This window comes from Pholis gunnellus (assembly GCF_910591455.1).
Source record: "Pholis gunnellus genome assembly, chromosome: 1".
In the NCBI taxonomy this organism is placed as follows: domain Eukaryota; kingdom Metazoa; phylum Chordata; class Actinopteri; order Perciformes; family Pholidae; genus Pholis; species Pholis gunnellus.
In genome coordinates this window covers 1,048,757-1,120,167 of record NC_136528.1, presented here as the reverse complement: position 1 = coordinate 1,120,167, position 71,411 = coordinate 1,048,757, and the positions used below count along the sequence as shown (strand labels likewise).

General features: G+C 43.4%; 4 protein-coding genes across 7 annotated transcripts in view; 1 reads left to right on the top strand and 3 right to left on the bottom strand.

Annotated features, from left to right (window-relative positions):
- LOC306700272 (serine/threonine-protein kinase BRSK2-like) overlaps window positions 1–14,290 on the top strand; it is a gene marked incomplete at both ends in the record, with an annotated part of 89,270 nt that extends 74,980 nt beyond the window's left edge. The window contains 8 exons of the mRNA XM_079165239.1: window positions 1,871–1,931; window positions 6,162–6,369; window positions 6,746–6,794; window positions 6,884–7,007; window positions 8,216–8,396; window positions 8,922–9,011; window positions 11,340–11,387; window positions 14,070–14,290. Of these exons, the coding sequence (XP_079021365.1) occupies window positions 1,871–1,931; window positions 6,162–6,369; window positions 6,746–6,794; window positions 6,884–7,007; window positions 8,216–8,396; window positions 8,922–9,011; window positions 11,340–11,387; window positions 14,070–14,290 (982 nt within the window). The remainder of the gene's footprint in view (window positions 1–1,870; window positions 1,932–6,161; window positions 6,370–6,745; window positions 6,795–6,883; window positions 7,008–8,215; window positions 8,397–8,921; window positions 9,012–11,339; window positions 11,388–14,069) is intronic.
- A 3,770-nt stretch (window positions 14,291–18,060) lies between these two features.
- LOC306694337 (ankyrin repeat and BTB/POZ domain-containing protein 2-like) lies at window positions 18,061–31,142 on the bottom strand (the record flags this gene model as incomplete). The annotated part of the gene is made up of 17 exons (XM_079157132.1): window positions 18,061–18,297; window positions 18,859–18,972; window positions 19,207–19,275; window positions 19,378–19,450; window positions 19,648–19,750; window positions 19,835–19,940; window positions 21,293–21,471; window positions 21,778–22,022; window positions 22,189–22,324; window positions 22,837–22,933; window positions 23,034–23,135; window positions 23,231–23,320; window positions 23,689–23,854; window positions 23,968–24,120; window positions 24,205–24,400; window positions 25,905–26,054; window positions 30,257–31,142. 17 exons carry the CDS (start codon window positions 31,140–31,142, stop codon window positions 18,061–18,063), a joined length of 3,102 nt encoding a protein of 1,033 aa, XP_079013258.1.
- Window positions 31,143–32,583: 1,441 nt separating this feature from the next.
- LOC306716039 (USP6 N-terminal-like protein) lies at window positions 32,584–49,652 on the bottom strand. Of its 4 annotated transcripts, none has more exons than XM_079186580.1 (14): window positions 49,461–49,652; window positions 44,401–44,474; window positions 40,433–40,518; window positions 40,297–40,336; window positions 40,133–40,213; window positions 39,337–39,444; window positions 38,680–38,789; window positions 37,953–38,001; window positions 37,002–37,122; window positions 36,805–36,899; window positions 36,630–36,695; window positions 35,617–35,716; window positions 34,905–35,057; window positions 32,584–34,823 (listed from the first exon to the last, which is right to left on the bottom strand). In XM_079186580.1, exons 2-14 carry the CDS (start codon window positions 44,464–44,466, stop codon window positions 34,276–34,278), a joined length of 1,623 nt encoding a protein of 540 aa, XP_079042706.1. In that variant the 5' UTR covers window positions 44,467–44,474; window positions 49,461–49,652; the 3' UTR covers window positions 32,584–34,275. The 4 variants fall into 4 exon arrangements, with proteins under 4 accessions (XP_079042706.1, XP_079042705.1, XP_079042707.1 ...); XM_079186579.1 differs by lacking the exon at window positions 49,461–49,652 and adding an exon at window positions 45,276–45,439; XM_079186581.1 differs by lacking the exon at window positions 49,461–49,652 and adding an exon at window positions 44,138–44,183 and having other exon boundaries at window positions 44,401–44,475.
- Window positions 49,653–51,536: 1,884 nt separating this feature from the next.
- LOC306694372 (para-nitrobenzyl esterase) lies at window positions 51,537–63,311 on the bottom strand. Its single transcript, XM_079157207.1, has 10 exons — window positions 63,240–63,311; window positions 60,816–61,086; window positions 59,864–60,284; window positions 58,817–58,924; window positions 58,328–58,524; window positions 57,092–57,291; window positions 56,946–57,004; window positions 55,467–55,634; window positions 53,771–53,998; window positions 51,537–53,068 (listed from the first exon to the last, which is right to left on the bottom strand). The coding sequence occupies exons 2-10, from the start codon at window positions 61,077–61,079 to the stop codon at window positions 52,926–52,928; spliced, it is 1,788 nt and encodes a 595-aa protein (XP_079013333.1). The 5' UTR covers window positions 61,080–61,086; window positions 63,240–63,311; the 3' UTR covers window positions 51,537–52,925.
- Window positions 63,312–71,411: the final 8,100 nt, after the last annotated feature.

The following is a 71,411-nucleotide window of genomic DNA, read 5'->3' as shown; positions in this document are numbered from 1 at the left end:
ATTGCAGAGAAACGCAGCTGGAGCACAAACAGGAGATGTAAAAGCGAGGCTGAGTACCTCCCGTTATCCCGCTCATCATCTAATTGGGGGAGATCTATGAGATGAAGGTTGCTGCTGACGCTGCGTCTCTAACGAAACATCGGCGGCGATGAACCGAGAACTCGTTTGTCAGATTTCAAAAGTGTTCGCCGGGCACCGGCGGTCCTGGACGGGTGTCACGGTTAATGAGCGGCTGGTTAATAGGAGCTCCTCTCTGGAGGGTCTCCTCGTTGGTCATCGATGGAGCGCCTCGGTGCGCTTCCTCAGTGTTACTCAGTAGATGCAGGAGGGTCGACTACGATCAACACGCAGATAAACACACAGTGATGACGGTTCCATCAGCTCGTTATTGGAGAAGAAAAGAGGATTTAAATGGAAGCGTCTAAACCAACAAGGAGCTCCGTCTGTCTCCAGCAGACGGAAACAAACGCATCCAGAAACATGCGCTGCATCATTAAACTGTGGTTTCGACACAAACGACACTTTAACAACATGATGATGGGTTATTGTGAGAAACAACAGAGAAATATTAAAGAAGCAATAATAATTAAAAAGGAACAAAATGGCCACCGCCACCACGGAACACTTTCATGAGCTCCAACTAAAAACACGACGGCGCTGTGAGAGCTAATTTAATGCCAGTGATGTGTGTGTGTGTGTGTGTGTGTGTGTGTGTGTGTGTGTGTGTGTGTGTGTGTGTGTGTGTGAGTCTGTGTGTGACTTCAAGCATATTTAATTATGATTTACTGTTTTCATTTTTCACTTCCAACAAAGCCAAATTGTCTACGGGCAATTAAGTCCCAAAGTCTTCAATGACATCAGCAGCTGTATGGGTATTGGTTAAAGAGTGTGTGTGTGTGTGTGTGTGAGTGAGGGTGTGTGCGTGTGAGTGAGGGTGTGTGTGTGTTGGGGGGTGATCCAGAAAGACATGAGGGAGAGGACGAAGATATGAAAAGTTAATGATACGTAAATGAAAAATGGAAAAATCTCATAAAGAAAAAAGAAACAATGCTAATTAATTTGTCTGTGCGTGTGTGTGTGTGTGTGTGTGCGTGTGTGTGTGTGTGTGTGCGTGTGTGTGCGTGTGTGTGTGTGTTGTAATGCTGACGTGTCTGAACTATTTATTGACTCAAACCCTGGATGTTGTTTGTGTTTGAGTGTTAGCTTAATGCTAACAGGAATCACACGTGATGCTGTTCTTCTTAATCAGCTCTGATTCTCTTCACAAAACACTGAAATATCTAAAAACACGATTGTTTGGATGTTTCTATCTGGAGCATTTCAAAAAGATCATTATTCAAATATTCTGCTTCAGTTGAACACATTGAATCCATCTTACAGCCCCCTCATACGTACATATAAATGTTTTATTATTATTATATACAATCAAATCAAATCAGCGTTTATGAGTCTTTCTTCCGTTCGACTTTAAGACTTTTCACTTTGATCCAAATAGAAAAAAACTTTGGTTCTGTTGTAGTTAGAATAACATCAATAAACTTGGTTCATCACAAAGTGTTTGGGTCCCAAATCAGAAACGAAATGATCCGTCAGCGCTTCAGTAGAAACACAACAGGCTGAAGAGAGCTGAACGCAAAATATGAAACCGTGAAGAAGAGAAGACGGAGAGAGAGCGACGTCCTGCCGGTGAACAGAGAAAATAAGAACGAGTTCCGTCTCAGAGATCGAATCGACAACAGCCGCTCGACGAGGTTCAGAGATCTCGTGTGTAGTTGTGTAGAGCAGTGTGTCCTTCACTGGGTTTATTGTGTGTCTGTGTGTGTGTGTGTGTGTGTGTGTGTATTGATTATCTTTGTGTGTGTTTGTGCAGATCGCGGTCGATCAGCGGGGCGTCCTCCGGTCTGTCCACCAGTCCTCTCAGCAGTCCCAGGGTAAGTGTCCCGGTCCGTCCTGCGCACCCATTTCGGGGTTTCTTCCCACAATGCACCTCACTGGCTGTTGTTCCTTGCTCGCTCACGCACACGTCTGTGGACTTCATCGTGAGCCGGTTGGACAGAACGGTGACCGTCAGAGAGCCCGACTCTCTGAGCGACGTAGCGACTCATGCTAGCTGGAAGACATGTGGTTATGTTGAGTATTTCTTTAAGGATGAGTGTTTTTATGTGTTTTTACCATGAAAGACACGTGAACAACATAATTCTTGATCCACAAATGTAACGGTTCCTTCCGATGCTACACCTGTAATCCCAGCCGAGGTTTACGCACAGACCCCGTTAATAAGTAGGGATGGTAGTACTTCTTTTTGATTATTATGTGAGGAAAAAAGACAATTAATTCAGAAGATAATCCACATTTCTTTATTATTCTTGTATGTAAAGAAATAGTTGTTATTGATCAGCAACACAAGAAGTTCTAAAATCTTGAAAATACATTGACAACATCGACCGGAATAAAATGTTTCCTTCTCTCTGATCATGAAGAGAGTCTCACGCTGAGCTGGAGACAGAGAGACAGAGAGACAAAGACACAGAGAGACAGAGAGACAGAGAGACAAAGAGACAGAGAGACAAAGACACAGAGAGACAGAGAGACAAAGAGACAGAGAGACAAAGAGACAAAGAGACAGAGAGACAAAGAGACAAAGAGACAGACAGAGAGAGAAAGAGACAAAGAGATAGACAGAGACAAAGAGACAACGAGACAAAGATACAAAGAGACAGACAGAGACAAAGAGACAACGAGACAAAGAGATAGAAAGACAGAGAGGATGTTTGAGACAAGGACATCTCACTGCAGAACTAAGAAAGTACCGATAGCAGAACCAGGGTTTTGGGAGCATCCCTAACAATAAGAATATGCTAATAAATGAAAGCTAATCACTTTTATCTGCTAGATTTTGGAACTTCTTGTCTGCTCAAGAAAGACCATTTGTTTACGTACAATCGATTCTTTTAATAATTGTCTTTGTTTCTCACAAAATAATCAATATGAACCAATGAGAGTATCGATAAGGGAACTAGTATCGATAAAATCCTAACGATTCCCGTCCCTGCGTAGAATAAAGAGCGACGAATGGGTCAAAGAACACAGGACCTTCACCCAGGAGACCTCTGGTCGGGTCCCCCTGAAACCACAAGTCAACAGAGACTCATCTGAAGTGACGTGGCCGGCGTTAAAAATACTTTTAACTTAAGCTGCGACCCGTTACTCGACCTAAAAAGGTAGTTTTGTTGCCTGAACAATAACTAAAGTAATAACTTTTCCCTCGTTGATAAACCTCTGAAACGTATTCGCTGTAATAAATCAATAAGTCCTCCATGAAGGTTATGATCTTTAGTTTGTGTTTTCCAGGAGTTCATTTACTTCATTTATGCTCCTCTTTAATCGTGTTGTATATTTTGCACTGACGAGAGCGGAGAGAACAACTGAATCGAACAGCTTTTAAAATAAAGTTTTAATTACGTTGTCGCAGACGGACAGGTCTAATAAAACACGATGAGAGTAGAATACAGGTCCAGAGTTTACACAGCGTCCCTCCCACCAGCGTCATTAATCATTAAGTGTGTCACGTCTGTGAAAGGATGAACTCTCTAGTGACTGAACAACAACGTCTAATTATCTTTTAGTTTTCTGTATGACAAATCTTTTGACCTCGATGTGAGCGGAGCTTTAGATCCAAACTCCAGATTTATGGTCCTCACAGAGCGGCTCCATCGCTCAGAGAGAAGTCTGCAGCAGAAAAGGTCGACTGTGCAAATCAAACCTGCAGCGACTCTGTTTCTGTGAGTAATGAGTGGAAGTCATCGGGCCTCACGCACGTTCTCCTAAACTTCTCTCCAAACCTCGTGTCAGCCGCGTTCCGCCTCGTGTTCGTGGCGACGTTCATGAGATCTTTAGCACGATCGATGCCCTCAAATTACAAGGTTATGGATTTTATTTACAAAAAAACTTCTAACTTTATGCATGACTGAGTGAATGCAAAAGTACTTTCCAGCATCAAGGAAACAAGGAAATAAAAGGAAAGCAGGAAATATGACATAAAGAAAATAGACACCGACAGAGCTCAACCTCAACGGGACAGAAACTAGTTCAGGTTTATGAACACATTATAAATAAAGCTTCAAACTTAAACTGATCGAGATTCTGTTAGGAGTCTAGAATACGTCCTCGGCTGAGCATTGATTTGTGTGTTTCTATGAACTCTACTGTAGTAGAACCCTGACTCTGGAGAAGAACCTCACACACACACACACACACACACTACAGAACATCACTCCTGCCTCTTTAACTACTGGAGCGGATTGCAGCTGTTTGTATGAGTGGTTGTTGCATGAGGCCAGTCTCTGAAACACACACACACACACAGACACACACACAGACACACACATCTTCCCTGAACCGACATGAGAGTTTTGACCCCCCCCCCCCCAGACTGAGTGCTGCACTTTGTGTCACATTGTTCTGACCTGTGTTCTATCAGCGATCATTCATTCCACAGCATCGTGCATCAGCACTGTGCATGACGCTCCGGCCCGCTCTCTCCCAGGCGGAGGGTTGAAGCTAAGCTCCGTTAGCTTTTTTGGAGCTGGTTCACTTGCTGGTAATCAGGGATGCACCGACGTATCGGACGGTGCCGTAGATACGGTCTGTCAGCCAGCGTAGAGACAAACATCTGTGTACAATACAGTACACTCAATACAGTACACTCAATACAGTACACTCAATACAGTACAGTACACTCAATACAGTACACTCAATACAGTACACTCAATACAGTACAGTACACTCAATACAGTACACTCAATACAGTACAGTACACTCAATACAGTACAGTACACTCAATACTCAATACAGTACACTCAATACAGTACACTCAATACAGTACAGTACACTCAATACAGTACACTCAATACAGTACAGTACACTCAATACAGTACAGTACACTCAATACTCAATACAGTACACTCAATATGAAGGCTACAGGCTGGACTTAAACTAATAGAGACAGTTTACTTTATTACTCAGAGAAACATTAAATATATAAGTAAATAAATATATGTTTATTATATATAAACATATTTATATTGTAATATATATATATCATATATCTAATATATATATATGTTTATAAAATATATATGTAGAGAATATATTTGGAAATGTTTAATCTTTATCATTAGTCATCACTAGTTCATGAAAGAGCTGCAAAATCTTTTTTTAAATTTTAAAATTTTACAAAATTTTGTATTGAAGCAGCTCACTTGTGTGGCCCATTAAGACTCTATCAGACACAAGATGTCCTTCATATCAGATGTAATATAGTACAAGAAGTAAAAGAGCTTGTTTCCTTTCCTCACATACATAAAGCAGAAGCAGTCCGTATCGATGTTTCTCTCAGAGACGGGAGGCGTTTGATCTCGGTGCATCCCTCCTGTTGATGCCTCATGAATGCTCCACTGCTGCCTCCTGATTGGCTGATCACTATGCTAATCGCATGTTCTGTTTTTTTCTTTCTTTCTTGCACTCTCACCACTTCCTGCCTGCTCCACCTCTCAACCCATCCAACACGCTGCTTTTTTTTTTTTTTTGTACAATTTCCCTGCTGTGTTTTTTTATTTTGAATTTTTAAAATGGGAATATGTGGTGTTCCTCTTGGCTTCTCTCATTGGCTGACTCTGCCGTCATGTGTCACGGTGCATGGCCAATCTCAGCCCACCCGGCGGTTTTTCATCCCCCCCCAGTCCCCCGACCTGTGTCAGTCCCCCAACTGCAGCCCCACCCACTCCCCCGAGGTCCGCCTCAACGGGGTGGGGCCGCGCACGCCCAACTCCTACCAGCCAAAGATGGGGTCCCCCCTCATGCACCCCCGCACGCAGACCCTCCCCGCCAAGCCCAAAGTGTCCGAGAAGCCCCTGCAGACCACCCGGTCCAACCCGCTCCCCAACACGGCCCAGAGCCCCACCGCCCCCAAATCTGAGCCCTCCACGCCCTGCACCCCCAACAGTCCCCGGGTGAGACGCCACCCTCCCCTCACCGTCCCCCCCAAGCTGTCCATCCCCCTCTCCCCCGCGCCCCCTATGTCGCCCCGCCGCCGCCACCACCACCACCACCACCACCACCTCCACCCTGACCACAACGGCAAATCTGTCCCCATCACGCAGGTGACCCCCCACCCCTCCCCCAGAGGAAGCCCTCTCCCCACCCCCAAAGGCACCCCGGTGCACACGCCCAAGGACAGCCCGGCGGGCACGCCCAGCCCGACGCCGCCGCCCAGCCCGTCCATCGGCGGCATGCCCTGGAGGACGCGCCTCAACTCCATCAAGAACAGCTTCCTGGGCTCGCCGCGCTTCCACCGCAGGAAAATGCAAGGTGGAGTAGATTTTCAGATTAAAAGCCTTTAAGATATGATCTCTTTCTTATCTGTGTGTTTACGCATCACGCTGCATGCTCGTAGGTCGGGGGAATCGTCCGTTTGCTCCTCACGGAGTTTAACGGCTCACCTGCTGCCTCGGGCCGAGTCGAGCGCCAGATAACCGTCTCATCACAGGAAGTGGAACATTTATTCAGCTTTAATTGAAGCGCTTTAAAATCCCTCAAGACAAACTGAACGGAGCCGTGACGGGACCGGATCGTCTAGATTCCGTTACTGTATTTATGTGAATTAGAAACAGGAGCGTTACATGTGAGGAGGAAGTCAGCGGTGACCTCTGACTCTGTGACCTTTGACCTCTCATTACTTCCACAGTTCCCACCCAGGAGGACATGTCCAGTCTAACTCCAGACTCTTCTCCAGAGTGAGTAACTGGTCTGCCTCTAAAACTGTGTTTGAGTCTAAATGTTGTGGCCCAACCAGCTGATGTGTTGTGCCCCCCCCCCCCCACAGACTGGCTAAGAAGTCGTGGTTCGGTAACTTCATCAACCTGGAGAAAGAGGAGCAGATCTTCATCGTGATCAGAGACAAACCTCTCAACTCCATAAAGGCCGACATCGTCCACGCCTTCCTCTCCGTGAGTCCAGACCTCCGTCACCGGTTCTCTTCTCCTCCAGACTCATATCGAGATAAATATTAATTAATCTATGAATCCGGTTCAGAGAGCCGAGGACAGACTGCTGCCCCTCAAACAGAGAACACGATCGTCATATTTCTACATCGATATTATACGAGATGACTGCGTCTAAAACAACGTGTTTAATGTTGAACAATCGTCGTTATGTGAATGTGCTTTCACTGTTTTATATGTCAAAACTTTATTATACTTTATTTTTAAGCATTTAAACATTGTGTTCTGGATAATAAAGATAATAAAGATAATAAATACAATTATTCTGCAGGTTAAAATATTCATATTTAAAGCTCAGTGATTCATAAACGTCAAATTCAGCTTTAATTAAACTTTAGTTAATAGTTATTTTACTGTTAACAAACAATTACATGTTTAATAATAAGCTATGTTATGTTTATCTCATTTTATCATTATGTTTTGTAATGTGAAATAATTGTATATATAATATATAAATTATATCTTATTTAATAGCTGAAGAGGCGAAAACAATTCCATTCGTTCAGTTTATTATTATTATTATTAACAGTTTATTGCTGCACACATTTTACTATATTAAGTATTATTTAATAATTTTTGTTAATGAATTGTAAACCTTCAAGAAATCGTTTTTAAAACATCTAAATATACATGTTATATACACTTTATTAATAGTTATTGATCGGTTTGTAAACATTATGTGGATGTTTTTTGTAATGATGATTATAATAACAAATATTACATATAATTTATCAATTATAGCTAATAATAGGAAACATTCATTATTATTCATGTGTAACAGTAAAATAACTCTTATTTATTCATGATTATTTAAATGATATTATTCTAACAAGTTATCTTCAAACCCTGTTTGTTGACGTTATGTCACAGAAATGTTCCTTTAAAGACGACTTTATTCTTTCTTTCAGTGATATAATCACACAAACAAACACAGAATAACCTGTAAACATGTCTGACTTCACGTCTCCGTGCAGCGTTTCCTCGACGGCCGTCTGTTCTCGTCTCCGACGCCGACTCTGCAGAAACGCCGCGACTTGTTTGAACGCGACATTCTGCTGCCGTCTCTTCCCTCAACGTCTCATGCACGAGATGTTTGTCTGTTGTAGATGCTGACTCAGAGTCTCCCTCCCTCCCCCCTCTCTCCTCCCTCTCAGATCCCCAGTCTGAGCCACAGCGTCATCTCTCAGACCAGCTTCCGGGCGGAGTACAAGTCCACGGCCGGTCCCACGGTGTTCCAGAAGCCGGTTAAGTTCCAGGTGGACATCACCTACACGGAGAGCACCAGCGCCACCAAGGACAACGGCATCTACTCCGTCACCTTCACCCTGCTGTCAGGTAAACACCACAGTCAGGTAAACACCACAGACTTCAGTTTTCCAGCTGCTAGCTGCACGAGCGTGTCGGGGTCCAGGTTCAGAAGTCTCTTAAAGCTGCATTCTCTCTAGTGTCCACCAGGGGGCGACTCCTCTGGTTGTATAGAAGTCTATGAGAAAATGACTCTACTTCTCTCTTGATTTATTACCTCAGTAAACATTGTAAACATGAGTTTATGGTCTCAATCTCTAGTTTCAAGTCTTCTTCAATACAGCATGATGTTCATTTAGTAAATGATGGTCCATTTAGAGTCACACAGACCATAAAGCAGGGGATGAACTCAACACAATCTTATAATCCAGGAAGAGGAGCAGCAGAGTCTCTGCAGACTTCTAGTGGTCAGACGATGGAGAGGGATTATTTTAGTTTGAGTCCATACATCAAACCCTACTCACTGTGTCTTCCATATTATATTGTTCTTCATATAAAGCAGCAGAATTCTGTAATAAACGATGAACGTGATGCAGAGACTCGTTTTCTCATCAGGTCCCAGCCGACGGTTCAAGCGTGTGGTGGAGACCATCCAGGCCCAGCTGCTCAGCTCGGACCAGCCCGGCATGCAGCCCCAGATAGCTGGTAAGTGGAGTCCCCTCGCCACCCCCCCCCTCCCCCGCCTAGACCCCTAACCTTCCTCCTTCCTCCTCCTCCTCCTCACTTCCTCCTCACAGCCTCCCTCCTTCCCGGCATCCTGGCACTCCTCACAGCCTCCGCGGCCCTCCTCCTCGGCTCGGACACGCTCCGCTCGGCTCACTGCTTTTAGCACACGGCATCCCCACGTGCATGCCCCTGCCACATGCCATGGCGTGCACACTCACGCACACACACACACACACACACTCACTCACGCACACACACACTCAGGACCAGCGTCTGACTCAGCAGAAACATTCACAGGAAAAAAACGGATGTTTGCGCAGCTGCACACGAGTAAACTAGAAAAAGAGGATTTCAGACGACATTGGTTGCATAAACGAACCTCCTTGGATTGTGATATTTTGGGCTGCCTATCAAACAGATGGACGGTTATGAAAAATATCTGTGTGTTCTCCAGCTGTCCCTCTTAGTTCTGTCTGTCCTGTTGCTGTTGTTGTGTCTGTGGTCATTTACTTGATAGTGGTTCCCTCTGGTGGTGACGCAGAGTAACACACTCACACACACACACACACACACACATGCACATGATAATATCTTTAATAAAGAGCTAATAAAGTTAGCTCTTTATTAAAGAGCTAACTCATAGTTATAGTGATTATAATAAGTAATATTAGTGACTTTGGCTCGTCGTAAGTTAAATGTTTGAAGTGTCTCCATGGATACAGACGACTCGTCACACAAATCCTTTGATCTTTTATTAACCGAGCTAACCCAGCTAGCATGCTACGTCTCTAAAGCCTGGAAGCTGCTGTTACTGGAGCTGCTCTTCCTCCTGTTTCATCAGCCGACAAACATTCAGCTCGCCTCCAAAGATCCAAACTATCAGTTCATCCAGCGACACCAGAAGGGAACCGTTATCAGACCTCCAGCCTCCACCAGGAGATGAGCCCACATCTCTCTCTCTCTCTCTCTCTCTCTCTCTCTCTCTCTCTCTCTCTCTCTCTCTCCATCTCTCTCTCTCTCTCTCTCTCTCTCTCCGTCTCTCTCTCTCTCTGTCTCTCTCTCTCTCTCTCTCTCTCTCTCTCTCTCTCTCTGTCTCTCTCTCTGTCTCTCTCTCTGTCTCTCTCTGTCTCTCTCTCTCTCTCTCTGGCCTGCCTCTCCACGCCTCCCTTGCTTCCTGTCATCAGCTGTTTTACTCTTTTTTTAACAACTCGCATGTTGAATGAAGAAAGCCAAACCCAGAACCGTGCACACCGAGCATCTGTGTGTGTGTGTGTGTGTGTGTGTGTGTGTGTGTGTGTGTGTGTGTGTGTGTGTGTGTGTGTGCCGGTGGTTCTGGGTTGGAGCTGCCATTCACACGCTGGTGATCGTGTGTTTGCTGCTTTACTGACGTACTAAAAGTGGAAGCATGAGTCAAACAAACAGAGTGTGTGTTGGTGTTTGCTCACAACAAGAGATCGTGCATGTGATGAAACCCTGAACCCCGAACAGCTCTACAGACGTGTGTGTGTGTGTGTGTGTGTGTGTGTGTGTGTGTGTGTGTGTGTGTGTGTGTGTGTGTGTGTGTGTGTGTGTGTGTGTGGATGCAGCAGCAGATTTTAAAGGTTGATTCTGTCTCAATGTATGTTCAGCTTGTTTCTCAGTCTTCTGTGTCAAATATCCAGATTTTTCTCTCGCTATGAACACAAACAAACGGTCCCGAGTTGATGGATAACGATGTTGATCGACACCGTTAGATGATCTGGAACAGAGCCGGACCTCAGATCCAAAACCTCTGAGCCAGACAGGGTCAGGACCTCTGAGCCAGACAGGGTCAGGACCTCTGAGCCAGACAGGGTCAGGACCGGCCCACGGTCACTAGACGGACCAGACTTTCATCATAATGTTCCAGAAGTGTTCGGTATCTGGTTCTGTTTTGATCTTTTTAAGTAGCGAGGTGTCAAACCTTCAGTCAGTTAAATGACATCTATGCTAATTAATACTAATGAATGCTAATTAAAGGTGGCGGTTGTCTGGTTCATGTTCTCTCTGTAGAGTCTGTGTTAACGAGAGAATCAGCAGTCGAGATTCTGAGACATAAAGTAAATTCGTTGGCACTTTATTGTTGATCCATGAAGAAGAACAAGTTCACCGACTGAGACCAGCTCTGATTCATTTGTGTGAAAACGAGCGGAACATTCAGTGTTTGCAGTGATCCTTTAAACCAAAGAAGAAGTGTAATGTTGTGCTGCTGCTGCTGATGATGATGATGATGATGAAGAGGAAGCGGCGCCGGGCCTCGGTGTTTCTGACGCTGTCCTCTGCTCTCAGATGGCTCTCAGCGCTCGGCCTCTTTGTCCAGTAAACCCTCCAAGCGTGGTAAGACCAGAGCGACCTGAGAAAAGCTCCTTTAACTCTGGCTTCTAACTCACTGGCAACGTCCTGGAGGCCCCAACACACCCCGACTGCACTAACTCCAGTGTGTGTGTGTGTGTGTGTGTGTGTGTGTGTGTGTGTGTGTGTGTGTGTGTGTGTGTGTGAGCTGCAAAAAAATACATGTTCACCTTAACAAGTCATTTAAATGTGGAAACAAATCTACAGTTCTCTTAAGAGATACCGTTTCCACTGTGGACACTCTGTGACCTCGTGTCGGAGCCATTGAAGGAAAACAGGAATACGTTGCCGGGCAGATTATATCCTCTGATATTCTCTGAGGTTATAAACACAAACAACTCAGAAAATAGTGTTTTTATTGTCTCAGTCGCTTCACTGTGAAAGGACATACGAACACAAGGAAAGTACTTTACCGGCTACATTTGTGTCTTTAACCTCACAAACGTTTTTTAGAGACGTTTTTTCAAATACGTTACATATGATTATGATTGGTGCGTTATAGTAAAAACAAAAATAACAATATAAATAAACAAACTAACGTAGTTTTTTTCTCACAAATTTATCAGATTTCTCTTTTTCTCCTAAATTTCTAACTTTAATTCTTTGCTGTCTGAATATTAAGGTCAGGACTCAATAAGTTAATTATAACACAAATGTCTGAGAGGGTCAACAGCTTTTATGACGTACTATAACATTCTTAGACATTCTATATAATTACTTTTTTTATAACTTTTATTGACATTTATAACACAAATGATGACTCACTAAACTATGACTGTACTTTGATTTGTATTCACTTTTTCACTTTTTAATAACATTTCTAACGACATACTCTACTATGACTTTTTATTATATTTTTATGACGTTGTTATGACATTCATTGACATTTGTATTATTCAATAATAATTACAGTTTCTTTTTGGAGCCAAAGTTGTAAAGTTTGTTGATGCTAAACAAATAATAACCGATGAATTGATTAATCACTCAGATATTTTTCTTTATTAACTCCTGGTTGATGAAAAATGTAAAAAAAAACTACAAACTCAAATCCTCAACCAGCCAAAAAGCCGCACCTTGCTTCTTCTTTCAGGTTTTTAATCGTATTTCTATCTTTATTTGAATGACTAAATGACTCAATAAGATGTGTATATTTCAGTGTGGATGTGTGTGAGCAGCTCTTAACGGACCCTTTGCATGATAAATGCTTGACACTCGGTCGCTCCCCTTCACCCGCCTCCTGAAAATTTTCCATGTTTGAATTCACTGAAACAAAATATCCGACAGCAGAAATCCAGCGTGTCTGTTGTTGAAGAGGATCGATGGTAAGTCTGATCGACGGCTGCAGATCAAACACGGAGGGACACTCTCGGTTTCACTAACCTCGGCAATGATCAGTGACGATTAATGTGTGTTCTGTGCTGTCGCATGTTTTAATTCACTCATGACTGTTTTTGAAGCCTCTGTTTGAGCAGATGGATGTTGGATGTTGTTGTGATGGATGTTGATATGATGGAGAGTTAACGGGAGCTTTGGAAGACGTTCACACGGAGAACACAGGCCTGTGAAGGTTATTTGCAGGAAGCACAAATGTAGCGAAAAGTTCTGAGACTTTACAGACTTGCTGCAAACACAGGGCTTAGCGTTAGCTTAGCAACACAGCTAGTCTGAATGAGAACAGGTCGAGGGGAAATGTTCATCTGGTTTTATCGGTGTGAACTTTAGTGCTTTAGTTTGTAGTTTATTCACCACAGACGAAGACGTGGACGTCGTTTTGAAGCCTCCAGTTCGGCGATTTGGCCGTCGCCATCTTTGTTTTTTCTTTGCAACCAGTGAACAGGAAGTGACCATATTAGGACTGAGGAGGAGTGACGTAGAGACGCCGTATACGTCTCTGGTAGAGACCTGTCAATCACTGTGTAGCCCCGCCCTAAAGCATCCCCTGCTTTATGGTCTGTGTGACTCTAAATGGACCATCATGTACTAAATGAACATCATGCTGTATTGAAGAAGACTTGAAACTAGAGATTGAGACCATAAACTCATGTTTACAATGTTTACTGAGGTAATAAATCAAGAGAGAAGTAGAGTCATTTTCTCATAGACTTCTATACAACCAGAGGAGTCGCCCCCTGGTGGACACTAGAGAGAATGCAGCTTTAAGGTCTATTTGAATCTAAATGGATCATAATTTACTAAAATGAACTTCATGCGTAACTTTGGATTTGAAATAATGTAAAAGAAGATTATCTGCAGTAAAAAACTTGTTTGAAACTAAGAATTGAACTCAGTTCACATGATGAAGGTAGATTCTTGGTGCTTATTCTTTGATAAGTTTCTTCTGTTTCTCTGAATGAAACCGTCTTCCAGAGCTCCCGTTAGCTCTCACGCCCAGCAGAGGAAGCCGAGACTCTGAAGCCTCACTCTCCTCACACTGAAACAGATATATTTATTAATATCTATTTTTAAACTTTAAGATGTGACATTAGCTCACCTCCCCCCCCCCCCCCTCCCGGGCTGAAGAGTCTCCTTTCCTCCGGCTCCACTCCTCCTCTCATCCTCCATCACCTCCTCCTCTTCCTCTCCTCATGTTAATCCCATTGCTCATCTGTTGTTTGTTCTCTCTCTTTCTCTCTCTGTCTCTTTTCTTTTTCTTCCCGTCTGTTGTAGGCAGCCCGTTGAGTAACTTCTTTGACGTAATTAAACAGCTTTTTTCAGACGAGAAGAACATCCAAGCGTCCGGCGCCCCCCCCGCCACGCCTAGCTCCCCCGCCAAGCATGCCCCCGGCGGCAAGCCCAGCCAGCCCCCCCCGCCCAATGACTCTAAATGCCCCCCCGGCAAAGACAAAACAAAGATGGCCGCCAGCAACCGGACGCAGGAGCAACCTTAAGGAGCGGTAGCTGTGCATGACTAGAGAGAGAGAGTCAGAAAGACAAAGAACAGAACCAGATCTACTTTTTGCCTCTAACTTTTCTACTGTATAACGGGAATGGCTATTTCAGTTTGGATCAGTATTTTACAATAAGTAGCAGCTGTAGCTTTGTTGTCCCTCCCCCTTCTGTCCCTCTCTTGTGTCCTCTTGGGGGGGGGGGGTGGGGTCTTTTTCGGTGGGTGTGTGTCGTCCTCATGTGTGATGGCTTGACTTGTCTCTGCCACCAGGATTCATCCATAATAACTATTAAACCTCGGCGTGGCTCCTCGAGAACCGGCCGACGGCGGCCCGCTCACGCCCCGCCGCCGCTGAAGAAAAGACTTCCCCCCTCTCCCCCCTCTTTTACTCCCCCACCTCCCTCTCTCTCTCTCCCACCAGACCAAACAAACACAGAGACATCTCGGGAGGAGTTGTAAAAAGGAAAAAATAAATAAAAAAAGCCTTAAAAGACAGTGATGTTTGTCGACACACACACATCCTCCTCTCCTCCTTTCTCTTTCTTCTAATTCTCCCACATGTATATACTAAATAACAGAAACACACATACTTTACTCCTCAACACAAACATGACTTCTTCTTTGCGGGATGTAATGACTTGCACACGCTGACAAACAGGAAGAAGACGGACGGACGCTGGCTGGATTGTATTTCTTTTTTTAACGTCTTTCTTTGTGAGCGCGCTCAGTGACGTTTCTCTGAAAATGGGTTCAGAAGTTGCTCATAAGAGTCTGATCGCTGGGGGGGTGATATCGCATAAATGAATGATCTATTCTGTTGTACAGATTGAATAATGTTCCGTATGTATACAAAGTTGTAGTCGTGACATTATGTTTTCTAGAGTTGTGTTGCCATTTATTTTGTACTGTGTTCCTGTTGCAGGCCGCGGTCACACCGGCGATTTAAAAAAACGGTAAATGTTCACGATGAAATCGGCTCTTTTCCGCTGGAATCACTTCAAACTAATTTGCGTCGTTGACCGACAACGAGACGTCTTCAGAGAGCTGGAGGTCTGACATGGAGGCTAGCTAGCGTAGCGTGTTAGCTGTGCGCCTCCACTTTTATTCTTACGCCTTTGGCGGCGGACAGAGGAACACGCTGACGTTCACGTTCACATTCTTGCACAGCTTCTTTGTTTCATGTCTGTTTATTGTTTAAATCCAGTATTTCTGCACAGTTGCAGATAAAGATCAGGCTACACTAATATTAATAGAAGTTTGTAATTTATTTAGTTTATTTGCACAATTTAAAATAAATACACAAACATAACAGAGATAAATATTAAAGTGCAGGAAGAGGCAGAAAACCCACCGGACTTGTATAAAGCCTCCACGTGAATAATGTTAAAATGGTTATATATTATAAACATTATTAAGGAGAACACAAAAGATATGACTACATATTGATGAGAACGTACCTGAACAAAAAGACAGGATTATAATATCTGTAGAATTAGATTCAAGTGTCCGCTGCGTAGAATCGTTTCTAGAATTCAGTGAAAGTTTTTTGAAATTTTGAAACTTTCCAAAGTTCACATCTTTCTATCCAACGAAATATTCAGCAATTTAATTGAACATTAAAGCATGAAAGAAAATGAATACAAGAAGATTCATCTGTTGAATCACTGTATTTACATTTATTTTGTTCAAGGCTTTATTTTGATTTATTTTAGTGTGATGACATAAAATACGACGACAGACATTCAAACTTTCTTTCTAAAACTTTTGTTGAACAGACGGCTTCACAAACTCTTCTGGAAGTAAACAGCTGAGAACAGGAAACAGAAAGAAGCTCAGCGACGTCGTGACTGAATGACGCACACATGTTCCAGCTGGCTAGCGTGTTAGCGGTTAGCTCACCATAGTTCACGTTTAGCCGTTCCACTTCCTGGTGTGACCCGGCCTTATCCAATGAAATGTCTCCTCTTTTCCTTTTGCACTTTTGACAAGTGAGTCAGATTCTGGGTTCAGTTACACAAACATGTCTTTTTTTATTTATTTATTATAATTTCTACAATATTGAACTGCTGTGTATATTTTTGTACTTTATTGTATTTTTGTCATTTCTTTTGTTAATTTATTCTGTTATTTATACGAACGATGTAGAGAATGTCTCAAATTATTTAAGGATATTTTTGTCACGTTTAAGTTATTTGAACGCTGAGAAGAAACAAGACTTTAGTGTTTCGTTCCTTTTTTTCCCCCGAGAGAGAAACCTGTAAAATACGTTTGGGAAGATGATTTACCGTAATATAAGAATGTAGACGTAGCCTCTCAGAGAGGATCCCCCCCCCCCCCCATAATGTGTGTCTGAAGACTCACCAAACGCTCATTCTGTAAATAAGCCGAGTTTACTGACAAGCTTATTTAAAAAACAAGGATTCCTTCTCTTAGCTTTGACCTCGTACGGTTGTTTGCATGTTCAGCATTCGTCTTTTCTTTGCATGTCGTCGTTGGAATTGTTCTCCTGTTCCCCTTTTTCTCTCCACACTTATGTTCTTTATGTGCATTTGGTTGAGTTTGCCTTTTATTTATTATTTTTTATATAAATATATTTTTGTTCCTTTTTGATTACTGTGTACACAAACAGTAACCGTGCAACGCATCCTCCTCACTCATTCTCTCAAAGAGGGAGAGACAAATTTAAAAGCAATACCTTTTCATTGTTCGCTTTCCCTCTTTTTTCTACTGGGGGAATCCGGAGCACACAGAACCCACCGGCAATGTTTCCCCTTGTGATGTTACTGTGAACAACTTCAGTGCTAAAAGGAAATAAATCTGTTTGACTTTGGAGCCGCGTGTCAACACCTTTATTCACAGAGATATGTACATATTTTACATCATCGACGATTTACAAAACAAATGTTTTCATTCGGTTTTTAACAGTTTCCTTGTGAAGCCACACCCACTTCCTGTATGAAGCCACGCCCACTTCCGGTTTGCAAAACTGCACCAAAGTTGTACGAAGACTGTTGTTTCACCGTCATCACTCAGACGTTTGTTAAATACTGGTCTCTAGAGCGGTGCTGACACAAGTTAAATAACAAACATTGATATTTCACAGCAATAATTAATAAAAAAAACTGATTATCACAAAATGAAATTACCACTTTTACGCATTTGTGCCGTCACATCTAACATGAGCCAAATGTGACGTCTTCAAGAGTCTTAATTTGTCCGACCATCAGTCAAAAGAAACATGAAAACATTTAATTTACAGCGACAGGAAACAGAAAACTCTCAAAGTGAAACAATCGTTTTGAACGACTTAATCCATTTTTAAGAACAATCATTTTTCTATACAATTGATTTGGATCATCCAGAAACGTTCACTTGCGTCAAGATAAATAAAAAGGAGGAATAACTTGTTCAAAGAGTTCTTCTTCTACATTATAGAGGATAAAACAGTTTGTTCTTCTTCTACACTATAGAGAATAAAACAGTTTGTTCTTCTTCTACACTATAGAGAATAAAACAGTTTGTTCTTCTTCTACACTATAGAGAATAAAACAGTTTGTTCTTCTTCTACACTATAGAGAATAAAACAGTTTGTTCTTCTACACTATAGAGAATAAAACAGTTTGTTCTTCTACACTATAGAGAATAAAACAGTTTGTTCTTCTTCTACACTATAGAGAATAAAACAGTTTGTTCTTCTTCTACACTATAGAGGATAAAAACAAAGTATATATAACTACTTTTCCCAAACACACGTACCGCTGTAGCTCAACTCTACTCTCCACATGCAGCGTGGAGGCTGGAGAGTCTGTGGATTAAAGCGGCCTCCAAAACCTCCAGGAGGACCGGTGGGTCCTGGTCCCGGTCCCGGACGTCCACCTCTGGGCCGAGCGGCTCGCGGCTGCCGCCCAGCAGCAGCAGGCGGTGGAAGTCGTCCCGGTCCAGGAGGCGGTCCATGTTCTGCAGGAAGAATCCCTCACAGAACCGGCAGAGTTCTGCTCCTCCGTGATGCTGCAGAGACAAACGGACCAGAACCTCCAGTCAGCTGATGAACATGAATACGAGTAGAGACCAATACAGCTTTCATTATTTCAGCTGCACATTAATATTAGTTCTATGCAGCTCCAAAATGTCATTTTTCAGGAATTAGAAATAAAAACAGCCAAAAAAACGTAGATTAATAATACATATTTGACATTAATGACAGGATTAAAAAATGTAAAAAGGGTATTTTATTACGTAAAAATCTAAATAAACTGGACGACTCAGTGAGATTATAACGATTATAAAAAAACATTTCAACGAGTCAGAAATAAAATAATCCATCATAAACTTTAATAACAACTGATTTGAGGGCAACTTCCAAAGTAAAACAAGCTGCTGGAGATTAATACTGCGTCTAAGTAAAGGTTGATTAAATGGAAGTTTACCAATATATGTTATAATGTCATAAAGCGTCCTCTAAATTAACATTCCAGTTCTTTTCTTTATTTAAACAATAAGAACTCTCATCACGTCACTGTGTGTGTGTGTGTGTGTGTGTGTGTGTGTGTGTGTGTGTGTGTGTTGTACCTTGGCCGTCTGGTAGATGTTGACGGCGTTGTCCACAGTCAGACTTTGAGACAACTTCATCTCACAGCTTCTCTGAAGACCGCTGAGCTGGAAGAAAGTGGCCACCGGAAGCAGCTACGAAACAAAGACACATATGTGTACACACTGAATATAACATATAATATAATATAATATAACATAAATGTATAAGTGTTAAAGCAAATACTTAAAATAGATTAAGATGATCGATAATTTAGAGTTTTTTGGTGTAATGACGGCATGATGCTGATTTTTATAAGTCTAAAATATCTCAGGCAGAAAGAAAGAAGACAAACCTTTGTGTGAGAAATACATTTAAAAACATTTTACCGTCATGGCGTCCGACTGGGAGACGGTCAGTCCCTCCGTCCCTCCACAGTACAGAGACTTCATCATCATCTGCACACACACGCACACACACACACACACACACACACACACACACACTTCAGTGTTAAACAGTCACTTTACTAACACCAGAGGACAGACGCTGAGTCTCACCTGGAAGGTGCCGTAGGTCATGTGACTGACGTGGATGATGTTGTCGGGGGAGTCGCAGAGCATCCGTCGAAACCTGACGAACGTTTTTATACAACGTGCATGAAATAAAAAGTGATTTTTATTAATTGTACTTTGTTCATTTAAGGTGTCAAACATTTCTTCCTCATAACTTCTTTAATGTACATAAAGGTGTGTGTTTTTCTACAGCTCTACAGGTATAAACTACTCTATAACTACTCTATAACTAAGTAATAAGAGAGATAAACTGACCTCTCAGAAGCCGACATCAGCAGCACTCGGTGAGCGAAGAACGGACGTCCGTCCACCATGAAGGTGATGTCGGACATCTCCTGGCTGTTCAGGAAGTGAATGTCTGAGGACGGAGACGACGGGAGATCCGTTAAAGTGATCGCTGAGCGTAGACGATACGTTTCGTTGTCACATGATGAAGCGTTACCGAGCTGAGTGGACAGACTGACGTCCGCGGGACGGACCGGAGGAACCGGAGAGCAGCTGTAGCAGTGAGAGAAGACGGAGGCCAGACGTTTGGTGAGGACGAAGTCCTGAGGAGAGAAACACGACAGGAAGTCAAGAAAATGTTAAGAAATGTTAACAACTCTGATAAAAAGAGAGATATTTAAACTGTCAACTCGGCAGTTTTATGACATACTATAATATGACTTTATATTGAAACTTTGATGACTTTTTAAAGATGTTTTCATGACTTTTTTAATGACAGCAGCATAGTTTGAATAGCAGCAGAATATAAACAGAACCAGAGGAGCGTTGGGCTTACTGGTTATTATTATTATTATTATTATTATTATTATTGTTATTATTACTACTCGTCACACCTTGCTGGTTGTTATTATTATTGTTATTATTATTGTTATTACTACTCGTCACACCTTGCTGGTTATTATTATTATTATTATTATTATTATTATTATTGTTATTATTACTACTCGTCACACCTTGCTGGTTGTTATTATTATTGTTATTATTATTGTTATTACTACTCGTCACACCTTGCTGGTTATTATTGTTTTTATTATTATTATTGTTATTACTACTCGTCACACCTTGCTGGTTGTTATTATTATTGTTATTACTACTCGTCACACCTTGCTGGTTGTTATTATTATTATTATTGTTATTACTACTCGTCACACCTTGCTGGTTGTTATTATTGTTGTTATTACTACTGGTCAGTCACCTTGCTGGTTGTTATTATTATTGTTATTACTACTCGTCACACCTTGCTGGTTGTTATTATTATTGTTATTATTATTGTTATTACTACTCGTCACACCTTGCTGGTTATTATTGTTATTATTATTATTATTGTTATTACTACTCGTCACACCTTGCTGGTTGTTATTATTATTGTTGTTACTACTGGTCAGTCACCTTGCTGGTTGTTATTATTATTGTTGTTGTTATTACTACTGGTCAGTCACCTTGATGGTTGTTATTATTATTGTTATTGTTGTTATTATTATTGTTATTACTACTCGTCACACCTTGCTGGTTGTTATTATTGTTGTTATTACTACTGGTCAGTCACCTTGCTGGTTGTTATTATTATTGTTATTGTTGTTATTATTATTGTTATTACTACTCGTCACACCTTGCTGGTTGTTATTATTGTTGTTATTACTACTGGTCAGTCACCTTGCTGGTTGTTATTATTATTGTTATTGTTGTTATTATTATTGTTATTACTACTCGTCACACCTTGCTGGTTGTTATTATTGTTGTTATTACTACTGGTCAGTCACCTTGCTGGTTGTTATTATTATTGTTATTACTACTCGTCACACCTTGCTGGTTGTTATTATTATTATTATTGTTATTACTACTCGTCACACCTTGCTGGTTGTTATTATTGTTGTTATTACTACTGGTCAGTCACCTTGCTGGTTTCCAGCATGCTGAACAGCAGCGGGATCCCTGTGGAGAGGAGCTCGGCGCTGTAGTCGTGCGTCCTGATGCAGGGGAACTCTGTGAGGAGGGAGACGATCACTTTGTCCCGACACAGCTGCTGTGCTCTGCGGAGAGACTCCAGCCAGATGTGGAGCCTCCAGGGAACACCTGGACACAGCAGGAAGGTGGGACAAAGCCGGTCACACATTCATGAGTGTTTGTTTTCAGTGACGTACAGAAAAGGACGGCTCTTCACGCAGCAGCTGTTCTCACAGTTTTGAATATTAGATTTGAACTTTAACAGCTAGAGCAGTTTCCAGCATGAAGCAACGATAGAATTTTAAAAAATCCTGCAAGAAGGTTGTTTGTAACAATTTAAAGCAACAACAGGTTAGAATCAGCTGGTCCCTCCGTTTCCCTTTTGACTTTGCAGAAACAGATGAAATCATGTGACATCATCACTAGCGAGCTCACCCATCTCTCTGAGCTCCATGGTGACGTCCAGGTAACCGTGCTCGGCGCTGTAGTAGGCCGCCTGCTGCAGGGCCTTCATCCTGGCCTTACACAGTCTGGGAACAGGGCTCGGGGAATCCGGAGCCGGAGCTTTTGAGTCCTGCTCCTCCTCCTCCTCCTCTACTCCTTCAGCCAGGATCTCCTCCAGAGAGAGGATGTCCTCCTTCCTGTGCTGAGGCTGCAGCAGCAGCCTCCTCAGGATGTTCCTGTGGAAGAAGAGAGGTTGTTATATTTCACATTATGTGTCGTCCATGTTGGGTTGAACTAGAGGACCTGAGATCCTTAATCATCTGTGGATTCTGGCTACAACATGCTGTGATTTCCTGTGTGAACCTTTACTGAGCTGAGTTTATATCTGGACAAATGTCTCACCGGTGTCCGTGCGCCGCGGCGTAGCTGAAGCAGTTCATGTCCTCGTACAGCGGCGATGTGAGTGAATTCCCATGATGCACTCTGAGCAGAGGGTCAGCTCCGTGGCTGAGCAGCAGGCTCACCATCTCGTAGTAACCTGGGAAACCATTTAGTTAGATTAATTCAAGAGGAAGAGGCATCATCATCCTCCTCCTCCTCCTCCTCCTCCTCCTCCTCCTCCTCCTCCTCCTCCTCCTCCTCCTCCTCCTCATCTTCACCTGAACATGCACACATGCTCGTTTGTGTTGCATTTTCCTTTAATATCAATAAAACACATTAAAAACACTTTGATCCATTCTGGAGTTTTTGTGAATTTTGCCAGAAAGAAAAAAAGTAAAATAATGTTTTTAAACTTAATATTAAAACCCACTGGAGACACAGCAGAAACTTTGTACCTTCACAAGCTTCAATTGATGAAAACATCTCATTTAATCGGCTCATAAATGAGACGTTGAACCCAGAATCAGACAGCAGTAAACCAGACAGCCAGCGTGTGAACACTCTCTATAGTTTCATTGAACTGCAGGACAGAATCAGCACCGTTCCGTCTGCATGTTGTCAACGCTCGTGAACGTATTTTCATGGATTTGATGAATCGACGCTTCTCACCTGCAGCGGCGGCGAGCTGCAGCGGCGTCTCGGCTGAGCTCTCCTGACCGTCCAGCTGTGCTCCTCCCTCCACATCTGCTCCGGCCTCCAGCAGCAGCTGAGAGCAGGAGGAGAAGTTTACGCTGACCGACGCCGTCTCTCTATTTACCGGCAACATTTCAGCAACAAGGAGATTCAAAGTGCTTCACAGTCCTCACCTGAGCCACAGACAGGTGACCGTGCAGCACGGAGAACGTCAGAGCGACCCAGCGCCGGCTGCCGGGGTGAACCGATGGGTTTGTGGCCGAGCAGCCGGGGACCTGAACGACATCGTCAGACATCAGAGTCACGTCAGTCACAGAAAGAAGGTAAACCTGAAGACGTAGAGAACAGGCTGCAGCTGTGTGTCTGTTACCTGCTGCTCCAGGTGAGCTCCGGCCTCAACGAGCATCTGAACCAGTGCTTCATCTCCTGCTGCAGACGCGTACATCAGAGGACTCATCCCCTGCACCGGCACACACACACACACACAGGGAGGCTTTTTATTATCATACTCTGATCTCACAAATCTCTGTTTAGTCAAAAAAACTCTTCTTTTGGGTGTTCAGTCCCGCTGTGGTTTCACTTTCACTTTCACTTTCAACCTGTGATGGTGACAGAGAAGCAGGAGACGGACCTGAGACAGAGGCTCTTTCTCATTTTCAGGTATTTTTGTCTCCTCGATTCCTTTCCTCGCCTCCTCCCGTCCAGATGCAAGCGGAGGACGGAATCAGTAAACAAAGCCTCTGAACACTTCAATCTGTAGATAAAGACGCGGCTCTAATGAGACACGATGAGGGGACGACATGTTTGGACGGACGTTCGGCCTCTCACCTGGTCGTCCACGGTGTTCACCCCCTCGGCTCCCAGCAGCCCCGTGGCCTGACGGACCAGATCCGCTCGCCCACACGAGAGCATCCTGAAGCCCAAATCCAGCCGGAACTTTGCCGAAGCGGCTTCAGTGTCCAAACATTTAAAGGACTGGAAACAGCACTCCGACCTTTAAGAGACACAGAGGCGGGAAAAAGCGTTCATTCAGGAAGCGGCTCCGTCTCTCTTTGAATCAGATGTTATTGTTCATTTAAACTAGTTTACGTCTCCAGACATTCTTACTTCAGCTGTCGGGGCTCACAGTCCAGTCCCGGGAGGAGCTGCCTGGCTGTCTGTCTGACGTCATCGCTGTCCACCAATAGGCTGCGGCGATGTTCGGCGTGCACCACGGCGACTCTGATCCACTCCATGAGAGGAGGGAGGAGCAGGAACGGCCTGGAGGAAAGTCAGGAAGCTTTACAAACATTGATGTAAATAGAATAAGCCGTTTCATAGTTTAGCTGTAAAGAGCTCGCTCACCTCTCTCGGCTCAGCGTCGCGGTCGGAGGCTCCAGGTTGGGATTTTCCAGCGACTCCATCTGAGGGCTGGACAGGAAGTAGTAGAGCGTCCGGAGGGCGGCGGCGGCCCACGACACCGACGGCTGGTTGGCTGAGCGAGCCGGGCCGACGGCTCGAAGACGCTGCATGTGGTGCATCGCTCGAGACACCAGATCACCTGCAGGAACGACAAAACCACCCATCAGATCCTCCTCAGGTTATAAAATAAGACTTTAAGAGTGAGGACAGTCAAAGAAAAAAGAGAATTAAAGCAATTAAAACACAAAACATGTAAAGAAGCAACAGCATTTAATCATTAAGCTCCAATATAAGTAAATAAATAAACAATAAACCCAAAAGTAGCCCGACTATGTAAAGTAGAACTTGAAGGTGGTTCTGGAGGAAAGGTCGAGGACCCATTAAAACCTAAACGGGTTCTTCCTCTGGGGAGCAGGAATATAGGATGAGGAATTTTTTTGTCTACTCAGAGGTGGCAAAAAGCCCAGTGCATTCTGGGTATTAAAGGGAACATCGCAGTCCTTTTTCTGTTTTCTCCAGTGATGATTCTAGCACTAATTAAAAAAATATGAACGCCTTTTTGCATAAACAGTTTTATGAAAAGTCCGTCTTTCCAGCAGTGAAATACTTTTTTAAATACTTTACGTAAAAGCCTATTTGGAAATATTCTATTCAGAAATCATTTAGTAACATTTAAGTAAAGAACGTTTAAATTAATTAACAGTTGAAACCAAAATATACAACTATTGTTGCCTGAATAAAGAATGATGTGCAATAAATACGTCTGTAGAAGAAGAACACATAGTTGTCCAATAAATGTTTCAGGAACAAAGACATTTATGTTTGAGTTTGTTTTACAGCTCTGTTAGAAAGAGACAACTTAATGAAATCATGGAAAGTATTTCCACACAATTAAACTGATTTCTTTAGGCATCAAGCAATTATGTTGGTCCAACTTAAGTTACTACAGTAAAATTAGTTCAATCAACCCTATTAAGTTAAGTCAGATCCAACCCGAGTAAATAAGTTGAACCAACCCGAGTAAATAAGTTGAACCAACACAATTGTTTAATGCTTAAAGAAAGCAGTTTAATCGTGTGGAAATACTTTCCATGATTTCATTAAGTTTGCTGAAAGCGTTGTTTGTTTTAGTGTGTTTCAGTGTCACTTTGGGATTTCATAAATATGATCTCATAAAGAATACGAAGCCTTCCAGTGTGCATTGATTCATTTTATGAACTCAAATCTCTTCCATCACATAGATGATCTTGTAATAAGTGAACTGAAGGTACAAAAAAAAAATCAAATCTCTTTTCATGAAACAGCAATAATATTCTAAATGTGACTACGAGGCTGAAACGTGAGCTGCAAAAACAATACGAGCTGAATTTAAAGAGCCGTGAACGTGTCATCACGAGGTCCATGAAGTCGGATGAACAGTGACGTTGTTCTGTTACTTTCTCTCCTCAGATAACGAGGTACGGTGGCCTGTGAGGTGTGAAGATGCCCTTGTTTTCTGGACACAAACCTCAGGTTGTTATGTAACGGAGGGGGGGGGGGGGCCGTCCCAGGAGGTCACAGTTTAAACAAACACTCACTACACACAGGAGGCGAGTGTGGCGACACACACACACACACACACACACACACACACACACACTCACTGAGCTCTGCGATTCTGCCCACACAGGTGGCGAGCAGGCTTTGCTCCAGTGTTCGCAGCTCCAGCTGGTTGTAGGCGTCCTCCCTGCTCTCCGTTGCGTCCCGGGGAGCCTTCGTGTACGGACTGACGTGAGCCGGCAGAGACAGCTCACCTGAACACACAACGGTAAAAATATACATTTAAACAGACACTTTGTCTGTTTGTCAATATTCTCATATTCAGAATAACGGTGTAATATTTGGTGAACGTAAACGTGGAGCTCTGACCTGAACCTCAGTCAACACCTTCAGGTTAAGCTGAAGGTCAAACAGTGTTTAACACCAGAGTGATTACTGATGGAACAGGTTCATCACTCAGAAACAAAGAACACACGTCAGCTTTAAAAGTCTCGTCTGAAGCAGACGTGAGATAATTGGGGCTGATTGAGAGTGGACAAGCTTCTTATTCATGGCTTCACAACAGGAGACCAGTCTGCAGAGGACAAAGAGCAAAGCTATGTTTGCTAACCCCTACCTGTGTAGTACACACACACACACACACACACACACACACACACACACACACACACACACACACACACACACACACCTGCTTACTCACGAGTGATTAAGTCGTTTCCCGTCGACTCTCTCGTGTGTACGTGTGGCTGAATAAAAACAGAAGTTTGCAACCCTCAGAGAAAGTGTGTGTTCAGTGTGTGTGTGTGTGTGTGTGTGTGTGTGTCCCAAATGAAAACAGAGGCACAGTCAGCGTGCCTGAAAACAACAGCTCTTTTCTGCTGCGTGATATAATGCTGCAAGTGTTTGGTTTTGGGACAACAGAACCACAGAGAGACCAAGGTGTGTGTGTGTGTGTGTGTGTGTGTGTGTGTGTGTAGGTGTGTGTGTGTGTGTGTGTGTGTGTGTAGGTGTGTGTGTGTGTTGGAGGTCAGGACCACCTCAGTAGAGTCTGAGCTGAGTCCGACAGAGCAAACAGAGTCCTAATCCAGAGCAAAACTGACATCTTGTACGTAATCTTGAGCGACAGCACAGCTGTGAATGTGCAGAACATCATGAAAAAGATGTTCTGCACAGAATAATTTCGGCGAGGACACGAGGCGGCGAGGACACGAGGCGGCGAGGACACGAGGCTTCACAGACGAGGTCACAGAGCGCTAACAGCGCTGAGCCCGATGACGTCTCGTTGAAACATCACAGTTCCTCCTGAGAGACGCTCATCAGAGGCGTGACGTCATCGACCTCCGGTTCATCATCCGGTGGTGATTGTTTCTTCATCAAATGCTCGTGTTGGTTCTTTGCTAATGAAAAACACTTCTTCCTTCTGTTTTATCGCTGTGTATTGAAGGCCAGATGGAGATAAGATTACGTTGGTAGCACAGCGAGCGTTAAATTACTTTCTGCTCTGTAATATAACTCAATATCAGACACGTTCTCCAGCTGTCTCCACTTCCTGTTCAACATACGAACCACCTCAGACACTCAACACGGGGACGTGTTTTCAACTTGAAAACGTCCCACTGGGCTACCGTAGAAACATGGCCGACTCATTCTCAAGGTCACGAAAACACAACGATTCTCATCATCAGGTGATTGTGGACTAAAGAAAGCGTTCTAATCATATAATATTCTATTTCTGCTAATAAACCACAGTCTGTATATGAGAAGTCAACGTCACCCATTAGTTTGTGGATGTTTTGAAGCCTCGAGTTCAGCGTTTTGTCCGTCGCCATCTTGTTTTTTTTTGCAACCAGGGAACAGGAAGTGAGCATATCTGGACTGAGGAGGAGTGACGTAGAGACGCCGTATACGTCTCTGGTAGAGACCTGTCAATCACTGTGTAGCCCCGCCCCTAAAGCATCCCCTGCTTTATGGTCTGTGTGACTCTAAATGGACCATCATTTACTAAATGAACATCATGCTGTATTGAAGAAGACTTGAAACTAGAGATTGAGACCATAAACTCATGTTTACAATGTTTACTGAGGTAATAAATCAAGAGAGAAGTAGAGTCATTTTCTCATAGACTTCTATACAACCAGAGGAGTCGCCCCCTGGTGGACACTAGAGAGAATGCAGCTTTAACACGTGAAGCTTTGACTTCACTCTTCAGAACCGGAGGTTGCCGCCTGCAGTAGATGCCCCTAAATGCTGCACACTGTTCCTTTAAATCAATATATAGATTTGTTTCAAACCGTTTTATATCTTTACTGTTCGATTACTTATTTATTATACTTGTTCTGATGCCTCTTGTTGTTGCTGTGAGACTAATGAAGGATAATATTATTTTATTGTATATATACGTTGAGTTAGACTAAATATGCAGACCTTTTAAAAGAAATGAAAGTAAAGTGGTTTACTTGCAGACAGACGATGTAAAGTGAGTTTATGAAGATGATGACATTACAAGATGTGTTTTTGGATACTCTCAGCGTGGAAGCACTTCCTCACATTTCACTGCGGGGATTTACGTTCATCATCAGATCAGGCAGAACCGTCTGGTCCTTATAAAACCAGTCGAGTCGTGTTGTGGACAGCGGACGCTTGTTGAGCCGAGCAGACGTTGAACCTCGTGGCCCTGCAGCAGGAATGAGAGCTCCTTTGTGTCCTCCGTGTGGGTCAGAGGCTAACAACACTCACTCGTTTACTGCGCCCGCTTCTTCCTGTTCACTCTCATGGGACGGGGAGTTTGAGGCCTATATGTCCCAGCATGCAGCGGGGCCGGAGGCAGAGCGCTCTATAAGAGTCTATTTGAGCAGCGCTGATGTGGCGTTTATTTCACTGGTTATGCTGCACGTTAGAATACAAATATAATGTGTTATAGGATGGTTCAGTCGGTATAAGTAGGATAAGAGTTCTAACGAAACCCGTAACATCAGAGTCCTTCAGTAAGAGGATGTTACGTTTCTCTTTAATGAGGTTTCCTGTTCTTTTTTTATTAAACTCGGATCTTAATAACAACGTTGTGAGTACTGTGAGAGTTCTAGTATCGATGAAATGCTAACGAGGCCTTTTCCTCCAGAGGGGGTCGCTCAGTCTACGACACACTTTAGTTGTTGTATGAATAGTGACATCGTTGTTTTTGCTTGAATGCATTTGTGTTCCGGTGTTTCTGTCAGAAGCAGAGAGTCGACTTAGTGAGCTGAGGAAGTGTTGACAGTTGTGAGATGTTGATTTGAGTCATCATAGCTATAATCATTGCAGCAACTTCCTGATTCTCAAAATTCTGACCCTTTGCTTTTTTATTAACAGCATGCACTTGTACTTTTACTTTCAATACTTAAGTACATTTAATATCAGAAAACTACTTTTGATATTTAAGTACAGTAAATATCAGATACTTTAAGACTTTTACTCAAGTAGTATTTTAATAGGTGACTTTCACTTTTACTGGAGTCGTTTTCCAGTAAGTTATCTTTACTTTTACTCAAGTATGGCTTTTGGGTACTTTATACACCACTGCGTGCATCAGGCACAAAGGTGTGTGAACACACACTGTCCGCCATTAACCGTGGAAAAAAACCAAGTCTATTTCTGCTCAGTACGTGTTGTGGAAGTCCCAGATATCACGGACAGTTCAACGGCTTTCAGGCCGATAAGCCACGCCCCCTCTCCGGCGCGTCCAACGCGATGCGCGCGATGCACGCGATGCACGCCAATGAACACAAAGCGGTCATCGCGTTAATATTCTTATTCTAATAACAATTGGCAGTTTAAAACGGATATCGAAGATCATTTACCTTGTTATGTTATATACGGGGGAAATAATATAATTCTGTTGCTGTGTTTTTCATTCTGTTAATTTGACTTTATTTTTAGATAATTACTTGGAGGCAAGACGCTGGTTGAAGACTGGAAATCAAAATCATGTCATATAGGTGCACATGTGATGTAACATGACTTGTTAAATAAATATATCATCTGTAAAAAACCTCAAATCAAACTTTGAAAGTTGCCCACATCATAAAACCAGCAGCATCCATAATGTGTTGGATGTTTAGGGGAGAAGCAGTAAAAACATGTAGGATTCTCCTCCAATCAGCTCATTAAGAGAAAACATTGTTGTTTAGTGTCTATTATATTTGATGAATCGATAAAATGTCACAAAATGAAGAACCCAGAAGTAAAGTCTTCAGATTGTGTGACCAACAGATATTCAGTTTTAAATGTAATAAAACAAAGATGTGAGTAAATCCTAACGCGCTCCAGAAGTCTGATGTTTCTGATCCATAAATGACTTCAAAATCAAGTTTCAAGTGTCGAATCACTTCATATCTTGCCCATAAACTCTGGTTTATAAAACAAATAGATGTGATGGAGGTAACAATAAATGGTGTGCTGAGGTACTTGAACTCACCGCTGGCATTTTTGCCACACATCAGATGCTCGTAGACCTGCAGCAGCCCCCACAGCTCCGCGTCGTTGTTCACGGCTCCGTCCAGCAGCTCCGCGGTCAGCGGGCAGCAGGTGACCCCGCAGCGCGTCACCTCCACCTCCTCCTCCTCGGTCAGCCTCGCAGCCTGCAGCGCCCGTCCGACCACCTCCTCCGCCAAACTCTCCACGCAGGCCGTCAGGCACACGGCGGCGTACTCGTGCACGCGCACCGACACGCGTGTCTCCACCATCCACCTGAAGAAGCGGCCCGCGGAGAGCGTCAGCCCGCAGCGCGCGGACTTCCCCCGCTGACGCGCGGCGTCCCCGGAGCTCATGCAGTGCAGGGACACGGCCCTCACCGCGGAGGAGACGCACTTCTCGGCCAGACCCCAGCTCAGCACCAGCCTCGCCGCGCTCTGGACCTCCAGACGCGTGCACCGCCCGTGGAGCGCACTCAGCCGCTGCGCCTCCCGGGAGATCCGCACCAGAGCCCTCCGGAGCAGACAGGACAGCCTGCGGACAGCCTCCCCGGTGAACGAGGCATCCGAACCGGCGACTCGGCGCACGACTTCCCGCAGCTCCCGCTCGGTCCACGGATACTCCTCCACGTCGGGCAGGCGGGGACACTTGAGCAGGACGTCCGCCGCGTCCTCTGGCAGCGTGCTCACCGTGTCCCAGCTGCCGTTCCTGCTGCACAGAGAGCCGTCGCGCTGCCACCAGGTACCCCGGTGAGGATAGCTCGTGTGCGGCCGAGACTCCCTCGACCTGTCGGAGGAGGACAGGCTCAGGGACGGGCAGGGGTCCCCGGTCACATAGCCCGGGTCCAGGCTCAGGTCCTCCAGGGTTTTCACCAAAACACTACAGGACATGATGAAGAGGGTTTAGATGTGTTTAACCGGAACAGAACGAAACGTTTTCCATTCAGTCCAAGTTTCAAGTTTGGAAAAAGTCCAACTGCTCAGAGCAGAAAGCTGCACGAGACTGTGCACAGCGACCCAAAACATGAAGAGTTTTACGCACGCGGACCAATCACACTCCTGTAACAACAACACAGGTGAGTTTACGTCACTGCCCTGCAGCGCCCCCCTGTGGCCGCAGTGCGCACTCACACCTGAACTACAGAACTGCAGGTGAGCTGTTGTTCAGGAGCAACACATGAAACTCTGGTGATGATTTTTCAAAATAAAAGCCCACTACACTGCTGTTTCAGGAACCCCATAATGCGCAGTGTTCTTTTCAACATCGGGCAATATTACATTTCAATGTCACGTGCTCTATTATTTCCATTAATCTATGTGCAATATAACTTTCTACTACTTTTCAATATCAGGCTCAATGTTACTTTTCTATTTGATGTTAGTATCTCTTCTCATACACTTTATATTTGTACTCTTGTATAATCTTTGTTGAATCTTTTACATTATTTATTTACTTTAATCGTATTTTTGTAATGGTGTCAGTATTATTTAGGTTACATTTAATAAATGTTATTCTATTGTTCATATGTGTTTATATTGTTTTTTGTTATTCTTCTGTTGTAATCTTTAATGAAACTCTCATAATAATTTCCTTATGAATAAAGTTCTATCTTATCTTAAAATAAGAGTAAATATCCATTTTTAAAAGACTGTTATTATTTTAATTACTTCATGTCATTAAGTCATAAGATAATGTGTTGATTACATTAAGTTCATGGCACACAAATTGCATTTTGTACAGTTCAAAATATAGTTTCATATCAGTGAAATATGTTTGTCAGTTATGCTAGCTTAGTTTAGCATAGCTAGCATAACGATAAAGGTTAGCATTAAGCTAATGCTCAGGATCATAAAACTAGAGTTTTGAACAAATTAAAAGACGAAATAAAACATGAACTTGTAAACATTAGCGGCGTTAATTATTAGTTTATTTTGTACTTATGTGAACAGAGCCAGGCTCCTGTACCGGCTTTCTAGTTTTCGTGTCAAGCTAATGTTAAGCTAACGTAGCTAACGTAACACAAGCGGTACATTAACCCTTTCCTCATCTCACTTTCGAGAAGAAAGCTAATAATCTTCATTTCACTAAATATCAAACTGTCTCTTTCATGAACCGCATTTCCCCAAATGTACACCTTTTTATTTTAAAAGAATTCCCCAAATCCCTGTATTTTCTGGCAGTTTTAGTCACTTAAGACTCTCCATCGACCATTTCTAACTGTGAGTTTGTCGACATTAAACATCCTTTATTTCTGCAAACTAATCTGCTTTTAATCCTTCTGACATAAAATTCAAGTCACACATTGAACAGACAGAAACAGGAGACAGAAAATCAAGGAAGATAAAAGTTGTATTGTTTGAGCTCCAGGTTTTCATCGACTTCTTCAAACTAACAAAAAGAAATATGAGCAAGTTTCAATGTACAACAAAAGAATCAAACATTTAGTTTCTGCTCCACAATCGGACCTGAAGCGCTTCATAACGTCTGAATAGAACTTTGACACAATTATTCAAGCATTGAAACACAGTCAGATGTCATTAAAAGCCAGAACGTATTAACATAAGTCTAATTAACGGCATTAAATTGCACGACTTTTGAGTATTTCTAATCTGATCGTTGTCATTTGGATGAATTCTAAACGTTTTTAAAAAAGTCTTTCTACATTTCTACTCCTCCGGGTCGTCATGCTCCACCTAAAGCAACCACACCGTGTCAGACTTTCACTATTTCTAAGCACAGAGCTGAAGAAATGGTTTTCTAATTCTTCCCAACTACTGGTTCTACAACACTGTACAAACATTAACATCTGACCAAAAGAAGAAGAAGAAGCTCAGAGGAAGAGCAGCACATATTCCAGTTAGCGCTGAAATGACCTGGATGCCTTTTTTTTTTTTATTCTAAAGGAGATAAAAACAATAAATTACTGAGCTATAAAAACCACGTATTTCAAAATGAGCTCAATAGGTTTCAACACGTACAATCGTGACAGTGAGCCAGCTCACCACGCCGTCCAACCACAACAAACGTCCACAGAGGAGCTGAAGCTGATCCGAGTAAGGCATCGAGACGTTAGTACAAAAAATAAAACTGTGACTCTGCTAGCAAACAGTTTGTACAAAGGCTGACTCAGCAACATCTTCTTCTACAAAACTACAAAAAAAGTGTTTTTTTATGGTGAAGGGCGATGCATCAGAGACGTCGTTTCTCTCTGCAATAAAAAAAGACTTCGGATCTGTTTTGGGCTGAAACAGGAAACGAGTGGATGAAGAGGCTGAAGGCTTCTCTTCATCGTCGCCTCACATTCTGGGAAGAGTTTCTCAAAGATGCAAATCACATGCGGAGTGAGTGAGAGACGTGTTTTATAAAATCAAATGAAGCCGTTTTCTCTGTGGAAGGTGACGCTGTGAAGGTACATTTGATCCGATTTTTACTTTTGAAGTATTTAGTTGAAGTAACTACAGAATACTTTTCATTTGAATTTGATCCGATAGCAATCGATGTGCACTGGAAACCACATTCATCTGGTTTGCACAAATTAAAAACAGAATAGGAAAATGTCCACAGACACCAGATCCTACACTTCCCATGATGCAGCTCAATAGTAACTTTCTTGCAGATACTTGAGAGATTATCTGTGAATGATAATGAACTCATTAAAACTCATGTTTGTGACTATGTACGGATCATTTTTGAAGCCATGCCGATGTTTGCTCGCTGCTGTGATTCTGAATAATTATCTCCACTTAACTTCTACAACTAAACGATCCGACGGCCTCGCGTGAAAACATGTTCACGAGATTTTGCTCCTTGAAAACATTTAGAAACTTTTTATCTTTGTATCTTTAAATTTGACGAATTAGAAAACTTGAACTGGTGTTGGTTAGAAACGTATGTTAAAGCAATTATTGCTTTTGATAAATAATGTGACTGATGAAGGTTCTGGTCAGCTCTCACTAACCCGGACCTCTACAGAACACGTAATGTAGCAAAAACCGACACATAATCGATACATCGGTGCTCGTTTCAGGAAACGTCCGGAGTCTGCGTTTCCTCCGACGCGTCGCTCGAGTCCTGGTTCAGGTTCCGGTTGGTGGGCAGAGCCGAGGCCTGCTCCAGCAGCTGGACCAGGTAGCTGTCCTCGGCCCGCTCCGCTGCAGTAACACTCTCGGACGGGCCCGAGGCCGGCGAGGCCGGCGAGGCCCGCTGGACTACGTGAGCCGAAAGGGTCCCGCGGGAGGTTCGGTCGGCGTCGGCGGTGTCCGCTTCGCACCCGGGGGGCCGGTAAGGCGGAGGCCCCGTCAGAGGGGAGCCGTCGGGGGTGAGCGGAGCCCGGCTGTGGATGATAATCGGGTCCGGGGAAGGCAGAGGGGCCTCCGCCTCCTCGGCGTCCAGGTCCCGGGGGTCCTTGGAGGGGCTCTGGTCTGGGGATATGGAGTCAAACGTGTGGGAGATGATGTGGAGGCTCAGTCCGGCTCTGGCCGACGACTGCTTCCCTCTGGAGGACCGGACCGGACTCGACAGAACCGGCAGCTCCTGACCCAGAGGCTTACGAGGCAACTCATCGGGCTTCCCTGAGAACAAAAAACATCAAATGTTAAACGTCTTAAAAATGAGGCGCACAGCGCTAAGCAGCCATGGACTGCTGTGTGTACCTGGAGGAGGAAGGTCCAGCTTCATCTTCCTCAGTTCAGTCATGGAGGCCTGAAGCTGCTCGACGATCACGTCGTCGCTGTAGAAGAAAGTCTGAGCGATCCGCTCCTGCAGGAACTCTCTGAGATCCTCCAGAGACATCTTCAGCAGACGCTCTGCGCACACACACACACACACACACACACACACACACACACACACACACACACACACACACACACACACACACACACACACACACACACACACACACACAAAGTTCAAGTCAAAGTCACACAAACAGTCTGCAGTGTGACTTATACCAGGAGGCAACCTCCGGTTCTGAAGAGTGAAGTCAAAGGTTCATGTGTTAAAGCTGCATTCTCTCTAGTGTCCACCAGGGGGCGACTCCTCTGGTTGTATAGAAGTCTATGAGAAAATGACTCTACTTCTCTCTTGATTTATTACCTCAGTAAACATTGTAAACATGAGTTTATGGTCTCAATCTCTAGTTTCAAGTCTTCTTCAATACAGCATGATGTTCATTTAGTAAATGATGGTCCATTTAGAGTCAAACAGACCATAAAGCAGGGGATGCTTTAGGGGCGGGGCTACACGGTGATTGACAGGTCTCTACCAGAGACGTATATACGGCGTCTCTACGTCGCTCCTCCTCAGTCCAGATATGGTCACTTCCTGTTCACGTTTAGTTTCAGCCTACTCGGCGGTTCTTACTCTTGTGTATCTTCAGGATGGCGTAGGACATGGCGGTGAGGAACCTCTCCCCCTCCAGGATGAAGATGTCCCACAGGCGAAGGGTCAGCGTGAACGGCGTCTGCAGAAACACAACAGGTCGCCGTTAAATCGCCCGTGACTCTTCCAGAATGTGTTGCGTGAGTTTCTAGCAGCTCTCCTCCTGGAACTTTCCAGGAGGTTTTGCTTTTCTTTTTTTTTTGGTTTCCTTCCCAAAACCTCAGAGGCCCTCTGAGGTCCCTCAAGAGCTCAGCGGGACGGAGAAGCGCTGACAGCGGCCCGATCCTGCCAGACCACCAGCACCACAGGATTGTGGGCTTCATGGAGGAGACTAATAGCAGTTTAGCTTTAACAGCTCTTATAATGCTCATGTCCCAGAGCTCACATATCACCAGCTTTTATGCCGAAATCATGTGAAATTACCCGTAAAAAAGGCAATCCGGCACATTCCTTTGAGTCATTATCGGTACGAACGTGTCGTGTTCTGAGGATCCCAGAGATCACACGTCAATCAAATCTTTGTCAATCTTTGTTTAAAACACCTTTTCTGAACATGTTTTGTTTAAATATGCAAATGAGGCATTATCTAACGGTAACTTTTTGGTGAATTTAGAAGAAATCTACAGACGTAAACAGACAAAGCAGTAAAATAAAGAAGACGAGTTATGGTGACAGAACGCAGCATCAACACGCACGGCTGGGATGTGCGTCTGCTAGCGATTAGCATCAGCGATTTACAGGATCATTTAAAAAGGGGAACGGTTTAGTGCAACATCTTGAGCTGAATTCATTAAAACCACTACTGAACACACATATACGTTGGTTATTTAGTGAGGCTAATCGTTCAGCATTGTTATCTCCACATAGTGAATGAAGTCGACAGGCTTTTAGTCCAGTTGTTCCTTTAAATGTGACGTCATCGTGCTGCTAACTGGAGGTGACACGCAGAGCGAGTGGCTGAAGAGGGAAACACATCCATCAAGCCGGTTCCTCACCCTGTCAATGAAGCACTGCAGGAACCATTTAGTGCAGTAAATCCCTGCAGACATCTGCTCTCTGTCCTGCAGAGAGAGAGAGACTGTCAGTGAATCACATTAACTATGTCACCGCAAATCTCAGTTCTTGCAGCGTTGTTGTTCCTCACGCTCTGCTTCATGAAACACTTCTCACCAGATGTTTCTTCAGCTTGGGGATGAGTTTGGAAATAATCTGATCGTGATGGAGCTGGAATCTCTGAAGTTTGGGGAACCCGGGAACAAAGAATCCTTCAGAATAAAAGACAGCAGAGAGGCACTTCTTAATCCCACTCCACACGCTCCACTTCATCTCAAAAACTCACGCAGGAGGCAGATCTCCTGACGTCTCACCGTGCATGCCGTGTTTCTGATCGGTCAGCAGCTGCGACAGCGCCCAGAAGGCGTCTTCCTCGTTCATGTACATCAGCAGCAGGGCGGCGATCTGACTCATCCCCTGGCAGTAGCTCACCTCCTGCAAGCAACGAGAGGACAAAAAAAACAAAAGACAAATCGCATTTTCACCGCTGCCGTGCTTTTTTTTACTCCCGATTGAGCCGACTGCCAACATTTTCACAGCAAAAGCTCCGTTTCTGTTTCTGTTGTAATGAATTATCTCTGCATGCTGAGCAAATCCCTGAACCACCCAGACTGCAACCTGTAGGAAGTCAAAGCTTCACGTGTTAAAGCTGCATTCTCTCTAGTGTCCACCAGGGGGCGACTCCTCTGGTTGTATAGAAGTCTATGAGAAAATGACTCTACTTCTCTCTTGATTTATTACCTCAGTAAACATTGTAAACATGAGTTTATGGTCTCAATCTCTAGTTTCAAGTCTTCTTCAATACAGCATGATGTTCATTTAGTAAATGATGGTCCATTTAGAGTCAAACAGACCATAAAGCAGGGGATGCTTTAGAAGGGTATGCCCTTAGAAGTTGGGGAGGTTCCGGTTCTCTTGCAGAGAAGGAACCATTACACCTCAGAGGGCTTCTCTGTTGAACCTGCCGGCTACTGAGCAGCTCCAGTGGAGGCGTTTGGGGTTCAGAGGCCCCCGATGAGGGAGGGGAAGATCTATCCTGCCGGTCCGGGGATTGAACCTACGACCTTCCGGTCACAAGCTGACTTGCCTCTGCCCTGCTCAGCTTTCTAAACTAAAAGGTTTTGAGAGTCTGAACTGAACTGAACAACATCTACAGAATAAGCCACGAGTGGAACACAAGCATATACGAAGTCTGTAGATCTGGATCAGTTAAATCCACTTAAACTGGTATTTTAGTGTTTTTTTTAGGAGAAACGGCTACTTACTGTGTTGTAGACTGAATATGCAGAGAGAACATGGAAAAGAGACTGCTGCCTGTAGAGAGGAAGACAAACGGAGAAAGAGTCACGTGACTTATTCACAGATGTGACTTTTACTGCGCACGATAGTCGCTATGAGCGGACAAAACAATCTGCAAAACGATTAAATGTGAATGAATGAATGTGAATAGTTCCAGACACGGTGAGAGACGGGAGGTCTCACTCTGCTCCGTTTAAACCGGACCGAGTTTCAAACAAAGGAGAAGAGAAACACAGCGAGACGAGGACACGGAGAACAGAAACACAAAGAGGACACGAAACAAAGAAAGAGAACAGAGAAAATAAAACACAGAACACAGAACCCCTCAGAACACAGAACCGGAGAGGAACCGCTCTGCAGCTCTCCGTCACTATATAAATAACTTTAAATGTTGAAACATTCTGCTGCCCCAGACTTTCCACTGCGGCTCCTGAAACAGGCCTGTGGTCCATTAAACCGTCAGTGACATCACTCTGTGACGGGATCGGGTTCCACACACACAGAACCCGACGCCGTCCAGAACACGGCGGGTCCACCTCTCTCACACCCGGCCTCAGGTTCACACCGAGGTCGCAGAACGTCGACTAAAAGTATTCAAAACACCCGACCGGCGTCTTTTGAACTTGAAACCTCACTGTTGACAAAGCAGTTGAGGATGAAATGAGAAAAACGTTCTTCAGTAACGAGACTCACTTGACTCCGAAGCGATCCATGAACATGATGTGGTTTCGAAAGGTTCTGTTGATGTCCAGGTCGATCTGTTTGATCTCGGACGAGTACAGTCGGGCCTGATCCTTCATTCTCTGAGCGGCAACAAACAGAGACACAGAACGGTTCTTGTGACTGAGCGAAGAGGATCGGACAGAAGATTAAATGTGACAGAAATAACAGCCATCAGAAATGCAAAAGAAATATTTAGTTTTTAATTATGAAGATGTGATATAACCTAAAAGGAACCCTGGCTGGATAGCTCGCTGGTCTTTGGTTCTTTAACTGTCAAATGAAGTCTGCTGTTTGCTGTTGACTCTGAATCTTGCTAGCATAACGTTAGCTGTCTGGCTAACGTTATGCTAGTCGTTTCCATTGCATAAGACACTTGTGCGATGACTGTTCCAGGTATCAGCGAACCTTCAGGGTCAGATCAACGCTCTTTATTCCTTTCTTTGGCAAGAGACCACGGTGTAGTCGCGATAACGTTCATTATCAGGAACCGTCCCACGCACACCGTCTAGCTACGAGTCGCGTCTCCTCCAGTGTTTGTTATGCATGCAGAGCATTCTCTGTATTTGTGGCTTTCTTCAGGCTGGATGAATTGGCGTTAAGAGAACACACACACACACACACACACACCTCATATTTGCCCTCGTTCTCCTTCTTCGCCCTCTCCACGTCCAGCATCAGAGCCCAGGCCCGGCCTCGGAGCTGCAGCGGGATGCCCTTGTACACCCGCTTCACCATCTGACGGCAGAGAGCAGGAAGGTTTACATAAACACTGGATGAATAAAACAAAAAAAAAAGGCCAGAAGGTTTAAGAGAGATGACGGTGCGGAGTGTGAGTCACCGGAAAGTTTTACCGCCTACGACCGTATTCACAGGAGGCAACCTCTCTCAGCAGGTTTGTGTGTGTTAGAAGTCAACTTAAAAGCTCGGAACATACCCACATTTCTGAGTGCTGCTACTCTGATGGATGAAAATGTTCAAAAGAAAGCTATTCAGCGAATAGCGTTGCTACGTGTCTCTTTCTTTGAGCAGGATGTTTATGAGGTAAACCCCGGGCGAGTGAAGTCAACGCTTCATGTGTTAAAGCTGCAGAAAGCTGCTTGATTTATTCCCTCAGTAAACATTGTAAACATGAGTTCATGGTCTCAGTCTCTAGTTTCAAGTCCTCTTCAATCGTCACCCACTGGTTTGTGGACGTTTTGAAGCCTGGAGTTTGACGACTTCGCCGTCGCCATCTTGGATCACGGCTGTCGCAATGTTGTTGTTTTTTTTGCAACCAGTGAACAGGAAGTGACCATATTTGGACAGAGGAGGAGTGACAGAGGAACCTTCAGACTCACATGGAAACCAGCGCCCTCTTCACATACATGTCAACGATTGTGTGAAGTTGAAATGGTCCGTTTGGTCCGTTCGGTCCGTTACTCACCCGGTCACTGTTCTTGTATTTGTCCCACTTCTTGGCCATCTTCAGCCACTTCTCGGCCCTCTCCACCTCCAGCTGCTTCCTCTGTGAGGGAGACAGGAGAACATCGGTTGAACCCTTTGTTACTACTTTAGCTGACAGCATTTTTCAGGACTTCCTTCTTTTACCTTTTCCTCATGTGCGGTCGGGGCTGGCAGCTCGTCCTCACTGATAAAAAAAAATAAAAGACACAAAATGATCAGCGATCAACCGCAGAAGCAAACAGACGTCTCCAGCGTGGAGAGAGAGGACGGCACGACTCACTGCATGAAGCCGAAGCGGTCGATGACTTTGTAGATACTGTAGTCGGCATCTTCCCACGGGTCGACCTCCACCCCGCCCTGCCTCCCCTGCAGACAAACATACTGATACAGTAAGCATGAATATAATATGTTGTATTCAAATGAACTTTCCACTGAACACCAATGAGAATCAGAGCCTCGTGGTGGTTTGCCTCCGCCGACCAGTCAAGCTTCCATCGCTTCATCATTTTATTCTGTGAGACATTTGTGTGGAATTGTCATAATTAGCATATTCATTCTTGAGTTATGGCCAAAAGAACGTGTTTTGTGAGGTCACAGCGACCTTTGACGAACAAAATCTAATTAGTTCATAAAGAGTTTGCGCCGAATTTGAAGAAATTCCCTCCGGGTGTTCCTGAGATATCATGTTCACGAGAACGCCACAGCGGAAAATATATTGAAATGAATGACATCCGCCTTGAAAATGACATATTTGAGTTATTCTCTTCAGCTCGGAGTAGTTTACCTGATAACATGCCGTTGAGGCTGAAGAGCCTCGCTTATGGGAACGTCTAACACGACTAAAAGTCGATGGATAACAAATTAACAACTGTGTTGTTTGTATAACTAAAATGTAAAGGACTTCTTGATGGTGGCGCCAGAGAAAAGGACAGAACACAGACGAAGAGCAACGCCAAAGTTAGTCGTGGCAAAAACAGTGAAATTACAGCTTCCAGGTCCAGTTAAATCAGGTAAATCAACACTTGAACAGCTCTTATTTAAATCATTGGGTCCTAAAAGTTGCAGTTTCTGACCAGCAGGGGGCGACTCCTCTGGTTGTATAGAAGTCTATGAGAAAACGACTCTACTTCACACCTGATTTATTACCTCAGCAAACATTGTAAACATGAGTATATTGTCAAAATATCTGAGTCACAGAAGTGACCATCTCTGGACTGAGGAGGAGTGACGTAGAGACGCCGTATACGTCTCTGGTAGAGACCTGTCAATCACTGTGTAGCCCCGCCCCTAAAGCATACCCTGCTTTATGGTCTGTGTGACTCTAAATGGACCATCATTTACTAAATGAACATCATGCTGTATTGAAGAAGACTTGAAACTAGAGATTGAGACCATAAACTCATGTTTACAATGTTTACTGAGGTAATAAATCAAGAGAGAAGTAGAGTCATTTTCTCATAGACTTCTATACAACCAGAGGAGTCGCCCCCTGGTGGACACTAGAGAGAATGCAGCTTCAAGGCACTTTGATGTTGTCTCCTGGGTGTATTTTGTGGGTCAATCGCGCATTACATGTAAAATTTGATATTTTTCTGCATTATTTTTCTACTCGTGACACAAATGCATTTGCATGCACATGAACTTTCATTGCATTCACACATATTCACGCACAGTCTGACACCGGTTAGAGTGCACATGCACACACCAACTCTAACATGTGAAAGTGTTCTTAAAGCAGTGACAGATCTGCACTAAAAAAGGTTCAAACACAAACATCTGTAATCAGTCAAACTGTAGCAGCGAGCAGAACTCTGCAGGAAAACCGTCCGACCCAAACACGTCGGCTCAGAATCTGCATTGAGCAGCACGACGTTTAAGAGCGATGATGTTTGTCTCACGGAAAATCCATCGAGGCTACAATCTGGTCCCCGTGTTGACACAACAGAGAGGGGAGCTAATCCTCCGACAGCCGACCGGAGAGGCTCCTCTCGCCGCTCTGCTGCGTGTCTGGAAGGCAGCCAATCAGTGAAGGGGGGGTGGGGGGGGGGCAGAAACAAGGCTCGGCTTCTTCGCGGTGGAGTCGGAGCTCTGAGTCCTGGGAGTGATGTCATGAAAGTGAGAGGGCTAAAAATACTTCCTCACTGACGGCGGTCTGGAGTGGAGCGACTCAGAGAGAGTTTTTAAAAACAGACGTGTGAGGAACCGTGAGGTTCTGCAGGTCTACAGAGAGCAGGATCCTCTCTGTAGACCTGCAGCATCTGGATCATCAACACATCCCAGCTGCTGTACCGGTTCTGTCTGTATGACACATCATGTATGTGTATTACAATCATGGTACACACACAAGTAAATACACATAGATTTACCGCATTCTAAGAATTTGGAGCAATCAAGTAAAGTGACATGTGGACGGAAGGATCGAACCCCTACTCTGGTTAAAGAACAACCACCGTATAGAAGACCTGAACCTTTACCCAGAGTTCTCCTGTGATAAACAGTGTTGATCTCTCTCACTGAGCTCCAGGAACCAGACACAGAAATCAGGATGACCGGGACTCCAGCCAGTCTACAGAGCTAAATTTAACTTCTAGTTGCCAACGTCTCCATCCCCCCACCACGTTAACCCCCCTGCAGAGCTCATCCAGGCTCTTATTTTGAAATCTGATAACGTTTTGTTTCCGTCGTGCACAATGAGCCGAACACTAACGATGACCGTCCTCACCGCTTATCCTCGTCATCTTCACACGAGCAGCGTTTATGTTACCGCCCGTCTGTCTTCATGTGCATCTTCAACATTAAAACTCACGACGTCTTCTGGGAATCAACCACTTTAGTATTTCATTTGTGAGACAACCGAATATATGAATAAACTAATCAAACGTTTAGAGACGACCTGATCACGATTGAAGATGATCCAAACAGACGGTTTTTGTCATTTTGTTTTGTTTCATCAGCTGGTTTACTAGACTCCAGATTATTATCATCAACAAGTTCTAAATGTTCTCCTTTCATTTTGTTACAGTCATTTGTTGTTATTGGCATAAAAACACACAATTCAAATAAATAAGGAAATAAAATATACGAATCTCATCATTATTATATTTATTGCTGTATAATAACGTGTTTAGATCTCGGGTTAAGACGTTAAACGGCTCATAATTCATCTCTAATATCTATTTTATGTGCAGGACTGTCTCAGGACGATAATAACGTTGAGTTATTTCATCCGTTCATTTCACACAGGCCGACATGTGATGATTGGACAATGATTGGATGAGCTGCCTGCCTGTATTCTGCCCGTTGTTTAGGTTCATAATGATCATTTGATGTCTTCGGAGTGAGACCTGAGGGTCCGTGTTGAAGACTCTGAGACGCTCTTTAGATTTAATGCTGTTAGAGAGAGTTGGCAGCACTGTTGTTGGGTTGTTGGGTTGTTGGGTTGTTGGGTTGTTCGGTTGGATCGTTTTTTAAATAGACGACATTACCAACCCGAGCTCTAACGCTGATCTCCTGATCGCACTTTTACTGAATATCGTCCGATGACGATCAGCAGTAAAACCTCAGTTCATGCTGTGACGGTCAAACTGTGTAACTAAAAAACAGCCAAGAGGTGGAAAGTGTCCCCAGATCTCAAAATGGCATCTCAACCAGAGTTCCAGTATCTTTGGGTCTTCATCAGGATTTGGAGAAAGAGAACATTGGAGCAGTTTGTGGCTAAAATCTAGAAACAGGCAGATGTGTCTGATTATTCGTTGACAGTAAAACTCACTACTTGAGTTTTGGTTATTGACCAAGTTTTAGTTTTGTTAGTTTCAGTTTCAGTCAGATTATCATCACATCAAACCACAAAACCTATAATTACACAAACGTGTTATTAATGCACTTCAGCAGCGTACTCACGTACTCACATCCACCCACGTGTGCAGCACACACACACACACACACACACACACACACACACACACACACACACACACACACACACTTCTGAATGTACGCTCTGGTGCGTCTCAGAGTGAGAACTCTTCCTCCTACAGAACAACAACACATCACAGGAGAAGATGTAGAAACATGTTTCATAAATCATCCTGTTAAACACTGATGACCGAGGAAACGTGATGACGTCTGCTGACTAGCGCTGGATTAGCAGACATGTTTACAGATCAATACTACACGATATCATTAAAGATAAATATCACGATCGATACGTTTTAATCCATCCCGACCAAATAAAAGACAGAAACTCACCGTAGCATATCTCAGGATGATATCAGCGCGTTCCTCTGCTATTAGAGTCTCAATGTCTTTCTTCATGTCAATATCTGCAGAGAGAGGAAGATCTACATGAGCCGCAGACAAACAACAACAACAACAACAACAACAACAACAACTGAAGATGACTCGGAGAAACAGAGGAACAGCTGATGGACGTGGGCGACTGTTGGCCTCCGAACCAGCAGGACGAGCAGCGCTGTGAGGCTCGTAATGACTTCATCGCAGAGAGAGAACAAAACTAGAGCGGTTTGTGTGACGCATTTCTATTATCTTCATTAAAACACACTTAAAGGAGCAGTGCGTACGATTTAGTGGCATCTCGAGGTGAAGATACGGATCACAAGGAACTGAACGTCCTTCAGCTCAATCCTCCTTTTCCCAGCGTGTCGAGTTCTACTTTCAGGTAACTTTTAAAACGTCAAAGACTCTCTGGAGCCACTGTTTGGTTTGTCCCTTCGGGGCTACCGTAGAAACATGGCGGCGCAAAATGGCAGACTTACCTCCCGCTCCCCAGCATGAGCCCTACATACCTGCATATGGAAGGGCTCATGCTAAGCTAACGATAAAAACGATTCTCAGTTACCGGTGATTAGACAATAATGAAAACATAGTTATTAATATCATGCTACATGTCTGCTAATACATCAGCCAACATGTCACAAACTGTCCCTTTAAGAGATATTAGCATAAAACACAGTTGCAGAGAAACCAAAAATGGAAATTTAGCATTTTTTTACAATAAAAAAAAGCAGCATGTCAACAGTGTTTGTCAGGTTTGAAGTGAATCTACAGAAGAGTTTTCATTGGGAACTTTCTCCGGTAGTTTAATGAACAGCGAAGTCGTTTACCTCCAGATAGTGATCGACGGTACAAACCACAGACTCTGTGAAGCAGTTGGTGCTGGATTCAGAGGTCCGGCAGCGGGTTCTGAGTTCTGAGTGGGCTGCGTTCTGCAGGTTTGTCCATTATTAGACGTCCGGTGACGGGTAACATGAGAGCGCTGTACTGCAGAGCTGTGTCTGCAGCAGTAATATCATACGAGACCCCCAACACCAAGACTACACCCCCACCTGTGAGAGGAAAACCAGATCGGTGTCGTCAGAGACCTCTAAAGACTCGTCTGTGCTTCAGTTAGTGATTCCCCAAAAAAACACATCGCCAATCGTACGATGCAGAAGAATTAACGTTGGTTCATGATATCATCACAATAATCTGGGTCACTGTTTTAAAACATTGCACTCAGCCGGAGGGTTTCTGCTAAATCATCTCCAAACAAAGCAGCGAGGGTTCTAATCCTGCTTCATCTTCATCCTCCGTGCGGATCAGCACCCGGGACGGGACCCCGGGTGCTGATCTGAACACGCAAACCCATCGGGATTAGGAATATCTTCAAAGCGGGGATTACGCAACGGACGTCTGTTGTTCCCGAAGCAGGAACACAGAGGAACAAAGAGCTGTGAGGTTCCTTTCTAATCCGGATGGTCTGTTTTCCAAAAGCCCGGCAGCTTTGTGCAGCAGCAGCGTGGTCTCATGAAGACGTTCAGACACAACAAACCTTCACACAGCGATCGTCAACGACAGACGATCTGATGCAGGAAAGTTTGTCCCAGTCCTGGAATTAAAGCGCCTACAAACTGTGAGATTAAAAGAATCTAACAAGTTCTCAGTCACACTCGGTGTCACACTGACCACGTTCACATGCACCAAGTATGCAGGTTTTATCCCAGAGGTGGAGGACAGCTTCTCCAAAAGATATTTGTTCATATCCAGAAACCTGTTGATCTCCAAGTCCTTCATGATGTTTCTCCTTCTGTTCTTCTGGACATGCATCATATATATATATATATATGTGTGTGTAGTGAATGAGCTGTGTACATGTCCAAAGAACGATCCTACAACCTGAACAATATCAACATATTGTTTACAGAGACGTTCGGTCACCGGTTTTGTCCCAGACTGAGTGTCTGAATGTGGGTTAACCGAGGTGAATAATTCAGCGAGGAGGAGGAAGATGGAGGTCCTGTCTGGAGATGACACCGTTAACGCGAAGCTTCAGTCTGCTGCTGACTGACGTCACAGAGTGATGGTTCATCTGATGCTTATTGAGATAAACGTCAATCACAAGTTCCCAGAACATTCAACATCTAAAGAGATTCAGTTCATGGAGTTTCTGCTTCATGATGATTTAAATGTTTAATGAACGGTCCCGTTTGTTGTAGATTCATTATCTTTACAGAAAGTCAAATACTTTATCTTCATCCAGACCGATTAAAGCTTGATGAGCTTCAGAGTCACTTTCATCACACAGGTTAGTGGCATCAGTCTAGAGACGCAACAGAGTCCTCTTAGTCTGAGGCGAATAAAAACACTTTTATGATCTCATATCTTCACACAGACACTTGAGATTCTACCAAGACTGTATTTAAAGTCTGTCAGCTGAGATTTAATGCTCCGTAAACCCGTTAAAAACGGTACAAAGTGAACTCCGGCAGTGATTCAGATCAGCTGCAGAGGTTCACGTAGAAAAGGTCGAGAGCTTTAAATATGAGCCGTCATCTGAAGCTCATGTGGTCGGCGCTCTAAATCACAGAGGAGCTCTGGACGGAGTCCCGGTGAGGAGGGTGGAGGCCCAGACCGGGGGAGGACTGGACGGACAGAGTGTCCTCTGGTTTGGGTCTCAGGTACCGAGGACAGGAAACGTCCCTGAAGCTACGCCGCAGACAGCAGACGTGGACGTCAGAGGAGGTTCCTTCACTATGAATTCAAGCTGTTAAAGTTTAAAAAACTAAAAAAAGAGAGTTTGGCTGCTCAGACGCTGCAGATACTTTTAGTTTAACAAGTTAAACCAGCTGAGATTGATTAGAAGTCACGCTCAATGAAAGCGTTCGATGTTGTCTTTAAAGGACTATTAACTGAACGTCATGACATCATCAGTAACCGAGCTCCGTCAGTGTTTGGGTTCAATTCAAAGCAGATTCATTTTAGTTTAGAGGGTTGGTTTCATATTTATTATTATTATTATTATCTCAACAAGATCTTCCTCATCGTCAGTGTTTTGGTTCATTTTGTAAAAAGAAAAAAAAACAAGTTTAATGAAATCTTAAAAAGTAAAACACCAGAGTGTGGTTTACATCGTTCTGTGTCAGCTGAAAGCTCCTTCATCACTTCAAGTGTTCACTTTGTCACTTGACTCGGACTCGTTCTGATCAGTCTCGACTAAAACCACAGATTACAGCAGAACGTTTAAGAGAATTATAAAAACATTTACAAGAACCTGAAAGACTTGAGACTTGTCTGAGTGGCATTCATCACACCAGATGTGGAAAGACTTCAGGACGCACTCGTCCTCCCACACCACCAACATCCAGAACACATTTCACCACCATGACGACATCATTCATATCCTCCAGAGAGCTGAAACCATCAGTCGCTCACGATTCTCTGGTTCCAGTGATTCAAATGTGAATATTTATTGGTTTTCATGGTCTTCCATAATAATAATAATAATAATAACAATAATAATAATAATGAACTGGATATCTTTGAAGACGTCCCCTTAGTCTTTGTGATGATTTGTGGGGATGAATGTGAAGATCAAATAAAGAAGTCGAGCTGCACTTGTCAATAACAACATAAGAGGTTTGCTGAAGCAACGCTCAGTCATCACAAACTGCAGCGACAGAAAGCTAACCGCTAACCGCTAACCAAAGGTCCGTCTACCGGAGCTGCACCGGCTCTCCCGGCGGTGAAGTCGCCTCCCGGCGCCGGTGAGGACGAATCAATAAATCAACTCGTTTTCTCATTTCTGCCATTTTGGATTTAATCCAATAAACAAACTATCAAACACACAGAAGGCTTATTTTAAATCACAGGGGCGAGAGAGAGACCTTGAGGGGTTGAGACAGAGTCAAGACCAAGACCAAGACCAGGACCAGGACCAGGACCAAGACCTAGACCAAGACCAAGACCAAGACCAATACCAGGACCAGGACCAGGACCTAGACCAAGACCAAGACCAATACCAGGACCAGGACCAGGACCAAGACCTAGACCAAGACCAAGACCAAGACCAAAACCAAGGCAGGGCAAGACCAAGTAAAGACCAAGACTTTAAGGGGATAAGACAGAGTCAAGACCAAGACCAGGACCAGGACCAGGACCATGGCCAAGACAAGACCCGAGTCAACACCAAGACTTTAAGGGGTTGAGACCGAGTCAAGACCAAGACCAAGACCAAGACCAAGACCAAAAACCAGGACCAAGGCAGGGCAAGACCAAGTAAAGACCAAGACTTTAAGGGGTGGAGACAGAGTCAAGACAAGACCAAGACTGTGTGGGGTTGAGACCGGGTCTAGACAAAGACCAGTCCCACACTGCATGAGACACGATCAAATACGGACCCTCTGGACCGTCTCTCAGAGTCCTGCAGGTGAACTGCTGCCCCCTATGCTCCTCATTAGACCTTTACATTTGTAAACACAAGGAACAAATAATTCTATTATGATTAATTTATTAAACAATAGCTTTGATTCTATTTTGTCCAACACTTAATAATAAATAAGAAGTGAATTATTGACTGGAGCCTTTATTACATATAGTCCACTGTCACGTGTTTAAGCATTTACACGCTCAGGAAACCTGTAAAGAGTTTTATTTGCATATTTTAATAACTATATAAATGTAATGGACCGCTGCTGCTGTAAATGAAATGTTAGTTTTTAGAAACACAGTAAACAATAACTTCAGTGTGTTATTGCAGCAGCAGGCCGGAGAGCTGCCTTCACGGCTCCCACCGGCCCGGCGGTGATGACGGTACCGACCGACGGTACCGACACATCTCCCCGAGCATCGGGAGCTCATCGACACCTCAACGTGTCGCTTTGTGCTGGTGAACACACACAACGAGTCTCCGGTGGGATGAGCCGCGACACGGCGCTACCCCCCCCCCCCCCCCCCCCCCCCCCCCCCTGTTTTTATTCTAAAGAGAATAAACAAAAGCAGGAATAAACGGGGATGAACGACCGTGAGGTTACCGTGATTCTCGGGTGGTTTTCTGCGCTATCCGGACAGCAACACGGCTCCGGATCCTCTGCGCATTCTCCGGGGAAAGTGCAGCTCCAGCAGAACAAACCACCGGGCTGACAACAATAGCCTCCTCCGTCAATCCATAGGTTAGCATCAGACAGCACGCACACACACACACGATGTCTCTCACGCACACACACGCGCGCACACACACACGGAGAGTGTAGGAGACGTGCGGGCAGAGAAGCTGGATCCGATGTGAGCAGGCGCCGCAGCGTGGCACCAGTCAGCCGTATGGGAGCTGTACGATCCGGCCTTAAAGACACAGGAGCACCGGCCTCCTCCTCCTCCTCCTCCTCCTCCTCCCTCTCCTCCTCCTTTCCTCTGCCGCCATCTGCTGGAGAAACAGGTTCACACCCAAACCTGGTGCTGCTGGAAGAGCTTCACACTTTTACATTTTAAAATTAAAAAGAAATGTCAAAAATATGTCAAAAAGAAATAATTTTAAAATGTAAAAAGATGAGACACTACAGGTGAACTAATATATAGGCCGTCAGGGCCTGCAAAGCCTTCTCTGCTGGCCTAAACAGAATCACAAAGTTAGAGCTATTTTATAATTTAATATTTTTTCTTAAATACACTACATGTATCATAATTTATATAATATTTTTCCCATTATCTTATGTTCTCATAGCACAGCTACTGTGCTCCTCAGTTGCTCTGCTTCAGTGCAGCTTGTTTTAAGTAGAGCTTTGATCCAATCAGAGTTCACCTCTGTGTCTCTAGGTAGAAGAGAGGCCCCAGGCCTGCAGACTCACCAGTGAATCCATGTGCAGGTTAAGTGAATGGGGACGATATTGTTGATCGTCATAGTGTTCAACCAATCAGATCTTTAGTTTGACATGTTGGGCGTATTCTTTGACGTGTCAGAGCTGCTAGCTGGCCTACAACTACGTCAGCATTAACATGCAGCTCAGTTTGCAGCAGCAGCTCTGCAGTGAGGTGCAGCGTGAGCTGTGATTGGTCAGTGGGCGAGCACGTGACTATTGTTAAACGAAACTTACAGCAGAGGCTTAGTCGGAGTAGTAAGAGTTCAAATTGAAAGATATGGAAGAAGTTATGATATTTTTTGCATTTTGCTTGGTGTAGATTATTATTTTTTTTACCTAGCTTTGTTTTTTAACACTCAACGGCTGAAGGAGGAGAAACGGATTTGTGAGTTGGGATTTAACCGTGGGATGAAACTCTTTGTCAACAAAGAAAGGAGGATGTAATCAGCATTTGGTAAGTCAACTGTTTTTGTTTTTTTTACATCTAAATACCTCATTACTACCTTGTTAAGAGTGCTGAGACATTTAAAATGGGGAATATGTTTTTGTGCATCTAAAGTTCTGAGAATCCTAAAGCTTCTGGTCGTCTGGATTCCTCGTGCTGCAGCGGAACCGGTTCAACATCATGTTATTGAAAATGAGAAAATGATGTGAAACAAGAATCTAGAATCCTCTTAATAAATACAAATCCCTCCAAAGCCCTCAACATATCCACGTTTAGCTTTTCAACCACTTTAACAAATGTTATAAATAACTCAGAACAAAGACGCAGTTTGACGTTCAAAGAACTTAAACTCAAGCTTTTGTTGGATTAACGACACATTCTGAGTTCAACTAAAGAGCTACTTTTACCTTTTATTCGTTCCTCTGAATTAAAAACCAGCAGTTTCAGTTTGTTGCTCTGTTGCTACACATTCCAAATGTTGGAACATTATCTGTTGAAACTGTTTATTTGTGATTTAGTTCCTCTGATCAGTTTAATACTAACAAAGCTAGCCGCTATGCTAACTAACTATCACACATTTAACTCTGAATGTTGCTCTGTCACTGCTGCTACTTTCTTTCCTCTTGATCAGAAGCACAAAGTATCTAATCTGACTATTCAGATCATTTAACTTGTTTCTCACAGTCCCGTCTTTGCTTCTAGAACAATCTGAGATGAACAAATCCAAAGTGTACAAAACAAACACACATCGCTACATTCAGCGTGCAGAACGTTGAACTATTCTTACAAACTAAACGCAAATGAAATCATTCATGTGGTGTCAATTTATTGAGCATATAACAAGTGATACAATGTCTCTGCATCAACACACAACCAAGCATGATGCTGCGAGATTAATAACTGTTTTCAAAGCACAAAAACAAGACAAAGCTTCCCAAAAGCAAACACGGTGAAGTGAACCGTGGTTTAGATTTAGTGGAGTGTAAATATAAACTCGGTTGGCTGACCTCATCCACTAAACATCTGGAACAAAAAACGGTAATAAACAAGAAAACAACTGTGAGTGCAATACAATATTCATGTAATAAAACAAGTGCAAAAGTCTTAGTGGCAAAGCATTGAGGTTATGAATCAGTGCAAACAGCAGAACTTCATAAGTTCAGACAAACTGACTCTGACATGTTATAAAAACACACAAATATCCATCCTTCACGGCTCACGTTCATTTTTCACTACAGTCACCTCCCTGAACTTAGAAACGTGTTCATGTTGAACACATTCAGAGGGTTAGATGGAGCGGTGGTGAGGTTTCTACTGTAACGTCCATATTATTCAACCTGGACTCTATTTTCCATATTTTTGTGACTATTGGGGAATAGAAAACGTTTGTCCGTCCACTCAGAGAGCTTGTTTCTGATCAGTATGATGAGTCTGTGACACCGTCATGGAAAGAACCCAAAAGATCGCGTCTGCTGATTCGATCGGAGAAGTCTCGTTCTTAAATCTTGCGTCACATCCACGTTGTCGAAGTCATCTAAATATTTTAGATGTGCTTTCTGTACTCTTAACACAACAAACTCTGACATTTCCACCTTGTGTCGTCTTCCGACATCACGAGCTTTCAGAACGAGACTTCTGTGTGAGAGACGCTCTTTCCATAATTCCGTCACGTACAACAACAACGTGAGCCGGTCAGCAGCAGAAACGAGCTCCGTTAGTGGACGTTAATGACGGTGAGGAGTGATGACTTCGCATCAGCGCTCTCGCTTCATTTCATTTAATTTCCTCGTAGACTTCTATACAAGCAGAGGAGTCGCCCCCTGGTGGACATTAGCGAGAACGCAGCTTTTCAAGATACTTCCGCGTCGACTTTAAGTCATTTTGGTGAACTAACCCTCGAGGTTAATGGAGTTATTCAAACACAGATGTGGCTGTTGTTCATACAAAGAGAACTCAAACATTACTTCAAACCGACAAAACGTACAGAGTGTTTTTCAAAAGGCTGCCGGGTGAGACGGAGGTCTGACTACATGAGATCACCTCAGTGAAGCAGAGACTGTAAGGACGTCTGGGGATGAACCAGTAAGTCTGTGGTCAGTTGGTCAGGTTGTCGGTTGGTCAGGTTGTCGGTTGGTCGGTTGGTCAGTTGGTCAGGTTGTCGGTTGGTCAGGTTGTCGGTTGGTCGGTCAGTTGGTTGGTCAGTTGGCCCAGGCGTACGCGAACAGGCCGTTCTCCTTCCACAGCTGACACCGCGCCGACGAGTAGTTCTGGACCGCAGACAGCCGGTCGGACAGGAGAGCAGTGGCTGCTGGGTATTCTGGCCACTCAGCCTCCATCTTACCTGCGAGACAGAAGAAGACGTGTGATCCACAAGAAAGTTGACACATAACGATCCACAACTTTGTGGTCATTTTACTTCCATATTTGACTTTTCTTGACTTGTTCCAGATGTTCAGATTCAATATTTGTGTTTTCTTTTCTGTGTTTGTTTGTGGAGCATCGGTCAGACAGAGGAGCTATAAATAAGACCATGTTCAGAGCAGAGAAGTCAGTTCTCTGGTGTCTGCTCGGGTTTATTTCTTTGCTCAGAGAATAAACTCTATTGCATCGAACTCTGACCGTTTCCAGTGATTTCTTTGAACATTCTTTGGGACTCCAAACGCAGTAAAACACCAGACTTCATGGACTGGTCCAGTCTGAGCTCCTGGCTTCCAACACGGATTACTACATTTCTTAAATGTGTTGTCCTTGTCAGTTAGAGGAAAAGCATTAAAACCGTTTTAAAACCTTTAATCTCCTAAATACACAAGATATTAGACGAGTCAGGTGGTTTAAACATGATGAGTGTTTCTTTGTTTCTTTATTATTTTAATGTCAAATTAAAAATGATCAAATTACGGACTTCCCTCTGTTAAATGTGGTCAATTTTATAATTTAAAGGACATTTTCGAACACAGAACAACGTAAAACAAAGACACATCGTCCACTACTTAAAGCGACAGTGCACCCGGGGGTCAGGGTTTGATGTTTGAAGCATCTTCACCTGTTTTGGCGAAGTGGACGAGGTGACGAGTGACGACGTCCCGGAAGCTCTCGTCCCGATCCGAGAGAGGTTTCCCCAGAACGAACTCCAGCCCGCCGAAGAAGGCGACGACGTCCAGACAGTGGAAGGAGAAGCGGCTGGAGAACGGCAGCAGGTCGGTGGACACGGTGACGGGTCCCGAAGGCGTGTGCGTCACCACGTACCGGTACACGGGACTGTGGAGCGCCGCTGAACACGGGGAGAGGTTTCATTTTATAGCAACAGGCAACAACTTCATATTCAAACAAACTGAATCTGTAGAATCAAGAGTTTTCACACCAGGCGAGACACCACACGGAGCTGTGCCCACGGGGTAGAATGTGACAGAATCGCTTTGGATAAAAGCGTTTAAAGAATGTTTAAATATAATTCAATACTGTCTCAGCTCAAAGCCCATTGGTTCCTACTGAAGACATCTTTCAACAGCTGATCAATGTCGTTTTTAATCCAACAAACCAAAATAGAGGCTTTGTTGGGGACTATTTTCAGCGGCGGATGAATCCACATTTGTCTCTCTGGCTCAGAGGAAGAAGAGATATTAATATTAAGAAAAGAAATGTCTCCGGCTTTAAGCCGTTCTGCTGAATTTGGTTTTTATTGAATATCTGAGTCAACATGATCTGTTTGAGAAGCTTTATGCTGAAAATAAAAGTGTGATGAGCCTTGAAATCCTTCATTCATCGTCAATCCAGATCGGCCGTTATTCTGCAAACGGGAATAATAACGGGCTGTGCATCATAACACAAAATCACCCAGCATGCCTTGCAGTTGCCTCTCACAACAGCTGAATGTCAGTTCACTCAGAGCGTCTCCGCTGACTGAGCCTAACGAGCGCCGCAGGCCAGACGAGCTGCAGGAAGCAGCCAATCAGAGACGAGACGCTCCAGATCTGTTTCACAATAAAGCAGCTCGTAATGAACTCAACTAACGTCCTGTGTGTGTGAAGAGACATTTCATATGATTATGAAATGACGACTCATCACACAGTTATGAACACGTGACGTATGACGAGAAGTTCAAAGGGTTTGAAACGAGACGATGACGAGCTGTACAGACGAAGATCAAAACACAGTTCAAACATTAAGTTTAAGTCACAATAAAGACGAAGAAGAACGGGAAGAAGATAAAAAGAAGAAGAAAATGAAGAGGAAGAAGAAGAAGAAGAAGAAGGAGAAGAAGAAGAAGAAGAAGAAGAAGAAGAAGAAGAAGAAGTAGACTTGTGGCATGTAAACAACACTGAATCATTTTCTAAATGTTTAATGAGGAATAAAATGTCTTTTGTCAGAGTTCAAGGATTCAACATGTTTTAATAAAACTACAACTCCCAGTGGAATTATGGGAAAACAGCTGTGACCTGAAATCCACTTATTGAACAACAAACAAAGTGAATCCTGTTAAAGAGAAGTTATTATAGTTATCGTATATTATAACAGAAAGGTGCAACGTTATTATCTCCTTTCCTTTGGTAAAGTGTCCCCTATGCTAAAGGAGGTAGGAAAGGAAGCACTGAAGCAGCTTTCTGCAGCTGCTGCTTCAGAGACTTTCAGGTCACTTCAGTCTAAGAAAAGGAAACGATTGGACGGCAGCAGGAGGTCATGTGACTCTCTGATCTATGTTCACGTTCTGTGTTTACTGTGAGACTCGTGGGCTTCTTTACCTGCAGCCCTGCGGGCCAGGTCGTTGTTGGGGCAGCTGACCCTGATGTCGGACACCATGGTGGTGTAGGCCCTCTCCGGACAGCGGCCCGCGGTGGGGCAGGGGGCGGAGCTCGGGTACAGCGCCAACGCCTCTGTGGGGAGATTCCCACTGAAGGACTGCAGCTTATCTGTGAGGAGCAGAGCGGAGACGATGAGTCACAGGAACACACTCCACAGGGCTCTGCTCCTGGTCCTGTACTGTTTCATATTCATGTGCTTCCTCTGAGTCAGATCATAACACGGAGGTCAAATATGAACGTCCACTGTTATGCAGACGACAAGCGACTCTATGTTCCGCTGACGGGTAGTGACAAAGACAAAGTCTTCTGACGTCGTTGATTGTCTCTGTGACATCATTCAGAAAGATTTGTGGTCCAGTTATTGGGCCCCACTGACCTAAACCTGGGACGCTCTATCTTACATCCAACCCTCTGAACCCCAAAACCCACCGGCAGGATAGCATAGCATAGCATAGGAGAGAGGAGAGGAGAGAGGAGAGGAGAGGAGAGAGGAGAGGAGAGAGGAAGAGAGAGGAGAGAGGAGAGGAGAGGAGAAGAGAGAGGAGAGAGGAGAGGAGAAGAGAGAGAGAGGAGAGGAGAGAGGAGAGAGGAGAGGAAGAGAGGAGAGGAGAAGAGAGAGGAGAGGAGAGAGGAGAGGAGAGAGGAGAGGAGAGAGGAAGAGAGAGGAGAGAGGAGAGGAGAGGAGAAGAGAGAGGAGAGAGGAGAGAGGAGAGAGGAGAGGAGAGAGGAGAGGAGAGAGGAGAGGAGAGGAGAGGAGAGAGGAGAGGAGAGAGGAGAGGAGAAGAGAGAGAGAGGAGAGGAGAGAGGAGAGAGGAGAGGAAGAGAGGAGAGGAGAAGAGAGAGGAGAGGAGAGAGGAGAGGAGAGAGGAGAGGAGAGAGGAAGAGAGGAGAGGAGAGGAGAGGAAGAGAGGAGAGAGGAGAGAGGAGAGGAGAGGAGAGGAGAGGGGAGAGAGGAGAGGAGAAGAGAGAGGAGAGGAGAGGAGAGGAGAGAGGAGAGGAGGAGAGGAGAAGAGAGAGGAAGAGAAGAGAGAGGAAGAGAGAATAATAACGTGAATAATTTAATATTTATAACATGTAGAGCCTCCTTTTTTTCCCAATATTGGAAACACTTGTGGACACTTGGGAACAAGTTCTATAGATTCCATTGTTTTGCCACTTTTTGTAAAATATATTATGAAAGAAATTGTACTTGCTTCTTTTCTTTTTTTATGATTGATGACATCATAACTTATTATTACTGTTATTCTGCACTAAAGACATGTTGTAGTTCTCTCTACGTCTGAAAGCCCTGAAACTGATTTGAGTTCAGAGGGTTAACGCAGATGTTCCCTGTGCAGATGTTCCCTGTGCAGATGTTCCCTGTGCAGATGTTCCCTGTGCAGATGTTCCCTGTGCAGATGTTCCCAGTGCAGCTGTTACCTGTTACAAACCACTGGTAGTCCCCCCAGGTCCACATGGAGATGTTTGCAGCCGGGGGGCTGCAGAGGGAAACACAGACGTCTCAGTACAGTCTGACGGAGGATCACAGCTGACGGAGATGAACCCTGAACCAGGTGAGCTCTCACCTGAAGTCGACCTCCTGCTCCATCGTCCCGACGACAAAAGGAACGTCGCTGTGGCCTCCTTTCCTCTCCCACACCTCGAAAGGCGGAGCTTCCAGGACGTAACCGTCCACCACGGCGACCGGCCCGGTGAAGCGCCCTCTGGTGGGGAGATCTACGGCGTCTTCTGAGGCCCAGGAGGGGTAGTCCTGCCACGGGACGGCCTACGAGAATATTTAGGGATTAAAAGGTGCCGAGAGAAGAAAACAAGAGCTCATGATGTGATGTTTAGAACCATAAAACTTCAGACACACAATCCAGAAGAAGACTAGATTATGAAAACGTTTGGTTGTGGAGAAACACGAGCAGTCACACGTTTTAAACTGCAAGTGTTGTAGTTCTCAGGTTGGTCAGCAGAGGGTTACATTAACTAAAGTACTGCTAGTTAAACTAGTCACATGGAAGAAAAATGGAAGAAAAATGGAGAGAAACAGACTTCAGAAAAACTAAACAATACAGCGACGGATTTAACATAACTCAGATCTTTAAGTTGTCTGAACTCACATTTTATAGTCAACCAAATTCATAATTTTGAGTAAACTATGCTCAAGTTTAAGACATGAATGAACTAAACACAATTAATTTCAGCTTTAGAAACTCACAGTGAGCGATCCATCTCACTTGAAAGTTTTTGGGAAAACTGTTTCCTGACTCATTTTAAAGGGAAATCAACTTATTACTACTTTAAAGTGCAGTAAAATAAAACATGACGTTCAAAGTCGAAGCGACATTTTACAGACCGTGATAACCTCAACATGAGTGCTGCTCATATTATATGTTCAGCAGCAGCTCGTTTGTTATTTCATTTCATAAAATACACTATTCAATAATTCATCTTCAGGTTATGGTGGAATTATTGAATTGAATGGAAGCTATATTTTTATTCAATGAATCTTAATGAGGTTTGGAATACCTCTGAAGTTCCACAGTAACAAAAAAAATCTTTCAGCTAAGTTTAGTCTCCACTTTCTTTATTAAAATGTAAGATTAGAAACTTTCATTCAGGTGCTTTGGACACAATAATCCATCCAAATGTCTCAATTTATCATAAAGATGAGCTGTGAATCTGATATTTTGGGAAATCCTCAAATATTAGAAACTAATAAAAAGAGAATAACTACCGTGCTGTATTCTTTTATAGCTATTAAATAACTTCAAAGCTCCCTCTTAGCCGAGACAACCCGTCCGCCCGTCTCCTACCTCGAGGACCCGTCTGATGGACAGACGTCTGAGGCAGGCCCGGTCTCTGCAGCCCGTCTTCTTCAGGAACACCAGGTTGTCGGACTCGGCTCGCTCCAGAGACGCGTCGAGGACGGACGAGCCGCTCGTGTCCACCGCCGCGCGGAAGAGACCCTTCGCCAGCGGAGACGTCATCATGATCCACACTGACGTCCCACCTTCATACACCACAAACCGTACGGCACAAACAATAACCACGCTGACGGACTTACACTTAGGTGACGTTATTTTGAGTGTTGATGGAGCTGCTACAATGTTAGCATAGCATAGCACCAAACTCCACATGAGACATGAATTCAGACTTCTTACAAATCAGCATCATTATGTAGTTATTTTGGCATCATTGTAATCCATTTACTGTAATTAACATTTTATAATGTTGTTTTTTTTATAAGTGTGTTATTAGTTATTAGTAATTATCACAGCAGGACTCAATGACTCAGTTCATACCAGAGCTCTGTCCCAATATGGTGACTTTCTCAGGGTCTCCTCCGAACACGTGGATGTTCCTCTGGACCCACTTCAGAGCTGCGATCTGGTCCATGAAGCCGTAGTTCCCTGTGGAGGAGGTAGGATGGGGGGGGGGGGGGTCGATTAACAACGATGTGACCTTGTTTCCTTGCCGTCCCATTTTCTCCGTCAGATACAAACGCAGCTCTCTGGAGCTCCCTGAACTAAATTTAACTCTAAGAACTGGGGCCATGAAGGACTCACCCCCCCCCCCCCCCCCCCCCCCCACATCGAGTCACGCGAGGATCTCTTCTCATTCAACGGGTCATCTCACATCAGGGTCACAGCGTGTTTGGATTATGTAACGTAATGTATTAAAATTACACCCAGCTCGACTCACAAACACTCTAATTAGCGTCTCACAGTGTGCGAGGATGCAAACGTCAACACAGAAGATAAATCTTCTCCGTTTGTCACATTAACGTTCATTAAGTATTCACACGGTAAAGACTTCTATTTCAACAGCCGTTAGGACTTCAATGCAACAACCACACGGACGCTGTTAAACGCTTCCTGCAGCTGCTCTCTGACCCACAAACACTGTGATAAAGAACTGCTGCCTGTGACCTGGTGACCTGAACACTGACGCACCTGAACGAGCACAACATGTCAACAGGAAGTCCAGTATGACAGGAACAGGAAATGATGTCATGTGCTGATGGCTCACTTTGAGTGTTTTAGTCGACATCCTGACTTTATTGATGAAAAACGTATTTTAATGTAAACATAATTAAATTATTTATATGTGACCTTTAATACACTTAAATATATATAGATATATCATCATATATAAACTCAGATATATCATCATATATAAACTCAGATATATCATCATATATAAACTCAGATATATCATCATATATAAACTCAGATATATCATCATATATAAACTCAGATATATCATCATATATAAACTCAGATATATCATCATATATAAACTCAGATATATCATCATATATAAACTCACAGTGAGCGTCACGGACTGACCTGAGGTGTTCTTTGGAGAACCTTCTCTCAGGATCTCCAGAGCCAGGAAGCCGAAGGCGTTGAGTCTGTAGTTGAAGCTGACGTAGACCATCTCCGTGTCGGCAGCGAGCTTCTCCGTGGGCGAGTAGCCCCGCTCTCCTCCGCTGAGCATGTGCAGGTATCCCCCGTGGATCCACACCACGACGGGCAGCTTGGCGTCGGGCTGCAGCGTGGGCGTCCACACGTTGAGGAAGAGGCAGTCCTCCTGACCCGTGACCTTACCCTCGATGGACAGCGGACGCACCTGGGGACACATGCTGCGGAAGCGGCCGGCGTCCGTCACCCTGGCCCGGCACACGGGGTCGGCTGGAGGCGCCCAACGCAGGTCACCGACCGGTGGAGCGGCGTAAGGAATGCCCTTAAAGGAGTAGGCTCCATCATTCTGAGAAAGAAAGGATTCAAAAGGGACGTTAGATGAGGAGAAGGGATTGTGTTTAATATCATTGCAAACGACCGCTGCAAAGTGAATACATCTGTGATTAACTTATAAATACTCTTTACTGAGAGGAAGTCAACGCTGTAAAAAATGACATCATGATGAGAAAATAAAAACAAATTGGAAGTTAGAAGCAAAACTAAATGTAAAAGTGATGCATGAACTTAATTACAGCAGAGATTTCATGCTGAGTTCCAATACTTAATAATCATTTTTATGACAATGTTCCATTATTAGTTCTGCACAGTAAGGCGCTGATCACGGTTCTGGTGTCTTGTTAGAAGAGTTAAGGACAGAGGATTACAACAAAAGAGGGATGTGAGGTCAGCTTAGTTTGAGGAGATTTTAGTTTTCTGTGATTGAGCTAAACGCCATTTTTTATTCTCTTTTATCTATAATTCTTATTTTGAAAAGATGGCTGTAATATTATTGTGTATGTCTTGTATTTATTTATGTCTCTCTTGAGTCCAAACTCACGTGTCTCCCTCTGAACTCGCCGCAATCCGTGGACACTTGGGCGACGCCCGGCGGCAGCGTTTGGGCGACGTAGCCGAGGTAGGCGGCGAGGGAGAGCAGAGCGAGCACGCCGAGGCAGAGGAGGACGATGCAGCGTCTGGAGAGCACCAGCAGGGGGCTGATGTAGTGTCTGTGACGGACGTACTGAACCTCCTCCTCCTCCTCCTCCTGCACCAGGTAGCGGTACTCCGTCCTCTCCGGGACCTCGTAAGCATCCTCATTCATCTTCACTCTTTTTTTAACGTTAACCATCACAGTGTAAATAAAGTTTTACCGTTAACCATCACAGTGTAAATAAAGTTTTAACGTTAACCATCACAGTGTAAATAAAGTTTTACCGTTAACCATCACAGTGTAAATAAAGTTTTACCGTTAACCATCACAGTGTAAATAAAGTTTTAACGTTAACCATCACAGTGTAAATAAAGTTTTACCGTTAACCATCACAGTGTAAATAAAGTTTTACCGTTAACCATCACAGTGTAAATAAAGTTTTACCGTTAACCACCACAGTGTAAATAAAGTTTTACCGTTAACCACCACAGTGTAAATAAAGTTTTACCGTTAACCACCACAGTGTAAATAAAGTTTTACCGTTAACCATCACAGTGTAAATAAAGTTTTAACGTTAACCATCACAGTGTAAATAAACTTTTACCGTTAACCACCACAGTGTAAATAAAGTTTTACCGTTAACCATCACAGTGTAAATAAACTTTTACCGTTAACCATCACAGTGTAAATAAAGTTTTACCGTTAACCATCACAGTGTAAATAAAGTTTTACCGTTAACCACCACAGTGTAAATAAAGTTGTACCGTTAACCACCACAGTGTAAATAAAGTTTTACCGTTAACCACCACAGTGTAAATAAAGTTTTACCATTAACCACCACAGTGTAAATAAAGTTGTACTACTTCTAGTCTCTGATCTCTGATCATGTTTCATTATAAACAACCAATCGGTGTTTAAACCAACAGGAGGAGAGCTAGTAACGTTAGCAGCACCGCTAACGGCTAACCAACGGTTCACTTCAGTGACATCATGATGCCTTCAGGCTCTGCTCAGTGAACATGAGTACTGGCTGAAGGTACATTATAACGTTATCATGATGTGTTCACATGTCATCTGTAAAATGTAGTTTTGGTGATAAACTAGAATAAATCCAGTAGTTTGAAGGAGATGTTTTAATATGAATATAAAATAGATATTAGAGATGAATTATGAGTGACGTGTTGCCACGGCAACAGCGTTTAACGACAACTCACAATATTCATGATGAAGCGTCATCGATGTCTTACGGCTCACCGTCCCAAATCTGAGACGCAGTACATCAAAGTATAAAACGTGTCATTTCCTGTTGCCAGTAGGCAGCATTATGACTTTATGAAAATGTGCTCAGGCCCAGACCAGCATCATGCATAAGTACTAGTAGTATTATGTATTAGTATCATGTAGTATTATGTAGTAGTATCATGTAGTAGTATCATGTAGTATTATGTATTAGTATCATGTAGTATTATGTAGTAGTATCATGTAGTATTATGTATTAGTATCATGTAGTATCATGTAGTAGTATCATGTAGTATTATGTAGTAGTATCATGTAGTATTATGTAGTAGTATCATGTAGTATTATGTAGTAGTATCATGTAGTAGTATCATGTAGTATTATGTAGTAGTATCATGTAGTATTATGTAGTAGTATCATGTAGTATTATGTAGTAGTATCATGTAGTATTATGTATTAGTATCATGTAGTAGTATCATGTAGTATTATGTAGTAGTAGCAAGTATTAGTATTATTAGCCTTGTCCTCATCTGTTACTGTATCTCTAACTTCCTCAGAATACTCTGTTCTTCATGTTCTTTCACATAAACATGAATCAGTTTAAAATATTTCTGTTATTTATTTGCCTTAAAGATATATCTGCTAACATAAATAATATTTCAAAATAAAACATTCCTCTGGTATGAATCTCATTTTTTAAATTCAGATAAATCTGTTGACTTTAAGGGTTTTCTTTATTGATACGGTCACGTGTTGTACAGTTGAAAAGCGCATGCACGTGCGTAAACACGAACACACGCACACGCACCAAAGAGGAAACGTGTGGAGCAATAACCCTCGGACAGGATATGAAGAGAACTTTAACTTCGTAACAACAAACAGATGAATATTTAAATATGAAATCAACATCATGATTATAATCTGTGTGTCGCATTTAAACCCGCGGATCAAACTCTCGGTCGGACTTCATGTTTCTATTTTTAATAACACGTATTCTGTCCTCTCTCGTGTTTACTCTGGACTTTATTCTGGACTTCCGGTTCCTTTACGAGATAAAAGTCTCTTTTCTGTAGAAAGTCTCGTTTCTGTACTCACCATGTCCGCGCGACTCTCTGAACTCTGGATTACTAGGATTACTTCCCGAAAACTAGGATTTCACCCCGAGGGGGGGGGGGGGGGGGGGGGGGGGGGGAGTCTTACGTCAGTTTACGTGATGTCGTCACACGCTGCTGCGTGTGCCCGAGGCACGTTCTCGTGGTTCTGTCGTTTGTTTTATTCAGTGGTTTTATTTTAATAATAATAATACACATAATATGATTATTTTATCACTGAATGTTAATGTTTAACTTTATTCAAAGTGAAAACCAGCTTCAGGGTAAAGACGTGTTTATGTTTTGAAGGTCATGAGGAGGAAAATATATGTTTTTGTACAATTAATTTTTGGAAAATTCCACATTGTGAAGAAGAGATGGGAGAACTACTTCAAACACATGTTTGAGCTTCCTCACTCTCTATTAAAAGTATAAAAGTATCTAAATATACTTAAAGTACCATCATTACGCAGAATGTCTCATTTCAGAATATTATAAATAACTATTATAATAACTGATTATTTTTATAGAGGCATTAATGTGTAAACATCTCTCATGTAGAAGTCATTTTAATAATTAAAGTTCTGGCGTTTCTCTTGAGACTGGATTTATTCTATATTTCTGTTTTTATCAACAAATCCCATAAAAAGATTAAAAACCAACAGACACACTAAAGTAATGTTTAAACCATGATCAAACTGAACAATAGATTCAACATAACAAAAGAACAAACTAAGAAATAAAATAAAACGCATTTAAAAAATATATTATAATGATTTAGTCAAATAAAATAAAATAAAATAAAATAAAGCAGCAAAACGAAAATATCACATAAAAGCCAGTCAGTAAAAATTGATTTTAAGACGTGATTTAAAAGAATGAAAATATGAAAATAAAGTTTACTTTACACTTTATGTTTTAATCAAACAAACAGGAGGAAACAGGGACCTTGTTGGGGACTACTTTCAGCAGCGGATGAATCCACATTCGGTGCTCTGGTGAACACGATGCTGCTTCTAAACCCCGTCGGTCTGAACTCTCTGAAGTCGTCTCATTACTTCCAGCAGCTCGAGGCGTCTCACGGCTCGCCGCTCAATTATCACCTTCAGTCTGTCGATGAGCAGCATCCCATAATGAGCGCCACCACGAACCCACATTACAGTAGAAATCAATGCGTGTCTATTGGCCGGCGTAAATGTTTTCATTAATCTGTGTGATCCGAGGGATCGACCGGGGGCCCCCGAGGGCCACGTTTTCTGCCCCGTCAGGCCTTTTTACTCATCAATCTGATGAGTTTGTGACGGATTTAACCACAAAGGGAACGATTTCTGTGGCTTCAGTGTCAGTTTAACCAGCGATGGAGTCACTTATTACCTTTAATAGATAACAATAGATAACAATAGATAACAATAGATAACAATAGATAACAACCTGCTCATCAGGCTCTCTGGGATGTTTGATTCATTCAGGATTTTGTTGTTAAATTGAAGTTAGTTTCCTCGTTCTGGTCGTCCAGTTGACCGTCTGGTGACATTTAATAAAAAATTTAAATAAATGTTCGCTTCAGGTTAATAATTAAACGTTGTAATATCACAACCTGTAGAGGTGACCAGAGGCCAAAGGTCATAGACTCTGTGATTATTGTTACGTCCCCATTTCTTCTGGTCCAGGGGACGATTAGGGAATAACACAAATAAACCATAAATAATATTTATTTCACTCGTGGAGAGGACGGGACAGGCGTGGTCGTGCCAAACAATTGAAATCAATAGAACCAAAACTAAGCCGGACTACCTTTGAAACAGACGAGGCCCCGACCGATAATCCTCGTGTATCTAGACACAGAAGATCAACTACGTGTTTGCCGATGTACAGGCCGTCCACAACCTCTCACCACAAACCTCAAGTCCAACTCTCAGCATCAACACAAAACTATATATAAGTGAAGACCGGCTGAACTCTGAGGCTTCCTGCCTTCATCCGTGGCTCCGCCTCTGCCGATTGGCCAGCCTGCAGCAGGCCCCGCCCCCACAGGTGGATAAAGTGTATGTAAATATTCTTTCTTTCTTTTCTTCTTCATGTAATTGTTGTGTATTTGTTTGTAGATGTTTTTCGTTACTCTTGTTGAAAGAAAAAAATTCAGTTGTTGAGAGTTCAGAGTTGTTTTCTTGTTTCTGCTACTTTGTATTTAATCCAATAAACAAACTATTAAAGCGTTCACGGACTGTCACATAAACTATACGTGAGGTTTATAAGATAACATGTTATTTTTCATATTCTTGTTCTATTGTTAGTTAATAGTCGGCTTTTCTTCCAATAACTGGTAACTGTCAATTTAGATTGTATGGACCGGAGAGTACGCTTTGAGATCCGAACCACATTCCAGGTGTTCTGACCCGCAGACGGTCACATTCTATTAGCAGCGTGTACGCGGATCAGACAGCAACCTGCAGAGAGTTAAAGCTGCATTCTCTCTAGTGGCCACCAGGGGGCGACTCCTCTGGTTGTATAGAAGTCTATGAGAAAATGACTCTACTTCTCTCTTGATTTATTACCTCAGTAAACATTGTAAACATGAGTTTATGGTCTCAATCTCTAGTTTCAAGTCTTCTTCAATACAGCATGATGTTCATTTAGTACATGATGGTCCATTTAGAGTCAAAAACAAAACAAGATGGCGACGACTCAAGGCTTCAAAACGTCACCAGCTATATCTAGTTCCCTGAAATACACACGTTTAAATTGAACTGGAAACCGCTTTAGTCTTCATGCTTTTTCTCTTGAACATATTGTTTGAAAATATGAACAACAAAGAATAAATCAAACCTCAGCTTTTTTTTTGTGGCCCAAATCTGATTTTCTAAATTAGTTTTAAGGATGTCACCACATTCAGTCTCCTTTGTTCGCAGCGTTAAAGCCTCACAGGAAGAAAAACACACATTTAGTCTTGATTTAAATGTTTCCTCATAAACTCTGCGTTTCCCTTCACAGTGTGATGAAACAGGATCGAGGTGGAGGAGAGAGAAAGAGATGAACGATTGCTTCAGTTTCACCCAGCTGGATGGTATTAACACGCTCTCACAATCTTGTTTACTCTCCGGGTAGAAACATTCATCTAAAGCAAGAGGCCAGAATTACACTGTGACGGGAGTGTGTGTGTGCGTGTGTGTGTGTGTGTCGTGACATTTGTCTTTTTCTTTCAGTCAGAATTTATGGAAGAATCTCAGAGATTACCACCATTCTTCCTCCTGCCTGAAAGGTAATATAAGGAGAGGTTTGAAGAAGGATTCATGGGAGGCATAGATCTATAGATCTATAGATCTATATATGTATAGATATAGACATAACAGAACTTACACTTGGCTGTAATCAGGAAACGGATGACAGAAATAGTCTAAATCTGGTTTTAAACATCTCTTTTCCTCTGGAGGACGAGGTGGTGTTTTCTAGGCTGAAGGAGATGTAGTTTCCTGTTTAATGGACATTTCTCTTCCATCATTTCCTCTTTCTTCACTTTCCCCAAATCTGACATCACAAAAATCCGATGTTTGGATTTGTTCTCGTTACCCAGTGGTGGAAAGTCGGTACAAATACTCAAGTACTTTTGTCAGAGTTTAACGTGTCCTCAAACAACGGTTGGTGGGATTTCTTATGAAAAGTGAATCCTCGTTTTTCGTGCACATGTGTTAATTTCAGTCTTTTCAAAATAAAATCCATCTTCACAGGAAAAAACTTAGTTAGGTTTCGACAACTAAACTAGTTAAGTTTAGACAACAAAACTACTTAGTTAGGTTTAGGAAAAGGTCCTGGTTTGGGTTAAAATGAGTACGTTATCTACAATAAGAGAGGCGCATCATTTAAATGAAGTCTGGTCCCATCCAGCCTCTGAAGCTTAACCTGTGAAAAAGAATGCGCTGTAATTAGCAGATTACAAATTGCTGCACTAGAAATATATTTTTATCTTATCCACGTAATCATGAACGAGGAAGTATGAAGACCACAAAAGCCCACACAGCAAGAGAGGGAGGTGGACTTCTGAACTTATTTGATCTAAACTGAGTTGTTTCCTGCGAAGACGGGAGTTTATTTTGAAAAGACCGTATTCGCGCAACGAGCGCGTGTTGCTGGACTTTGTAGCTCAGAGGAAGTTTCCTCAACAAGAAGCAAACGAGATTTTAGAATATTGCAGAAAATAAGCTCTGTGGCAAACAAACGTTTATGTAAATAATTCCTGAATAAATGCTGTAGAGTAACTTCATAGCGGGTCGAGAATAGCGATGAAATGCAATCTATTGGTTTCGTGTTGGACAAAAATAATGACAATTGAAAGTAAATTTGGATGTGTTTTCGTGGTGGACACACAAACTAAATGCATCAACGTGTCTAAGCTTCTTACATTAGACATCACAATGAATATATAGTCAAAATAAACCCCCGCTGTGCTGGCAGTAGTAATTACTATGATTTATTATTTGGAGAAAGCGGAGCCGTTCATCATCAAACAATAACGTTGCTGTAAATAATTTGTGTAAAATCGTGTTTCCTCTCTACTCGCATCTCTTTCCTCGTGTCTTTGGTGGGAACGAGTGACTGAACATGGAGCAGAGGGAGATGAGATGCATCCTTTTAGGACGGGATCAGCTCTAATCCTGAAACCCTTCCAGGCCTTTGTAACTCAAACACCTCACAATAAACCCACAGATGCTCTTTGATTGACACATGTGTGTAACACCAGAGCTGGAAAAAGATTTCTCAAACTTCTGATGCAAACCTCTGAAATCCCTCCAAAGAACCGAACAGACCAACAAACCAAAAAACACGTCACAGCGCCGACAACAAAGTCTTTCTATTTGTGTCTTCTGATGACTGCGAGGCTAAACAGAGCCGTCGAAGTCATTACGCTGATTTTAGAAGCAAAACTCTCTTCAATGGACGAGACGCAGTCCGCCGAGCCAGCTGGGAGGACAACAAAGAGAAGACGGAGGACGAGACAGTCAACAACACGACCGCTCCGAGCTCTGTGATCCGCCACCAGACGACACATTACTGTTTCAAAATGGAACGTATGGTTTTTAATGGACATCAGAGAGATCCGAGCGCACACATCCAATCTAACCGACTGTAGAACTGCCCAGAACCCACAGGAAGCGTTTAGACAGGAGGGGAGTGACTGAGTGAGTGTGCACCTCCTGTGTCTGTCCACGGCCGACCTCTCATTCGTACTCAGTGTGTCCAGTTCTGGCTGCGCGCTCAAGGACCTCGTGTGGTTGCAGTGACTCATACTTTCTCTGAAAACCTTTTATAACTAAAAGCTAACAGAAATAAAAGCGCACAAACTGCTGCACCGTGCGGTCACTCAGCCGGCGCTCAGCGGTCAGAAAGCTTGTTGAGTTAACTCATTGCTTGGATAACGTTCCATCGCCGCTGGTTCTGTGAGTCTTCTTGTGTCTTCATAGTTTAGAGATGTTTGTGAACAGTGTGGACGACACTTTTACAACCACAGTCGGTCCTTCAGGCCTCCGTCCAAACTATCATGATGGATTTTCACTTGTCAGAGCGTTTGATTCATTGCTTGATGTCGGGATGCAAAGAGAAGACGATTACCAACACTATGAAACCTCATCAGTGTCTCTAACTGAAATGATTACAGATGCTAAACACAGACTGTAGAATAGCTGCACTTTCATGCATATTTAAAAGCATGTGAGGCGTCATAAAGCGCGCCCCCCCACAGCTGGTGGCGTTCCTGTCGGCCTCAAACAAACCGCCGCGGGGCTGAACTCTGGGGACGCTTTTGGCATTTCGCTCCTCTGGCTGAAAAATGAAGCCTTTTATTGTTTGGAGCTGAAATGTGTTTGCCGGACGCTTTTGTTTTAGCATTTGAACGCCAAAGGGCAGCGAGGTGTCGTTCCAACGCACAGACCGGGACAGACGTGAGTTATGAAAGCCAGAAAACGCAGCGACTGGCGAGGTCACGGACACGATCCCCCAACACGACGAACGATGAGTTTGTGCTGCGGGATCATAAATAAGACCTCTTTGCTAACAGAGAGCCGTCCCTCTCTGCCTGACGCAGGATCAGAACAAGAACTCAGCTGCTGCTCCGTTTGTCTGCAACCAGCTGACGGCTGAAAGGTAGAAACGTGCAGCAGGAGGACGGAGACGTCAGCGCGTCTTCATCTACTCACACATGCACGACGTTCCTCTACAGCTCGGGTTGTGTTTTTCATTCTCATCTGTGCAAACCCAGAAGTAGAGAGTCCTTCAACTGTGACTCACTGTTCAGTAACGTTCTGGTGTCAGAGATCTTTAGTTATTTGCATTACTGCATTGAGGTGATTATTGAGGTTTTTCTTTATTCTGAAAAATAACCTAAAAGTTATCGTTTCACTTCGGCTATTATTAAAAGTATGCCCAGCGCAGTCAGCTGTTTATACCTTTATTTAGCCAAGATATTCCCATTGAGCTTTGAATTTAACTCACACAAAGTTGTACGTGCCACAAATAATGGACTTTAAATGCAAAACACAGAAAGAGACAAAAGACTTCAAATGAACCAGCAAATCAAATAATCCAGTTAAAAACATCTCTGCACGTTCACCAAAGAGACGCTTCAGGCTGAACGATGAACGATGTTCGTCCACATGATCGGAGGTTACACACACACACACACACACACACACACATACACACACACACACACACACACACACACACACACACTCTTACAGCTTCAAAATTGTAGTTTTTAACACTTCTTCACCCGTTTCAGACATTTACGTGCTATTTTCCTGGTTTCCACTCGGAGCATTGCTGCTGTATGATGGAGCAGATATATGCAACTAAAGCTATGAGTGTGTGTGTGTTGATATGGATGTGGGAGACTGATGTGTGTGTGTGTGTGTGTGTGTTAGTGTGTGTATTTGGTAGCATGATCTTAAGTGGTTGTGCTGCATGTCTTTGATTCTTGCGTCTCTCTGGCAGAGTGAACCTCATGAAGGTCTCTGACGAGCTCCTGAAACGTCCTCTTCTGGTGTGTGTGTGCTTGAATCTGCCGCCGCTCTGCTCGGTGAATGTTTGGATCCCTGCTGGCTCCGTTCTGCTCACGCTGTGTTGTTGTGTGGATCAGAGCCCAGAATCCTAGAACTGCATCCATTCAGGACGTTCCTCTCAGCGTCCAGTCAGCTGTTTGAAGAGCTCATGTAGTACGTGTGTGTGTGTGTGTGTGTGTGTGAATAACAAACTAATTAAAAAGACGGGACATGAATCTTACATGCACAATGAATTTTGTTTTTAGAAATTATGAGTGTAGAGCAATTAAATCTCAACTATGTTAGTGTCCATGATTTTGTAAAAGCTGAAAATACCTTTTTACATATATATATATATATAATAAATATATATATATATATATTTATTATATATATATATATAATAAATATATATATATATATAATAAATATATATTATATATATTGTATAAACAGCTTCTTAAACTATTCATGTTTCACAAGCTCGTATCTCCAACTGTCAACTTTTTATAACTCACTAACGAGGAGGAGGAGGAGGAGGAGGAGGAGGAGGAGGAGGAGGAGGAGGAGGAGGAGGAGGAGGAGGAGGAGGAGCTGTGTGAGGACGAAGATCGACTCCATTCATCAAAACAGGGATTTGACCTTCAACCTGAGAGTTTAAATCACTGATGAATTCATCTTTATGCAACTAATGTGTTTGTGATTACATTGTTTACAGTGTAGAAATACTCTGGTACAAGTAAAAGTCCTTCATTCAAAATATTACTAAAGTCAAAGTACAAAGGTGGCTTCAAAATATACTTAAAAGAACCAAAAGTAAAGTAGACTGTTGCTACATTAATGAGGCTGGTGATGATCCGTGAGTCACTAATCACAGCAGCGCGTCAGAGTGAACTCATGTTTATGATTCAGTGAATAATTATAATAAAACAGTAAACTCTAAATCTTTAAATTGTGGACGAAACAAGACGTCATTTTTCACAGTTTTCTGACATTCTACCAACTAATGGATGTAATGAAGATGATCATCGTGAGAACAATGGAATCTATTTATACAACATGTTTTCATGTTAATGTTCAGTCAAAGTTTCTCTCATTTGTTGTCTCATGACTGGTCAATCATGACGTCATAGTTTCACAATTTA

What these genes read in the sequence shown, in the direction of transcription:
- LOC306716039 (XM_079186578.1), bottom strand. Translation starts at nt 44,239, where the DNA reads ATGATTTATGAAACATGTTTCTACATCTTCTCCTGTGATGTGTTGTTG. An exon ending in CATATTCAGTCTACAACACA is followed by an intron (nt 37,123 to 37,952) that starts GTAAGTAGCCGT and finishes CGTTGCTTGCAG; the next exon opens with GAGGTGAGCTACTGCCAGGG. An exon ending in GCTGGACCTTCCTCCTCCAG is followed by an intron (nt 34,824 to 34,904) that starts GTACACACAGCA and finishes TTTTGTTCTCAG; the next exon opens with GGAAGCCCGATGAGTTGCCT.
- LOC306694372 (XM_079157207.1), bottom strand. Translation starts at nt 61,079, where the DNA reads ATGAATGAGGATGCTTACGAGGTCCCGGAGAGGACGGAGTACCGCTAC. An exon ending in GCGAGTTCAGAGGGAGACAC is followed by an intron (nt 60,285 to 60,815) that starts GTGAGTTTGGAC and finishes TTTCTTTCTCAG; the next exon opens with AATGATGGAGCCTACTCCTT. An exon ending in CCTGGCCCGCAGGGCTGCAG is followed by an intron (nt 53,999 to 55,466) that starts GTAAAGAAGCCC and finishes CCCCGTGTTCAG; the next exon opens with CGGCGCTCCACAGTCCCGTG.